Source organism: Balaenoptera acutorostrata, chromosome 10, assembly GCF_949987535.1.
Source record: "Balaenoptera acutorostrata chromosome 10, mBalAcu1.1, whole genome shotgun sequence".
Lineage (NCBI taxonomy): Eukaryota > Metazoa > Chordata > Mammalia > Artiodactyla > Balaenopteridae > Balaenoptera > Balaenoptera acutorostrata.
This window is the reverse complement of record NC_080073.1, coordinates 68,977,336-69,049,190: the sequence shown is the minus strand read 5'-3', so window position 1 is coordinate 69,049,190 and position 71,855 is coordinate 68,977,336. Positions and strand designations below refer to the sequence as shown.

Sequence of the window (71,855 nt, the reverse complement as noted above, 5' to 3'; positions counted from 1 at the left end):
AAATGTCAGGCAGCCTAAGGCACTAAAAATGCCCAGGCACACACTACCCTTCATCCCACAACTCCCTCTCCCCTAATCTGGCCCAAATTACAATAATCAAAATTTGTAATAGCATTCTACACTGGAAAATGTGGTACATTTGAAAAATGATGAATCAGAATTTTACTTGATGATTTCCCCTACCTTGGTTTTTCTAGCTGAGATAGCTGCTTATTGTCTTTCTCTAAAAGCCATTTCTTTTCAATTCTTGCTTCTTCCTCTAAAGCTGCAATACCACTTTATTGCATTTACTGTCCAATACAATAGCCACTGGCCAAATGTAGCTACTGAGCACCGGAAATGTGGCTAGTCTGAATCGAGATGTGCTGCAAGTGTAAAATACATATCAGATTTTGAAGACTTACATTAATGAGGATATAAAATATTTCATTAATAATTATATTGACTACCTGTTGAAATGATAACATTGGGATTTATTTAGGGATACATTTGGTTAAATAAAATATATTATTAAAATTAATTTTACCTGTTCCTTTTCACTTTTTTAACGTAGCCACTAGAAAACTTAACGTTACATATGTGGTTCACAAAGTTTTATTGGATAGTACTGATCTGAGGCTCCTGAAGACCTCCCCTGCTACCTCTTTAGTTGTTTTTTATGGTCTGACCTCTCATCCATTCCTTCACTTTCTGGTAACTGCTTAGATTTACAAGGTAAAATTGCAAGTGAAACTCTGTGGCCAACCTTTAGAATAAGATAATCAAGTGCACTAATAGACAATGAAAATTTTCAATTCTTCAAATTATTGGATTGGTGCTACAATATTAGAAAAAAAAGGGGGGAGGAGTGAGCACAGGAGAATAGCCTTCATTAGTGTCTGTAGAGATGGACTGTGTGTTTATGGAGGATTAAATAGGGAATACAAGAATCATTCTGGGGAGGAAACTCACGCACGCACAGACACACCAAAATAGGACGAAGAATGTATTCCATCTCCAACCTTCCCCACCTGTCTAGGTTTTTTTTTTTTTAAATAAATTTATTTATTTATTGGCTGCATTGGGTCTTCATTGCTGCACCCAGGCTTTTCTCTAGTTGCGGTGAGCAGGGGCTGCTCTTCGTTGTGGTGCGCGGGCTTCTTATTGCGGTGGCTTCTCTTGTTGCAAAGCATAGGCTCTAGGCGCGCAGGCTTCAGTAGTTGTGGCATGCGGGCTCAGTAGTTGTGGCTCGCAGGCCCTAGGGGACACAAGCTTCAGTAGTTGTGGAGCATAGGCTAAGTAGTTGTGGCTTGCGGGCTGTAGAGAGCAGGCTCAGTAGCTGTGGTGCACGGGCCCAGTTGCTCCGCAGCATGTGGGATCTTTCTGGACCAGGGCTTGAACCCGTGTCCCCTGCATTGGCAGGCAGATTCTTAACCACTGCGCCACCAGGGAATTCCCTAGGTGTGTTTTTTTTTTTTTTTTTATCTATTTTTCTTTTGGCTTCTAATTTGTCTCTTTTCTTCTATGTGTACTAATTTAGACTGTTCCCTTGATGGAATGTAGCTATTAAAAAGATGATGAAAACTGCTGGGAGATGAGGATGCAGGGTGGTGTAGCAGATCTAAAGACCAAACAACATGGAAAGATGTTTACTTAAGTTGAAAAAGAACTTAGAGATCACCCTGTTCCATTTTCCACCCAAATCCAAAACCTTTTTATATACGGAACAAAGGCTGCCTGTGTTACAACATCAGTATTCATCTAACATACCAAATATATACTGAGAAATGGGGGAAATCCTCTGAAAATATATTTTTTCAACAGGGAAAAAACATGAAGAAGAAAAAACATGCCAGTGTTTGTGAACCTAAACAACTTCTGAATCTCTCTCCCAAAGTAACAAATTGTTGCAAATCACTGTGGTTGAAATACAGTTTTCAGAAGGCTTACATGACCCGACTTGTCAGCTCCCAGCCAGTTTCAGCCATGTCAAGGAACCCAGGTAAGATATTATTTGTATTAAACTAAGTTAAATATTCTACTTAGCTTGTATTTTTCTTGATATTGAGGATATAAAATTAAACATTAACTATAAGTAGTGAGTCATAAATCTATTCATCAAAGTTCTTACATAGAAAAATCTAAAACTGACTTTGCTTCATGGTATAAATCTCTTAGTTTCTATTAGCCCTGAATCACTGGTGTGACAACTAATTAAGATGATCCCAAATTGACTGAAATAGATCAAATTTATCTTTTAATAAAAATTTATGTTTAAACTTGACCTGAAAATGTCTGCATTGTTAAGGTAGGGAATATTCAGTTTAGGTTCCTTCTTGATTTTGTCAATATAGGAAGGAACATGAGGGAAAGATAAATGTGAAATTTTGTTTTTCAAAAAAGTGTGATTCCTAAATGTCCCAAAATGTCGGAAAATTAAAGTGTCATGTTTTGAAAAGCATTAAAGAGTGTTAGGGTTATATGTATGAGGTTTTAGACTTTTAAAAAAGACTTTAGATTAAAAATATGCTAGACACCTGAAAGGAATTACTAAAATTAATCTCAAACTATTCTCCGATTTAAAAGAATTACATGCCACTGAGAAAGTGGAAATTTCAAGCATCCTGATAGACGCTTGCCACCATATCAAATATGGTATCCATTTTCTAGAAAGAACTCAATCGACTAAAATTTCGAATTTTCATCTGGGCAGGTGTCAACAATGATTTATCAAAGCCTGAGCCTGTATCATCTATGAATACCCTCTAGAACGTATATTTTGCTTTTTAAAATTGAGATGTAATTCATACACCATAAAGTTCAAACTTTTAAAGCACACAATTCAGTGGGTTTTAGTATATTCATAAAGTTGTGCAGTATTCTAGAGCTTGTATTTTATTGTAAACCTTTTCCAATGTTTTCACACCCACTATACCACTTAAGCCTCACAGAACCCTCATGAAACTGAGGCGCACTGTGCGCGGTTGCCACATTTACCCCAAAAGCTTTCCTAATTACAGTTTCACCTCAAAAGCAGAAGCAGGGTGAAGAATTAATAATGCTACTACCTTCGAGTTAGGGAGTAACAGCCAACAACCTGATCTGTTCGTTTTCTCGCCTAGAGCTCTCGTTTTACTATGTATGTAAAATCTTAATTGCGCCTGGCATTTTCGACTGGTGCATCACCAGTGTGCATTCAACGACCGCCAGACAGGAACAAGGGAAGCCCCGATTAGAGGTGGTAGCAGACACAATCCACCTCCCCCCCGCCCAATTTCCTTCCCTGACAGACTCAGGAAGAAGCAGTGCTTTTCTCCCCTTATATTTTACGGTATCACTAAAGGAATGGGGGATGTGCAGACTGAGAGGTGCGGTGTGAGGGGGGACATAGAACTGTTATTCCGGCGTCGAGAACGCTAACGCTAAAGGGTCATCGGAGGTGCCAGGCGGTATATTCCCGGTGCCCCGCCTCCCTCCCTCTCACTCCACTCTGAGGCAGGGAACCAGCAATACGCACCATTTCCGGCACGGGAGACCACCTCCGCCGCGAGAGACCGCCTCCGGCCAACGCGCGCCGTCTGCGCTTCCCATTGGTCACAGCCGCCCACGTGACTTCTACCGCCAGCCCCGCCCCAAGCGCTTTTCCAGCAGGAGAGCTGGTCTGAGCAGCTCAGTGGGCGCGGAGCCCGCCCAGGTGTGAGAGGTCGCGCAGACGACCCTGCGAAGCTCTCCTGCTGGGAACCTGATTGGATGGATGGATGGATGGATGATGGATGAGACAGATGATAGAGACAGATTAGATAGATAGGATATTTAAGATAGATACTGCAAATACTGCCCAAAGTAAAACTCTTAATGAAGAAGCTGATCGAGAAGGTCCCTTTCTCCCCTTAGTGGCTTTTGTCCTTACTGAAGCCCAAATTTATCTCTGTTACTTTGGGGACATCTACACTACACGCATGAACATAACTCTTTGGAAAAAAAAACAACCCATAGTATTTGTATGGGGAATTAAAGACACTTCTTAGAAAAGTCGAGGTGGTGGGTAGGATTTTGGGAAGTCCAGAGCAACCATCCTGATACGCCATTTAAGATAAATTAGACATTCTTGGGAAAACAAAAATGATTAAAAGTGGAAAGAGGCCCTGCCCACCTATAAAAATGTAATAAGTATTGATAGGAAAGGGCAGAATTAAAAATATATACACACATAGGGGAATTCCCTGGTGGTCCAGTGGTTAGTGCTCTGTGCTGCCACTGCAAGGGGCCCGGGTTCAATCCCTGGTCGGAGAACTAAGATCCCACAAGCCGCATGGCATGGCCAAAAAATTAAAATAAAATAAAATAAATATATATAAACACACATATATGTATACATACACATATGTATAGCTAGTGTAAATGGGATATATTAACTGTAGAAGTCAGTAGAGGGTCCAGTTATTCAGCTTCTTTCTCCCTTTGAGAGTGCCTGGATGCTCATTTTGCCTTTTTTTTTTTTTTTTGGTGCTTCTAAGGCTCACCACCTCTCCCTTTCCTCCTCTAGATGGACACATTTACTTTTTTTATTCATCAAAAAAAAAAAAAAATACTAGGGCTTACTATATTCTAGGCACTGTGCTAGGTTCTGGGGTGACAATGGTGAACAAAAACAGTAACAGCCCTTTCCTTCCTGGAGCAGACAGTCTGGCAAAGGAGGCAGATAGCAGTCAATTACACACACCAACGTTAAATATAATGTGATAGGTGCTAAGAAGAGGGCCAGATGCTGTAATGGGGCTTTGACCTACTAGGGAGGTTAGAGAAGGCTTCCCTTGAGATGTAACCCAAGACTGAGACCTGAGGGGGTTAAGGAGGGTGCAAGTTGCAGGCAGAGGGAAGGGCTTGTTCGAGGGAAAGCTAGTAGCCTCTCCCCTTCCAATGACTGCCCATCTCACCTATTTCCACTAAACACACATTGATCTTGCCTTTTAGTTGTCAGAAGACATTTTTTTTCTTTCAATTCCAAGTTCTTAGGGAGTAATGGTAACCCATAATTATTGCTATAGACAATGTGTATCCAATAGGTAAGTATGCTAATATACACATCTAATATGCATAATCATCTCTGTCATTTTACGTAATGAAAACATGCAATGATCGTAACAAAACCTAGACTACGATGTATCTCAATAGAACTGAAAGTGCTATAGATATTCGAAGTGGTGAGAGATGACATTATTTTGGAAGACTCAAAAAAGGTAACTTAGAGAAAATAATTTTTGAGATATGCTTCACAGGTAAGATTTGGTCGAATGGAGATACAGTTTAGTTAGAGCATAAGGTTCAAGAAGAAGAGTGAGGAGGACAGACAGATAAGTTGAGATTATTCTAAGGGCATTGAAAACCAGTCCAAGGACTCTGTAGAAACTAAATGGAAATGTTTTAAGTTTTAAGGACTTTTCTAAGATACTTTTCCCCTCCAATGTTGACCTTGGAAAATTTAAAATCTACAAAAAAGTTGCACAGATAAGTCTACGGTTTACGCATATACTCTTCACATGGATTTACCATTTCTTTGGCCACATTTGCTTTCTGTCTCTCTCTCTCTCCACACACATACACACACAGAGGCACATACTCATGAATGCATACACAGATGTTTTTCTTTGCTAAACCATTTGAGATAAAGTTGCAGACATAACTAACTTGATCTCCAAGTAATTCTGCATACTGTCTCCTAAGAACAAAGATATTTTTCGGCATAATCTCAGTACAATGATGACAATTCTGGGATAGTTTTAAAATTAAAATGTGAATAAGTATTTATGTTAATAATAATAGTAATGCATTACTTATTTTAAATGGCTTGCAACAGTGGCTGACACATTGTAAGTGCTATGTAAGTGTTTTCTTAAAAAAAAAATACACTTTCAAGGTTGGGAAACTAAAGAATAAGAAAAGGCATATAGTGAAAAGTCTCTCCTGCATTCTTGTCCCCCATCTGCTCAATTCCTATCATAGGTAGCCACTGTTCTTAGATTCTTGGGTATCCTTCCAGAGGTTATTTTTGCGAATATGAACAATTGTGAATATAAATTTATATACCCCTCCCTTTTTAGACAAAGGTAGCACATTAAACACATTGTTTTTACTTGTTTTCTCACTTAACATTATGATCTGGAGATCTCTCTGCATTAATACTTACAGAGCTTCCTAATTCTTATTTATAGTGGCATAATATTCCATAGTGTGGATGCACCATCATTTATTTAAGTAGTTTCCTATTGATGTACATTTGGGTTGTTTCCAAACACTTAATATTGAAACCAGTGCTACAATAGATAACCTCAAGCACATTTGCATTTGTAAAATTTGATAAATAGATACATTGCCCCCCACAGAGGTTGTACCAATTTACACTTCCACCACCAACTGTGAGAGGGTCTCCAGGATTTTGATAAGGTTCTATACCAAGAGTTTAAAATATGTGAATGTGCATTATTATTGCTATTTTGCAACTTTAAATGAAAGGAGAGCTGTCTTCACGACAAAGGAAAAGGTAGGGCTGTCCTTAGATCAACTTACAGAGTAGCCAACATTTTCCCTCCAACCCTTTTCTGTCCCATTCTCTCCACCCCCTTATGCAACTTTATAATCATAATCAACAATATCTGTGTAGGGCACTGAGTTAGGTTCCAGTTATGAAATAGATACATGTGCTCAAGGGTTTTGCCACTTAGTTGGTCAGACATACACAAAATATGTTATTATGTTGAGTTCCAGAATGCAAAACACACCTCTTGCTTTGGGCACAATCTTTTGTTGCATCCTATCTCTAGGTCCTTCCTTCTCTGCCCCTTTGCCTACCCAATTGGGATACCCAAGGCTTGTTGGCATCCTTACGGCTCCTTCATTTCTCCCAACGTCCATTACTGAAACTTATCCAACTTGTATTCCATCTTTCTACTGCAGATACTAGATTTTGTATTCCCCAGGTGACAATTAATCAGGTAAAATAATAGTTGCAAATCATTATGCTTTTGATTGGCACAGGTAGGGCTGGCCCTAAACCCATTTTGAAGTAGATGATATTCATTTGGAGGGTGTCCCCACTCGGTTGCCCTTTCTTCTCTCTGGGCACCTTCCCTCTTGCGTGAACTCTCAGCCCTCACTGGTGCCCTCACCTTTTCTCAGTAATTGTCAAATTATCCTTGCTGGGGTGTCAGTTAATTGTTAGGGTGTCATTTCAAAATGGCTTGAGGTGAGATACTCTTGAAACAACAGTAGAAACTGAAATGACAGGAAATATGGTTGCAATTTTGATCAAAGGGCCATATATTTCACCTACTATTTAAGCCACCTACTTAGGAGCTTACCCTTGGCTGAAGTGAATTAATGCACTGAGACCCTGGCTCTCCCTGCCCCCATCTCATCCTTCCCACTCTATTCTGTGTACTGTCCTGGAGCTCTGGGGACCCTTGCCCTCAGAGCTCTTTACTTTTGAACCCAGCCAGGTTCATCACTTCATATAAAGGACTTGAGCATCCTCGGATTTTGGTATCTGCCAGGGTAGGGGAGAGTGTTCTGGAAACAATGCCCCTCGATACCAAGGCACAACTGTATTTTTAATTTTTATTAGCTGGAGTTTTAACATATACATTCTGTCTTCCAGCCAAAACCAACTCTTCCATGCTTTTTCCATCAGTTGATTCTAATATTTAAAAACCAACAATCTTGGTTTATGTTATTGTATCTATGTAAATATAGTCTAACACCAAGTCCAGTGGTAGTAGCTAAGACATATGACATAGGACTTATTGTATACCAGGCACTTCATGAACATTATTGTTTAATATTCAGAATAATCTTAAAGTCCCTTTTGACAAATGAGGAAACTGAGGCACAGAGAATCTAAGAACAGGAAATTAGAAAGTAACTGAGTCAAGACTTTCTCCTATGTGAGGATAGGATAAAATTTTCTTTTCTTTAGATCCAAGTTTAGGACTCTTGCCAGCTGGAAAGAGAATGCACATCAAGGTCATATATACATATTTTTTCTTTCTCTTTTTTTGGGGGGTGATGGTGGTCTTTAGCTCTGGTCAGTTTTCTTTTTATCCATTTCTGTTGGTGACTAATTTCAGCCACTTCAGGATTCCTCTCTTTCTCAGCAGATGGTTGAGTTCTCTGCTTCATGGACAAAACTGATGTCACTGGGGGTAAACACCTTAATCTCCTTAGCCCTTACTGCAGTCTTCCTTACATGAGCATCACATCTTCTCTCTTTCTATCCTATCTCAAAGGAAGGGAAGACCCCCCCCCCATTCAAAATTTATCCTTCCTCACGTTTTCATTCTCATTTCTCCTAAACCTCTGGGACTTCGCCACAACAATTTGCCCTACTCTACCTTCCATTTTCCATCACTCCTGCGCTAATTCCTCTCCTCAACCTACAAACCTGCTCAAGACTCCCAACTTAGAGAATTCCTTCAACACACCTCTTCCTCTTGCTACTGTCCATTCTCTCTCATTCCTTCATCAGGGCACCTCTTGGAAGAGTAGTCTACACTTACTGATGCCAAGTCTAGTCTGGTAGCTCGAATTCACGCTTCAGTTGTGCAAACTTCCTTTCATTCTCATTGCGTGACTAATTCCCTTTTGCTGTACTTCAATCCTGGGTGATACTGGTAATCCTTTTTTAAAGGAGCAGCGTGTCCTTGGTAAGAGACTTTGAGCCTTTCTGAGATTGACTAGTAGTCCTGCTAAATGTAAGCACATTTTTTGGAAATTATTTTTCAGATTAGGTACTGTTAACAATCGGACATTCAACTATAGTATGTTTAATTGATTCTGAGAGGGTGTGTCCTTTGAGATGGGGCAATTACTGTTGATTTTATACTTGAAAGATTAAAATGTTCAAAATGATTGACTCTTAAGCACTAGTTAATGGCTTAATGCTCTCCTAAAAGAAGCCACTTTCCTTTACTTGAAGAAGAGGTCACACTGAGTTTGAGACAAAGCCTTGAGTTCCATTGAGGTGGTATGTTTCTGAAAAAGGGAGGCATGTCTTTTCCAATCTGGAAGCAGATGGTCCAGCATGTGGAGAGGCCACGACTTCCAATACCCTCTTGTCCACTTGTTATTTTACAAAGGTAAAAGGTTGTGCAAAGAAGAACTACAATCCTGCAGCCTGTGGAACAAAAACCACATTCACAGAAAGATAAACAAGATGAAAAGGCAGAGGGCTATGTACCAGATGAAGCAACAAGATAAAACCCCAGAAAAACAACTAAATGAAGTGGAGATAGGCAACCTTCCAGAAGAAGAATTCAGAATAATGATACTGAAGATGATCCAGGACCTCGGAAAAAGGATGGAGGCAAAGATCGAAAAGATGCAAGAAATGTTTAACAAAGACCTAGAAGAATTAAAGAACAAACAGAGATGAACAATACAATAACTGAAATGAAAAATACACTGGAAGGAATCAATAGCAGAATAACTGAGGCAGAAGAACGGATAAGTGACCTGGAAGACAGAATGGTGGAATTAACTGCTGCAGAACAGAATAAAGAAAAAAGAGTGAAAAGAAATGAACACAGCCTAAGAGACCTCTGGAACAACATAAAACGCAAAAACATTCGCATTATAGGGGTCCCAGAAGGAGAAGAGAGAGAGAAAGTTCCTGAGAAAATATTTGAAGAGATTATAGTCAAAAACTTCCCTAACATGGGGAAGGAAATAGCCACCCAAGTCCAGGAAGCGCAGAGAGTTCCAGGCAGGATAAACCCAAGGAGAAACACGCCGAGACACATAGTAATCAAATTGGCAAAAATTAAAGACAAAGAAAAATTATTGAAAGCAACAAGGGAAAAATGACAAATAACATACAAGGGAACTTCCATAATGTTAACAGCTGATTTCTCAGCAGAAACTCTACAAGCCAGAAGGGAGTGGCATGACATATTTAAAGTGATGAAAGGGAAGAACCTACAACCAAGATTACTCTACCTGGCGAGGATCTCATTCAGAATCGATGGCTTTACAGACAAGCAAAAGCTAAGAGAATTCACCACCAAACCAGCTCTACAACAAATGCTAAAGGAACTTCTGTAAGTGGGAAACACAAGAGAAGAAAAGGGCCTACAAAAACAAACCCATAACAATTAAGAAAATGGTAATAGGAACATACATATCAATAATTACCTTAAACGTGAATGGATTAAATGCTCCAACCAAAAGACACAGGCTCGCTGAATGGATACAAAAACAAGACCCATATATGTGCTGTCTACAAGAGACCCACTTCAGACCTAGGGACACATACAGACTGAAAGTGAGGGGATGGAAAAAGATATTCCATGCAAATGGAAATCAAAAGAAAGCTGGAGTAGCAATACTCATATCAGATAAAATAGACTTTAAAATAAAGAATGTTACAAGAGACAAGGAAGGACACTACATAATGATCAAGGGGTCAATCCAAGAAGAAGATATAACAATTACAACTATATATGCACCCAACATAGGAGCACCTCAGTACATAAGGCAACTGCTAACAGCTATAAAAGAGGAAATCGACAGTAACACAATAATAGTGGGGGACTTTAACACCTCACTTACACCAATGGACAGATCATCCAGACAGAAAATTAATAAGGAAACACAAGCTTTAAATGACACAACAGACCAGATAGATTTAATTGATATTTATAGGACATTCCATCCAAAAACAGCTGATTACACTTTCTTCTCAAATGCACACGGAACATTCTCCAGGATAGATCACATCTTGGGTCACAAATCAAGCCTCAGTAAATTTAAGAAAATTGCAATCATATCAAGCATCTTTTCTGACCACAACGCTATGAGATTAGAAATCAATTACAGGGAAAAAAATGTTAAAAACACAAACACATGGAGGCTAAACAATATGTTACTAAATAACCAAGAGATCACTGAAGAAATCAAAGAGGAAATCAAAAAATACCTAGAGACAAATGACAATGAAAACACGACGATCCAAAACGTATGGGATGCAGCAAAAGCAGTTCCAAGAGGGAAGTTTACAGCAATACAAGCCTACCTCAAGAAACAAGAAAAAAAAAAAAAAAGGTTGTGCAAATACTCTTCATACTCTCTTAAGGCTCTGGGATTCAGGAGTGGTCACTACCAGCAATAAAGTCCATATGTACTGAAATGACTTTCCCTGAGAATAATCACCTCCCAGTAATGAAATAGGGGATTAAAGCTGTGATTGCTTAAAATTATGCCTAGTGACGACAAAAAAATTAATTGGTCGATCTAAGAAAGAAATGGAAAATTTTATTCAAGCCAAATTGAGGATTATAACCTGGGAACAGCCTCTCAGAAAGCTCTGAGAACTGTTCTGCCTGTTAAAGGTCAAAGCACAGTTATATAAGTTTTTGAGACAGGAGGCTGTACATTAAATGACATATTGTTGACAATTTACATAATCCAGATCTACAAGTAGTGGGTCATGGGTTATGGTGGCCCCTTATAAAAGTAACAAGGAAGGTTATCTCCTAGGGAGGTCTGGTTACCACAGATTTACAATACACACTAAAGGGGAAGGAGGAGGCTGAAACAGGCAAAGAAAAGTTTTATGTTTAAATTTTTCTTGTTTGACATAAAATATGAATTTTATTTCATCACTAGTGATGCAGGTAAAGTACTGTAAAGTTTAACACAGAGGAATACCCTTTTGGAAGAAACTATAAAACAATTCCTTCAGTTTAAACTAAGCCACATTTTAATTGGCTTCACTTTGGACCATAAACTTCCTGTATGACCTTTTATTGTTTTCTGGACTTTCTCATTGCCTCTCCGCCCCTCCTCACATGATTTGTAGTTATGATATCTTCAAGTTTCCCCAAATTTTCAACCATGCTATCTCTTCTACCAAATCTCCCTTTCCTCAGGGACTTCCCTTTTAGAGCCGTTCTCTTGCTCTAATCTCATCACTCTCTAAGTCTGGTACACTGTTGGATCCACCTTTTGCTAAATCTTCTTTTTCTTGGTTTAGTCATACTCTGTTTTACTGGAAAACTTTCTCAAGAGGCTTCCTAAGAAATTGTGCATGGGAGAACAACTTCTTGAGTCCTTGCATGTCTGCAAATGTCTTTCTTCACCTCTCACAAATTATTGAGAATTAGATAGTCAGAGACTTCTAGGTTGAAAGTAATTTTTTATAAAATCCTTGAGGGCATTAATTGTTCTACTATAGTCTAGTACCCATTATTGATGGGAAATCAGTCATCAAACTAATCCATGTTTCTCTTTGGAGAATTTTAGCATCTCCTTATGCTTGGTATTTTGAAATATCGATATGCTCCCAAGGTGAGGATTTTATTTCCTCGTTTGTTGTCCTGAGAACTTGGTGGGGTTTTCTTTTTTTTGGTGGGACTTTCTAATCTGAAGTTTGGTGTCCTTTAGCTCTGGGAAGTTGTCTTATGACAATTTCCCCCCTCTATTTCTCTCTTTCTGTGACTCTCATTTTTTTTTTTTAGACTTTTTTTTTTAAAGGAATTCCTTTATTTTTATTATTTATTTATTTATTTATTTTTGGCTGTGTTGGGTCTTCGTTTCTGTGCAAGGGCTTTCTCTAGTTGCGGCAAGCGGGGGCCACTCTTCATTGCAGTGCACAGGCCTCTCACTATCGCGGCCTCTCTTGTTGCGGAGCACAAGCTCCAGATGCGCAGGCTCAGTAGTTGTGGCTCACGGGCCCAGTTGCTCCTTGGCATGTGGGATCTTCCCAGACCAGGGCTCGAACCCGTGTCCCCTGCATTAGCAGGCAGATTCTCAACCACTGCGCCACCAGGGAAGCCCTCATTTTTTTTTTTAATATTTAGTTATTTGGCTGCGTCGGGTCTTAGTTGCGGCACACAGGATCTTCATTGCGGCATACGGGATCTTTAGTTGTGGCGTGCGGGCTCTTTTGTGGCATACGGGCTTCTCTCTAGTTGTGGTGCGCAGGCTCCAGAGCGCACGGGCTCAGTAGTTGTGGCGTGTGGGCTCTAGAGTGCACGGGCTCAGTAGTTGTGGCGCGTGGGCTTAGTTGCCCCGTGGCATGTGGGATCTTAGTTCACCGACCAGGGATCGAACCCGTGTCCCCTGCATTGGAAGGCGGATTCTTAACCACTGGACCACCAGGGAAGTCCCTCTGTGACTGATTAATCAGACACTGGTCTTTCCATATTGGTTCTCTATATCACCTATCTTTTCTCTCATATTTTAAAATTTCTGATTTTTTTCTGAGTGATGTCCTTGATTTTATTTTTTCAGACCATCAATTGTATTTTTAATTTTAGCAATCATATTATTAAATCTGAAAGATTTTGTTGTAGGTTTATTCTTTTTTCATAGCATTCTCTTTTGTTTCCTAAATGTAATGTTTTCTTAACTCTCTCTAAACATATACATTAGAATTTGCAAACATTCCCTTCTGTTCCTTGAATTATATCTGTTTTCTTCAGTTTTACTGTTTTGGTTGCTTATCTGGCATTTCTCTTTCATTCTGTGGTTCTTCTCAGTTGCCTGGTCATCTTTTGTTATTTTAAAGAAATACTGACTGGTTAGCTGGTGTGGGTTTTTTCTGCTGTTATGTGAGTGGGACTGTTTCTCCAGGTGGTAGCAGTAGCCACCATGTTCCAGGTGCTGTCCTGCACAGGTTAAATATATTAATTCATTTAATCATCTCAATAACACCTCTACAGGTAGTTACTGTGGTATCTCATTAAGTTTAATATTCCATCAATTGTAAAATGTACTATAATTTTGTTTCCTGCTAAGAAGGTAAACAATGCTGTTGGACTATGACATGCCATAGACTATAAAACACATTCTGTTTTGGAGGCATTATAAAATCTTAGAATTGATAAAATAATACATTATCATTCCCATTTTACAGTTGAAGAAACTGAGGCATAGAGAGATTAAATAACTTTCCTAGGTTACATAGTTTTATCTGTAGTGGATTTACATTTGAACCCAAATGATCTGGCTTCAGAATCTTACCACTGTGCCTAACTGCTTCTCCAGGGCTCCTCACTGAGTGGGGACTCAAATGGGGGCTCTGAGTTGGGGGAGCTTTAGGGTAATGAGTTAGGGAAGCTTTCTGGCCCCAGGTCCCTCAAATGCCAGAACAAGGAGACCTTTAACCCAAGGCACCAACATTCATAAAGAAGTTTTAGCTTTCTCCACAAGATTTGTTCTCCTCTTTAGAGAAGAGTGATCTGGATTTTTTACCAGAAATCTGATGGGTCTAGTGGGCTGGGGCTGTCAAGGGTACCAAGTGGTACAGTTGATCCTCATCAGAATTATAGTCAATGGCATGTCTCCCTTTCCCAGCTTCAGGGTCTTGGTGGAGTAAATGGGTTTCCTGTCGTGGGTTCTTGGCACTTTCTTTGTCTGGCTCACTTGTCCATATCTTGTCTTCTCTGCTTTCTGCCTTCTAGAAACATATACAGATCTCTCATCTGCTCTTGACCCTGCTTCCCATTCTCTTCACTGTTGTGGTTTTACTCTTTTTTATACTTTCATTTTGGTGGGGTCTTGGGAGAAGACTAGGACTAGGAGAAATGGAGAGGTCAGTGCTTGTGCTCAGTCTTGAACCAGAAGGCCCCAGACCTCTAGTTTTAGTGAACAAAATCAAGATTATAAAAGGATGACCATCATTTGAGAAAATAAAATATTCACATTATAGCTGGCAGTGGAAAAGCACTTATAAAACCTTAGAAGCACATTTGCTTAAAAGTTTTCCTAAATGCAACTGAAGGATTCTCAACATACAACAATATTTTTAAGAGTTCCAATACATTGAGGCTTATTATTTGCTTTATGAAGGAATTATTCTTTCAAAAAGATTAACCATGAGATTTTTCCAAATTCCCCACTAGGTCATTTAGACTACAATTTTATTTTCAGAACTTTTCAGCATAAAGTAAGATACTTTTTCCTTCTGGATATTAAAAATTCAATACTTGGAAAATAATAGAGCACTTGAAATGTGGCCAGTGCAATTGAGGAACTGAATTTTAAGTTTTATTTAATTTTAATTAATTTAAGTTTAAAAAACTGATACTTAATTGTTGGAGAAGTTTTAGGTATGTTTGGAACAACTTGAATATACAAATTTACTTTTTAACTGTAAACTTCATGAAATAAAAATACAAGGTTTTCCAATGAAATTAGTTGATATCTGGATTGAGATGTGCTCTAAGTATAAAATAAACACTGGATTTTGAAAACTTAAATATAATAAAAAGAGTGTAAAACATATCGTTAAAAATTTTATATTGATTTTGCGTTATAGTGATAATACTTTGGATATATTGTCCTAAGTAAAATATATTACTAAAATTATTTTTACCTGATTTTACCAGTAGAACATTTAAAATTCATATGTAGCTTGAATTATATTTCTACTGGACAGAGTTGATCTATTCCAGGGCAAGGCTTTCCTTTTCAATAGTCATTATGATGCTGGGATTTCATCCCTCTCCTTGTCTAAGACAGTTTTACGTGACTAGTGGTGAGTGATTTACAGAGTTAATGGAGTTTTCTCTTTGAATTCTTATGCAGATCACAACCCACCTTCTCAGCCCAAGGAGAATAGCATTGGCCAGAACCATCACCAGGAGGAAACAATCCACAAGTTGGCCAGGCAGCTGAGAAACATCGGGGACAGCATCGATCATAGAATGGTTCAAGAGGTGAGAATTCAGTTTCCCCAGTAAGGGCCTGTCAGGGAGGAAGAAAGAACAAACAGAACAATGGCTGTCAAGTGGCTGGGATGCCCAGGAATTAGCAGAACACATAGATTAATGATGACTGGATTGCCAAGCATTAGATCTGAAAACTGTGAACCTGGGTCAAAGCCAGTATTAGATCTCACACTTGCTACTCTGACTGTATGGTCCATGCACCAGCAGCGTCAGCATCATTTGGCAGCTGGTCAGCTGTGCAAAATCTCGGGCCCCAGCCCACAACTCTGGAATCAGAATTTACCGTTTTACACACACCCTAGGGGATTTGAGTGCACATTAAAGTGTGAGAAACTTTGCTCCATACCCTCAAACTAGGATGCATGTTAGATTCACCTGTGAAGTTTTAAGAATTACAGATGCTGGGCCCCACCTTGAGAGATTAGTCCAGGTGAATCTAACACTCCGTCAGGGAGGAGAACCTTTGCCTTAGATGGTGGTTATCCTCCTTGAACCAAACCAGGTTATGATCTAAGCCCAACTCCCCCTGATTTCTTTGTTTCTCCTGATTATTGTATGAGATATAAGGGAAACAGGAAAGAATAATGATTACTGTTTCAAATCTTAGGGGTGATGAAATCCACAGCCCACTTAGTTTTCCTCCAGAACAACCTGTAGTTGGCAGCAGCTAGAGAATGATCACGTGGGGCTCTGTGGTAGGGGGCTGGCTGCCCCTCAGAGCCCAACTTCCTCCCCTTAAACGCATCACAGGACAGGTGCCTGTGGTGATTTCTTGTTTATCACTGCTGCTGCCATCATGCTGACTTCAGGGAGTGTCAGGCCCTCTTCTATGCTCTGGTCCAAATGTGGCAGCACTCAGCCATGCCCTCAAATAAAACATTCCCTGAGACAAAACAAGAATGGAAGGTCCCAACAATAACGTTACTGAAAGTAAGAAGGAAACAAACACAAATAAAATACTGATAGATCAATTTCACTCAAACAAATATTTATTGAGTGCCTATTATGTGCCAGACTCAGTTCCAGGCACTGATAGACCAATTTCACTCAACAAACATTTATTGAGTTCCTACTATGTGCCAGACTCAGTTCCAGGCAGAGAGCAGGAATGGAAGATGAGCCTGCTGTCATAGGACTCATAATGTAGGAGAGACAAACAGTAAAGCAGATGACTAGACTCTAGGGGATACTGAGTGATGGAGAGTGACTTTGGATGGGTCATCAGGGAAGGCCTCTCTGGGGAGGCGATATTTGAGCAGAGACTGGAAGTGAGGGAGTGAGCCATGGGAATACCTGGGGGGAAAGTGTTCCAGACAGAGGAAACTGGGAGGGCAAAGCCCTTGGGATAGGAACAACAAGGAGGCCAGATTGGCTGGAGTTGGGGGTGCTGAAGTCCAGGAGTTGGCCTCCGTCCTAAAGGCGGGGGTAAGGTGTTTGGGTTTTGCGCCAAGTATAAAGGAAGCTTCTGGGGAGGGAGAGCAGGAGAGTGCCATGTGCTGATTTACGTTTAGAATGAAGCCTGGCTGCATGGTGCAGAGAGTAGGCTGTTGTGAACATTAAGAGAGATAATCTATGTAAATCACTTGGAATAGAGACTGACCCACAGAAAATGATCAATAGATGTTACTGAAGCCAAAAAATTAATTTGTTTTTGGCCTTTGCCCTTTCACTATTTGGAGTTGAACACTTCTTTGCTGTGTATCATTTATTACAGGGCACTCATGATACTCTCCACCTCCCTTCCATGCTCCAGCTTCCTCTATAGTTTTCACTGATGACTGTGCTTTATGAATTCTGGGCAAGTCCTTAGTTCAACTTTTCTGCTTCTTTATTAGCTAACACTCTGAATACTCCTGGTTCCTTCTAATTTTTTCTCTGAAGAGGAGAACAGAGTAGGACAAATCACAACCACCTATTTTCTAAGTTTACCTCAACCCAATCAGGAAGTCACTTCTCCATGTAACCACCTCTTCCATTCTTCCATTTTTCTTTTCTTTCTCTCCCTTACCTTTTTTTTTTTTTTTTTTTGGTAATGATTTTTTCCCCTTACCTTTTAAGTTGTAATTTACTTATGTTTTAAATTTACCTCTGCAGCTTAATAAATTGACACTTTTCTTTTTTAAAAAAATAATAACTTTATTGAGAAATAAAATTCACATAACATACAATTCACCCATTTCAACAATATAATAAATGGTTTGTAGTATATTCATAGAGTTGTACAGCCAGTCATCACAATCAATTTTAGAACATTTTCATCACTCCAGAAATACACCTCAAATCCAATAGTAGTCCCTTCTCATTTCCTCCCATTTTCCCCCCTAGCCCCACCAATCTATGTTCTGTCTCTCTGGATTTGCCTATTCTGGAATTTCACATAAGAGGACTAATATAATATGTTGTCTTTACGTTTGGCTTCTTTCACTTAACACAATATTTTTTTCAAGGTTCATCCATGTTGTAGCATGAATCAGTACTTCATCTCTTTTTATTGCTGAATAATATTCTTTTGTATGTATATATCACATTTTGTTTATCCATTCATCACTTGATGAACGTTTGGGTTGTTTCCACTTTTTGACTATTATAAATAATGATGCTATGAACATTTGTGTAGAAGTTTTTGTGGAGGCATGTGTTTTCAATTCTTTTGAGTACCTAGGAGAGGAATTGCTGAGTCATATGACAATTTTATATTTAACTTTTTGAGGAACTTCCAGACCATTTTCCAAAGCGGCTGTACTATTTACATTGTGGCCCACCAGCAGGGTACAAGGGTTCCTGTTTCTCCACATTCTTGTCAAAATGTATTGTTAACTGTCTTTTTGATTATAGTCAGCCTAGTGGGTGTGAAGTAGAATCTCATTGTGGGTTTGATTTGCACTTCCCTGATGGTTAATGTTGTGCATCTTTTCATGTGCTTATTGGTCATCTGTGTAACTCTTTGGAGAAATGTCTATTCAGATCCTTGGCCCATTTTTAAATTGGGTTGTCGGAGTTCTTTATATATTCTAGATGTACGTTCCTTATCAGATATATTATTTGCAAATATTTTCTCCCATTCTGAAGTTCGTCTTTCACCTCCTTTTATGTCTTTCACCTTCTTGATGTTCATGGAAGTGCAAAAGTTTTAAACTTTGATGAATTTCAATTTATCTATTTTTCTTTTGTTCCTAGTGCTTTTGGGGTCATATCTAAGAAACCATTGCCTAATCCAAAGTCATGAAGATTTATACCTATGTTTTCTTTCAAGAGATTGACTTTTAGCTCTTAAATTTAGGTCTTTGACCCATTTAGAGTTAATTTTTTGTATATGGTATGAATTAAAAGTTCACCTTCATTCTTTTGCATATGGGTATTCAGTTGTCACAGCACCATCTGTTGAAAAGACTACTTTTTTCCTACTGAATTGCCTTGGCACCCTTGTTGAAAATCAACTAACTGTAAATTTTGGGGTTTATTTCTGGACTCTCAATTCTATTCCATTGATCTATATGTCTATCTGTATGCCTGCCCTAGCTTTTCTTGCAACATTTTACAAAGCTAGCTTTGACCTAGACTTTTAAAGTAATCTTGTCTTGTACTGCAAAATTGCATTTTAGAACACTTTAAATAGACCACAGAATATTTTAAAAATAATTCTAAAAATTCCTCCTAAGTTTGCCTCTAAAATGCTAAAGAGTAAAATGCATGGTTTACTCTGCTACTTTAAGGCTTACCTCAAGCAACTATAACAGAATTTCAAATCTAGCATGGTATATTTCTTTCATATAGTCATTTATTCACCTTTTGTACTTTGTTTAATCGAGTGGTCACATTGATTCTCCAGATGTCTTCCTGCTTTTGATGTATTTAAAGAAACTTTTATTCTTGTTCTTGGAACTCCCCAGCAAGGAGCTCACCAAGGTGTATTTTTGTCTACCAAATCGATTGTCCTTGAGCTATCACATAGCTTGACTTCTTATTCTTTTCACTTAAGCAAGTGTTCTGTGTTTTCAAATAGGCCTTGATTCTCAAAATAACTTCTTCTATTTTGCCATCTAGTTTTGAGGGGTTCTGGTTCAAGGACCTGGTCTTTTTTTTTTTTTTTTTAATATGCAGCATGTAAATTTCCTAAAGTGTGTTTAAAAATAGTGTTGGGACTTCCCTGGTGGTGCAGTGGTTAAGACTCCGTGCTCCCAATGCAGGGGGCCCGGGTTCGATCCCTGGTCAGGGAACTAGATCCCACACGCATGCTGCAACTAAGAGTTCGCATGCCACAACTAAGGAGCCTGCGTGCCGCAACTAAGGACCCCACGAGCCACAACTAAGGAGCCCATGTGCCGCAACTAAAGAGCCCGCGAGCCGCAACTAAGACCTGGTGCAGGGCTTCCCTGGTGGCACAGTGGTTGAGAATCTGCCTGCCAATGCAGGGGACACAGGTTCGAGCCCTGGTCTGGGAAGATCCCACATGCCACGGAGCAACTGGGCCCGTGAGCCACAACTACTGAGCCTGCGCGTCTGGAGCCCGTGCTCCGCAACAAGAGAGGCTGCGATAGTGAGAGGCCTGCGCACCGCGATGAAGAGTGGCCCCCGCTCACCGCAACTAGGGAAAGCCCTCGCACAGAAACGAAGACCCAACACAGCCAAAAATAAATAAATAAATAATAAATTTATTAAAAAAAAAAAAGACCTGGTGCAACCAAATAAATAATATAAAAAAAGTCTTCCTGTTGCTTTTACGATCTTAAATGTGTCTTTGAAATTTTTCTCCACAGGACTCGCTCCTGGGTTCTAGAAACTTCCCCCTCCCTGTCCCTACAGGCCTAGGAGTGGCAACAACTCTGCTGTTGCCAGACTACCCTTATGCCTCCTCCCCCCACTTTTGTAGAGAGTGTCTTTATCTGACCTTCCCTGAATTATTCCTAATTTGAGTATGCCATCTGTTTTCTCTGGGACCCTGACAGTAATGTATAAGGAATTTCTTAGTTTGTTAGAAAGACAAGAGGGAAACGAACATTTATTAAACATTTTCTTCCACGTACTCTGAGATACTCTTATGTGTTTTATTTAATTTTCCAAATAACTCTATGAATTAATGGAATAGGTATTTCAGGAGAGGCATCTGAGGTTCAGAGAGATTAGATATCCTATCCAAGGTTACTCAGCAACTAAGTGGCAAAACTGGAATTTAAATATACGAGCATCTGACTCAGTGCTCTATACATTTTCTTGTCTGCCTTGCTGGAAGGAAATTCATTCAATTCTTGTAACTGATATCAACTATAAAAGGGAGAAAAAAAGTTCTTTCATGATTTCCAGTTACTGATAGGACAAAGTCTAAATTCCTTAGCCTGCTGCTAATGGTTTATCATGCATTCATTCATTCAGTCAACTAATATTTATTGAGCACCTACTATGTGTCAGGCTCCATTTAAGTGCTGGAGATATGGCAGTGATCAAGAGAAAACTTCCCTGATCTCGTGGAGACAAACAATAAACAAACAAAGAATATAGTTTATCAGATAGTCATGAGGAGTGTTGGGGGATTTGCAATTTTAAGGGAAGGCCTCACTGAAGGTGCCTTCTGAGCAAAACCTTGACAGAGGTAGGGGAGGATCCGTGGACCTGGGGGGAGAGCAGTGGAGGCAGGTGAATAGCAAAGACTGAGGCAGGGGCATGTCTGGCAAATTTGAAGAATAGCAAGGAGGCCAGGGTGGCTGAAGCTGAGTAATGCAGAAAGCCGTAAAGATACGGTCAGAGAGGTGGGTGGCAGGGCCTTGAGGTCACTGTAAGGGCTCTTTTGAGTGCAGCCAAACCACTGGAGAGCACTGAGCAGAGGGGCCGCATCTCAACAGTCCCCGAGGCTGCTGGGTTGAGAACAGACTGCAGGAGGAGGGCAGGGCCAGGGAGAGCCCTTTCTGTCTGGCCCCCAGCCTTCTTCTCCTGATACTCCCATAAAAACAGTGGCATTTACTTACAGCTCCAGAAACCTGCTGTGGTCTTCGTCACTTCCAACTGTGCTCATATTCACCCCTCTTCACCATCTAAGTCTGTTCTTCCAACCCCAAAGCAGACTCCCTTACTTCTTTGAAAGGACTAAGAAAGTGCTCTGGGAAGCCAGAGAAAGAGGTTAATCAACCCTGAAAAGAGTGCCCCAATTTGCTGATGGTGAAGATGGGAAAACATCCAGAGGAAAACTTCCCAAGGTGTTGTGGAGGGTATGGACATTATGGAACAGACTAAGATATTCTTCCACTCATACACTTCATGAAGCAGCCCGAGAAGCTTGTCTGTGGCATTGATTGAATTAATATCAATACCGAATTTCTAACTTTGGATTATTTTATCACTTTAAAAAAAATTTTAACCTCTTTCTTGCTCTCTCTCTTTTTAAACAGGATTTTCAACAAGAAGGCAGAGCTATCCTGGCTCATTTTGCCTTAGTTTTCTTTGGAGGAGTTCACATGTTGTTGCGCTTTCTCTGGAATAACCATGTGTGATGTAAAAGGAACATAAATGTCAGGTTCTGCTTTCCTGCTACCCTCTGAGAAAATATGCATCCCACCGGGGCAGATGGGAAGAAGACCCGTCTCTACCTCCTCTGTTTTCACCCATCGTTGCTTTGTGCCTGGTTGTTGGAGAACTGCGGACTCACTGGCCATTTGTCTGTTCACTGGTCAACCAGCAATGAGATGTCTATGACTGCCTCATGGTAGAGCCCAAGGAACTTAGGAACCCAGGAGGCCTTGCTGCTTAGGAAACACCAGTGCTGTGGATAGTCCCAGTGCTCCTTGTAAGGAAACCTCGAACATTTCCTCTTATGAGGGAAATTGAACCTCATCCCCAAACCAGAGGTCACAGGAATGGGTGCTTTCTCCTGGGCCCCCCTCCCTGGGTACCAGGTCCTCCAGCAGCCTGTTGACCCCACTCTCGTTGCCCACGTCCAGACCTGCAGTGCCCCGTCCTCTTTTTACCTTTCTGTCTACCTCATATTCCTCCCTCCACCCTTTGAGAAGTATGGCAAGTGTTAAGAAAATTTGTTGTTATAAATTTTAAGTTCTGTATATGCATTTTGAGTTCTTTGTAGGAAAAGTGTTGTTTAAAAACTTAATAATTTAAAACATGAAATAAATATGGTTGTTTTATTGAGCATGAAACACCTGTGCATATTTCTTTTGTGAAGGAGGGATTCCACTTGTTCCTGCTCATAGGGGTTCATAATTTTGTAGTTTGATCATATATAGCATCGCCTTCATCCTTCCAAAGGGAAACACCCTCATTTTTTAGGTCTGTCTCAGGCAATGCCTATCATCACCTAGGTTTTGGCTTCCTGGCAGGGAACAGATCCTAAAACGTCTTTCTTATTTATTTTTTTTAAGTCTTTTGAGTAGGTATTTATTTATTCATATGGTTAAAAAAATCAAAACCGTATAAAAAGGTTTACAATGAAAACCCTTGCTCTTATTTTCTATACTGAATCCCAATTATGTTTATAAATTTGTTACATATCCTTCCAGAGTTTCTTTGTACAAATACCAGTAAATATATATATACACACAAAAGGTAGCATGTAATATACCCTGTTCTGTACCTTGAGTATTTTGCTTAGCATGGTGGTCAGGCACTATTCTACTTGTCTTACAAATGTTAACTCATTTACTCTTCATAAGAACATTATGAGACAGGTATTATCAATATTATTAGCTCTATTTTACTGTTAAGGAAACTGAGGCAGAAGTTAGTAGAGAGAGGCAGTACAGAAGGTAACTAAGTTGCTCAAGGGCACACAGCCAGTAAGCGACATAGCTGGGTTACCAAGCCAGGCAGGCTGTTCTCAGAGCCTGGGTTCTTAACCACGTGCTGTACTACCTCTTGGAGAGCTTGCCACGGTCCATAGAGAGCTCTGTCAGACAGGATGCACAGAATTCTGTTAAGTGGATGTAGCATCATTTATTTCATCAGCCCCTTCTTAACGGATGCCTGGGTTGTTTCTAATCATTCAGTATTATAAGCAATGCTGAAATAAATAACTATGTACCTTTTGGATATGTACAAATACATATTTCTATTGCTCATTTTTCTAGTGGGTTTCTGGTCTTGTTCTTACCGGTTTCTAGGAGCTCATGATTTATCAATGCTAAGCCAACAGCATCTACACCTTCAGATTTTTGGCAGGTTATTAAGGCTTCTTACCTCCTTTTCTTCCACGTGTATGGGTTTGCTTTAGTGCTTACAACCTTTCTGGGCTTCCCCTCAAGGCAGAGGGAGCTAAGGCAGGTACACACGGGTGATGGGCGGGTGGGTATTACACTTGGAGCAGCCAGAGGCCTGGGAAAAGGTGGCAGCTGGGATCCACTGAGTACTTGGGTCTAGGTCAGAAGAGCATTATAGCCTCACTGATGCTGGCATTCGGGCGTGGGGTGGTGGGGCCTCCACCTGGACAAAGGGCAGGCCGTGGCCAGGTCGGAGCTGGGAATGTCACTCACCCGTAAGGGGAGAGGCACCTGGTCCAGGCGGACAGCAAGAGAGGCCCCCTCCTATCCATCTGCGGAGATGAAAAGGAAGTTGGTGCCATGAAGTTGGTCTGTCGCTGTCACGAGCCCAGGACCAGGGGTTCCCTCAGCTCTCTAGATCCCCCAGGATCCCACCTCTGTCCCCCTGGGAGCCAGTGCCAGGATGCCCGAGGGGCTGTCCGTCTGCAAAAGGATGCGAGCAGGACCGATGCCTTCCAGTGGGCGAGCCCACGGCGCCCTGGTCTCCGGTCCCGCAGGGGCCAGCCCCTGTGCTCCCCCGAGCCGGCCAGTATGGGAGTGGAAGCTGGATCCCGCTCTTTCGTTTTCATTTCCTGGAAGGACAGCAACTACCACAGCACCCTGCACACCTGCTCGCCCGGGGAACCTGAGCGCACAGCACCCGGCGCTATTTGAGATTCCATCCCATGAGACCTTCCAGTTTTGGGGGCCAAGTTAAGGGTTTGGGGAAGGAGGGCCTGAGAGCGCTGGCCTAGGGTCCAGCAGCTGCGGCCACCGGTGCACTCACGATGGACAGCCGGGTGGCTCCCTCACCCCCACCTGTAATGCAGGTAAGAGCCTGGCAGCTGAACCACGCAGTGTGCACACAGAGCCACCTGCCCTCTGCCTCTTCTCCACCACCTCATTTTCCATACCCATTTTATCAGACCTTCTGCCTGGCTGGAATCTCACTTTCCAGCACGCTCCCAAACCTCACCCATCCCTCACCGCCTCTCACTCTCCTCCACCTCACTCACCTCCAGCCTCTCACTCTCTCCCTTCGAAACCCCTGTGTCATATACTGCTCCTCCTCCCTCCTTCTCACCTCTACACCAATCAGATGTAGTTCCTGCACAAGCCAGACCCTCACAGCTGGCAGATGCAACTACGCAGGGGCTCCTCTCCTTAGCAGTCCCTCTCCATTTGACGTATTTCCCTAGGAGCCTCAGAAGCCCCCAGGGCTGGGCCCCCTTCCCACCTCCAAGGCCCTTCTCCACTTCTCTCTCTCCAAGATCCATATCCACATCCTTTTTTTTTTTTTTTTTTTTAAATCAGACGTTTTCCTTGCCTTCGTGCGGAACCTTGAGCTCTATCTCTCTGCAGCTCCCTGGCTGGCATTTCCCAGGCAGTCACAGCCTGGAATTCCCCATTCCTCACACTTGGAAGAGGGCAGAGGAGCAGACAAGGAGCTCCCTGCAAGTCCCAGGTGAGTCTAGGCCTTGAACCCCTTCTCTAGCTTGGCAAGCCCCCTCTGCCAGGTGGCAACCTCTGAGGCAGGGTTACCTGGGTACAGCATGAAGTGGGGCGGGGCGGGGGAGCAGACAAGAAATGCAGTGAGAAGTATCCCCAAAGGTGTCGAATCCTCTTCTGCGGTGGCCACGGCTTCTTGAGTTTACTCTGCTGGCTCCAGATTACAGTCTTTCACTGCACATTTTCCTCCTCAGACACCAAGAGATGAACATAATGCTCTTGGAGATCCCAGAGTGAGAAAATGACTCTTGCTGGGATTGTTTTTTGTTTTTTTTTTTAAATTAATTAATTAATTTTTGGAGGCATTGGATCTTCATTGCTGCACGCCGGCTTTCTTTAGTTGCGGTGAACGGGGGCTACTCTTTGTTGTGGTGCATGGGCTTCTCACTGCAGTGGCTTCTCTTGTTGCGGAGCACGGGCTCTAGGTGCGTGGGCTTCAATAGTTGTGGCTCGCAGGCTCTAGAGCACTGGCTCAGTAGTTGTGGTGCATGGGCTTAGTTGCTCCACGGCATGTGGGATCTTCCCGGGCCAGGGCTCGAACCCGTATCCCCTGCATTGGCAGGAGGCTTCTTAACCACTGCGCCACCAGGGAAGTCCCTGGTTTCACTCTTACTTTTCATGATGTGGCAGCCTGTGGTGGGGCATGAGCCCCAAGGAGCCCCCTGTTTCTACAAAATTCTGTCACTTTTTCATCCCCTCATTCTGATGGCTGAGCCAAATCACCTCTAGGGGCCAAGATGACTGTAACACTGTAAAGATAAAGACTTCTCTTGGTGGGACCTTGGGATTCAGAAGTTCATCCTTTCTTTCTCTCTTTTGAAAATAGCATTTGCTTTTTTATATGTTTCTGGTTGAAGGTCTTTTTATCCTGGTCTCTCAGGTTCCCTGTGTCTTCACCAAGGTTCCTGGGCTCTCAGATTTCCAGCTTACAAGTCAAGTATTGTCAGGGGAGCCTTCTGGTAGGATTAGGCAGAGGCATGAAAAGCTTGAATTGGAAAGATGAAATTTACTGAGTGTCCACTGGGTACAACAGGGGTCCCCAACCCCCGGGCCATGGACCAGTAGCGGTCCATGGACCATTAGGAACCAGGCTGCACAGCAGGAGGTGATCAGCGGTCGAGTGAGGGAAGCTTCATCTGTATTTACAGCCACTCCCCATCGCTCACATTACCGCCTGAGCTCCTCCTCCTGTCAGATCAGCGGCGGCATTAGATTCTCAGAGGACCGTGAACCCTACTGTGAACTGTGCATGCAAGGGATCTAGGTTGCATGCTCCTTATGAGAATCTAATGCCTGATGATCTGAGGTGGAGCTGAGGCAGTGATGCTAGCGCTGGGGATTGGCTGCAAATACAGATTATCATTAGCAGAGAGGTTTGAATGCACAGAGACCATAATAAATCAATTGCTTGCAGACTCATATCAAAACCCTATCAGTGAGTGGCAAGTGAAAACAAGCTCAGGGCTCCCACTGATTCTACATTATGGTGAGTTGTATAACTATTTCATTATATATTACAATGTATTAATAATAGAAATAAAGTGCACAATAAATGTAATGTGCTTGAATCATCCCAAAACCATCCTCCCCCGCCCCCGCTGGTCCGTGGAAAAATTGTCTTCCATGAAACGTGTCCCTGGTGCCAAGAAGATTGGGGACCGCTGGTGTACAAGATGTTGATGACACCAAGCTGAAGACATATGTGGTTCCTACCTGTAAGGTAGACACAGAGATGGACACTCCTCCCCTTTGAAAAAAATTCTTAATATATTTAAGGATGACTGAGCCTTCACCAAGATGCTTGTCTTTGACTGCCCTGGTTTTCCCTCTCTCTAGGGGGGAGTTGATTCTCCTGTGAATCCCGAGGCAGCCACACCACCCCCAGACACCTAGGCCCAAGCCAGATGGGAAGCTCGAGTGAATCTGCTGGGTGAGGGGGGAAATCTACAAGCTGCTGGGAAGACTGCGTGAGAGAGGGGAGGAGAAAGGCTGATGTTTTTACAGAATGTAAATGTGATGCATAAACTTCTTATCCAAGGACTTGCCTTCCCCCATTTGCTATTTCTTTCTTTTTTTAAAAAATCTTTATTTATTTGGTTGTGCCGGGTCTTAGTTGTGGCAGGTGGGCTCCTCAGTTGCAGCTTGCCAGCTCCTTAGTTGCGGCACGTGGGCTCCTTAGTTGTGGCACGTGGGCTCCTTAGTTGTGGCATGCGAACTCTTAGTTGCGGCATGCATGTGGGATCTAGTTCCCTGACCAGGGATCGAACCCCGGGCCCCCTGCATTGGGAGCTCGGAGTCTTAACCACCGCGCCACCAGGGAAGTCCCCATTTGCTATTTCTTTGCGGTTTCTTTTTGGCTGCGCCAGGCAGCTTGTGGGATCTTAGTTCGACCAGGGATTGAACCCGGGGCCATGGCAGTGAAAGTGCAGAATCCTAAACACTGGACCGCCAGGGAAGTCTCTTTGCTGGGTTTTCTTCAACCTTTCCTTGGTGAGGAAGTCAGAGGAGGTCAATGTGAATTCTCCTGCGGGGAATACAGCTGACATGGCCAAGCTTGAGGACAGGCAGTCTCCTGGTTGGTAAGATGAGGATTGGAACTGGATGAGCTATTAGGCTGGATGTCCAGCCTAAGGACAAAGAGTTGAGGACGTTGCCAGTGAGGAAGTCAGATGGGGCTAACCAGTGAACAGTTGTATGTACGTAGAACCCTCTTTCAAATAATTTTATTTATTTATTTTTAAATAAATTTATTCTTTTTTTAAAAAATGTATTTATTTATTTTTGGCTGAGTTGGGTCTTTGTTGCTGCGTGCGGACTTTCCCTAGTTGCGGTGAGCGGGGCCTACTCTTCCTTGCAGTGCGTGGGCTTCTCATTGCGGTGGCTTCTCTTGTTGCGGAGCACGGGCTCTAGGAGCATGGACTTCAGTAGTTGTGGCTTGCGGGCTCTAGAGCGCAGGCTCAATAGTTGTGGTGCACGGGCTTAGTTGCTCTGTGGCATGTGGCATCTTCCCGGGCCAGGGCACGAACTCGTGTCCCCTGCATTGGCAGGCGGATTCCTAACCACTGCGCCACCAGGGAAGCCCCCAAATAATTATATTTAATTTTTGTTGTTACAAAAGTAGCACATGCTTATTGTCAAAAATAGGGAAATGACAGAGAAGCATAAGAATACATAGAACAATCAAATACACTCAAAGATAACCACAGGAAACATACTGGCTATATCCTTTCATTTCATTTTCCTAAGTAATGCTCTTGCCCAAGGAAACTCATAACTATGGAGCAGGCTGTAGATTAATGTATTTATGTGGTAGAGCTGAGAGGTGGAAAAGCTAAATGACAAGCTCAAGATCACACAGGTTTCCATGCTAAGGTCAAACCTTGGTTCTGCAGATAATCTTCTAAGAGATTTTCACATGCACTTGCTAAGCTGTGGAAATCATAGGACAGGCAGCTAGCTGACCACCAGTGGGGTCTTTAATCTGGGTGGGGGTCTAGGGGCAGGCACGTCTGACCTGGGTTGTGAAGCATCCAATTCACTTTCTGCTTGGTTGCCCCAGGGGCTGGAACACTGCTTTATATTTTCACACCCTTCAGATTTCCTGGACACAACCTGCTTTTTGAGCCGCTGACAGGACTGAGCAGAATGTGGTGTATGACTTCACAGGCCTTGGGATGACACTGTTGCCCCCAAATGACCGGCATTCTTTTAATGGGGAACAGAGCCAATCTTTTCAGGGTTAGAGGGAAGTGGGGACTCACAGACATGAGAGAACCAAGGATGGAACTGGATGAGCTATTGCGACATCTTTGTGTCTTGAAATTGGCTTTTGAAGCTCCTAGTTGTGACTAAACCACAGGAAAATACATACAGAGCCACCTCTGACTTTCAGATGTCACAGGCAGGGGAAAGGCACCTCTCGGCAACTCCCTGGTGGTGTACAAAAGGGGAAAGGGCCCTTGGGGAGCTCCAGCAGATTTTTTTGTGTCCCTGCTCAAGTTCACATCCTTCACAGATAACAGAGTCCCCAGGTACTTATCTTAATAGATACCATTCTGGCAGGCGTGGCTTCCCTGTATCTTAGAACAGGGCATCTCAAATTTTCACGTGCACATGAATGCCCTGGGAGCTCTGTGGAAATGCAGATTCTGATTCAGTAGGTCTGGGTGGGGCCTGAGATTCTGCATCTCTAATAAACTCCTGGGTGATGCTGTGGCTGCTGGAAATACATCTAAGGATCTCACCTTAGGCAGCTGTCCCAACGGCGATTTTCAGTCTCTCTGTGGAGGTGAAATCAATTTGGTGGGTCAAGATATGTATTTTTTTAAAATGAGGGGGGGGGCTTCCCTGGTGGCGCAGTGGTTGAGAGTCTGCCTGCCAATGCAGGGGACGCGGGTTCGAGTCCTGGTCTGGGAAGATCCCACATGCCGCGGAGCAACTGGGCCCGTGAGCCACAATTAGTGAGCCTGTACGTCTGGAGCCTGTGCTCCGCAACAAGAGAGGCCGCGATAGTGAGAGGCCCGCGCACCGCGATGAAGAGTGGCCCCCGCTTGCCACAACTAGAGAAAGCCCTTGTACAGAAATGAAGACCCAACACAGCTTAAAATAAATAAATAAATAAATAATAAAAATAAAGGAATTCCTTAATAAATAAATAAATAAATAAATAAATAAATAAAAAATAAGGGAGGGACATCCCTGGTGGTCCAGTGGTTAAGAATCCACCTCCCAATGCAGGGGACGTGGGTTCGATCCCTGGTCAGGGAAGTAAGATCCCACATGCTGCAGGGCAACTAAGCCTGCGCACTCTAGAGCCTGAGCTCCACAACTAGAGAGCCCCGCGCACCGCAACTCCTGAGCCCACATGCTCTGGAGCCCGTGCACCACAACTAGAGAGCCTGCATGCCGTAACTACTGAGCCCGTGGGCCCTCTAGAGCCCACACACGCCAGAACTAGAGAGAAGCCTGCGCGCCGCAATGAAGAGCCTGTGCGCCGCAACGAAAAATCCTTCATGCTGCAATGAAGATCCCGCATGCCATAGCTAAGACCTGATGTAGCCAAATAAATAAATATTTTTAAAAATACCATTAAAAAATAATAATAAAAAATGAGGGTTCAGTGATTAGGAATCCATACTCTCACTGCCGAGGGCCTGGTTTCAATCCCTGGTGGGTGAACTAAGATCCCGCAAGCTGTGTGGCACAGCCAAAAAAAAAAAAGAAAGAAAAGAAAAGAAATAGAATATATCAGAGTACATCATAAAGAGTAAAGGTAGCAGTGATTTCATGAATACTTTGTTTTGGCTCTTTATGTATACATGGCTGTGTGGGTCATGACATAAAATGTCATTTTTACTGCGGGTTGAAGTCAGAATGGTTTGAAAATCACTGTCCTACATCATGGCATGTTAGAAACAGTAAGTTAGATGGATGCAGGCGAGGTGAGAGAGGCGGGGTGGAGTGGGGAGGAATGGGGACTAGAAGTGAATGTTCTGGATGCTGTGAGTATTGACAGTGATGTCATCACCTGAAAATGAAAGGAACGTATCAAGCAACAAACAGAAGGAAGATTCCCCAAACTAACCATTTGAGGACAAAGAGCTTCCTCTTCCCTAAACTCAGGGGCTGGGCTAGACCGTGTGCATTTTTGTGCAAATGGAAATGACCTCTCCTTTGGGAAGAAGCCAAGCCAAGCCTCCCCACTGTCCCCGGCCTCCCCACAGATGGTGCTGTGTGTGCTGGCCCTGCTGGTGACGACCATAAAACTGAGTGTGAAGACCAAGAAAAGCAGTATTAGCCAAGACAACCAGGGTAAGCAATGAGGTGACAGATTGGAGGGGACTCTGAATAGACAGTGACATGCAAGAAACTGAGGACAATGGTAGTGTTAAAACAGTCATCATGGCAGAGAAACAAGCTAGTCCCTGTTTCCAGGTAGGCTCCCCAAAGAGGATGCTGATAATCATAACAAAGGCCGTTTGTTGAGTTTTTACCCTTGACCAGGTATCGTGCTGGGCATATTGTATATGCTGTCTAATTAAATTCCTCCATAGGTCTGGGATGTAGGCTCTTTTATTATCCCCACCTTACAGATGTGAAAACTGGCCTGTGAGGTGAATTATCTTGTCCATAGTCACCCACCAGTAAAACGGTGGAGCTGGGATTTGAACCTATGTCCCGCAGACCCTACAGCTGTCACTCAATCAGAGCAAGAGCCTCCAGCATCAGATGATGACAGCTCCCATTTTTAGGGGGCCAGCCGAGCACTTTACATTGTTATCTGCATTCCTCCTGGGGACCCTGATAGGTAGGTACAAGCCAGCTGTTAGTTCTGATTTGGTTGCTAAAGATTAGTCCAGCATTTTTTGCTCCTGGAGGTCACTCGACCTAGTAAACTGCAGAGATGTGGTGAAGAGTAGTGAGAAGTAGTTTTGATTGGGTGAGGGGCAGCTTGAGGGAGTCTTGAAACCAAGACAGAGGGGTTGTGACTTGATGGAGTTGATAGTTAGAAGTTATGTTAGTTTCTTGAGCAAGAGAGTAAAGGGATGCTGTGGGAAGAGAGACCTGGTCAGGGCCATCTGGGGTCCACAGAGGGGGTTGGTCAGAATGCCTAGAGGCCTTTACAGCCCCACACTGATTTGGTCATCTCACTCATTTGGACAATTTATATTTACTGAGCATCTATTACACTATGTGGCAGGCATTGCTCTAGGTGCTGGAGAAACAGCAGTGACCGAGACTGGCAAAGTGTGTGCCTTGTGGAGCTAGCTGCCCTCCTAGTGGTGGATGCAGTGAGTACAGAAGGAAGCGCGAAGCCCAGCAATGAGCCATTTGGGGGGAGGGGAGGAAGCGGGAGCCCCCAGAGCCAGCCCTGCTTTGGAAGCCAGGGGGACGGAGTGCTGACTCTTCAGGGAGACACTCGAGCCCCCGCACTGGGTCCTGGGCAAGCAGCCGGGACCTCTGTTTATATCTGTCCAGAAGCTGGGAGCCAGACAAGCTGAAAATCCCCAGTGAGCAGGCCTCCAGGGCAGGGAGAGTAAGATGATATCTGCCTGGAGTCTTGAGAGACAAAGATGGTTGATGTGAAGGAACTGAAAATACAGTGGATTGTTGCCAAGAGAAGAAGCCATGGGCTGTTCTGCTGGTCCCAGAGGTTTGGTTAGATTGGTAAGGGGAGACCTGGTTAGGCTCATCCGTCACTAGGTCAGGGAGACTTCTTGGGGGAGTCTTAGATAACACTTGCCAGCATTGGTTGAGCTCCTTGGTGTGCTGAACAGTGCCAAGCATTTTACATGCATTCCCCTCAACCAACAACAAGAGCTCCATCTGTCTCAGAAAGCACACACCGCATGCCAGACGCAGGTCTTTAAACTGACTAACTCGTAGGCTCCTCATGATGGTCCTGTGTGGCTGGTACTATTTTTGTCATTGTCCTCCTTTTGGAGATGAGGAAATTGAGACACACTCATTTAGGTCTCAGTGTTTACAGCTGGCCTGGCACCATCACTGGTAGTTTTTGTTGTTGTTGTTTTTACTTTTACTTTTTTTTTTTTGACGTGTAATTTACATACAGTCAAGTAGGCAGATTTTAAGTGTACAGCTCCACTGATTTTTATGTATGTATACACCCATGTAGCCATGACGTAGGTCAAGATTTAGACCATTTCCAACACCCCAGAAAGTTCCCTTGTGCTTCTTTCCAGTCAATTCTGCTTGCAAGGGCCACCACTATTCTGATTTTTTTTTTCCTTTGGCCACACCATGTGGCTTAATGGGATCTTAGTTCCCTGACCAGGGATTGAACTCGTGCCCCCACTGCAGTGGAAGCACAGAGTCGTAACCACTGGACCGCCAGGGAAGTACCAGCACTGTCTATTCTTGATGGTATTTCTATATCTGCCTTCTTTCTCCAATGCAGCATCTTTGAGCTTCATTCATGTGTCATGAGTCGAAGTCATTTGTACATTCTGGTTCATTGCCAGGCAGCATTCCATTGCATGAAAATATCACGATTTGACTGTCCATTCTCTGGCTGACGGATAGTTGGGATGTTTCCAGTTCTTTTCTATTGTGAACAGAGTCACTGTGGACATTCACATGTATGTCTTTCAGTGGACGCACTCACCACATCTCTTAGGTCTTTACTTGGGGGTGGAAATGCTGGGTTGTACAGTATGTGGCCTGGGTGCCTAACCTCTGCAGCACACTGCGCCCCAAACAGCCCAGCGGGGGAGAGTTATTATCCCATTTCCCAGAGTGGGAAATTGAGGCTGAGAGAGAATGAGTGGCTAAAATGAGGTGACTTGGCTGGTAAGGGGCTGAGCTGGAACCCAGACCCCCAGCTTGGGGATTTGTCCCTGAGCTAGGTGGCTGATCCAGTGAACAGCAATTTGGTGTGAGGGGCTTCGACCCACTGCTGGGTTTGATGGAGACTTTGGTGGCTGACCCGGTGCTTGGAACCTGGCCCATCCTGGGGTTCAAGTCCTATGGGAAAAGGCTTTTCACCTTAATATTCTTTGAAGATGCAAGGAACAAAAAAAGTCTCTCTTTTTAAAAAAAATTTTATTGAAGTATAGTTGATTTACAATGTTGTGTTTAATTTCTGCTGTACAGCAAAGTGACTCAGTTGTACATGTATATATTCTTTTTCATATTTTTTTAAACTTTTAATTTTATATTGAAGTATAGTTGATTACCAATGTTGTATTAGTTTCAGGTGTACAGCAAAGTGATTCAGTTATACATATACATGTATCTATTCTTTTTCATATTCTTTTCCATTATGGTTTATCACAGGATATTGAATGTAGTTCTCTGTACTCTACAGTAGGACAGTGTTGTTTATCCATCCTATATATACTAGTTTATATCCGCTAATCCCAAACTCCCACTCCATCCCTCCCCCACCTCCCACCCTTGCAAACACAAATCTGTTCTCTATGTCTGTGACTCTGTTTCGTAGATATGTTCATTTGTGTCATATTTTAGACTCCACATATAAGTGATGTCATATGGTATTCGTCTTTCTCTTTCTGACTTACTTCTTCACTTAGTATGATAATCTCTAGGCAAATTTCATTCTTTTTAATGGCTGGGTAATATTCCATTGTGTGTGGTATGTGTGTGTGTGTGTGTGGTGTGTGTGTGTGCGTGTATCACATCTTCTTTATGCACTCATCTGTCAATGGACATTTAGATTGCTTCCAGGGCTTCCCTGGTGGCGTAGTGGTTGAGAATCTGCATGCCAATGCAGGGGACATGGGTTCGAGCCCTGGTCTGGGAAGATCCCACATGCCGCGGAGCAACTAGGCCCGTGAGCCACAACTACTGAGCCTGCGCGTCTGGAGCCTGTGCTCTGCAACAAGAGAGGCCGCAACAGTGAAAGGCCCGCGCACCGCGATGAGGAGTGGCCCCCGCTCGCCACAACTAGAGGAAGCCCATGCACAGAAACAAAGACCCAACACAGCCAAAAATAAATAAATAAATTAATTAATTAATTTTTAAAAAATCAAAATAGACTGCTTCCATATCTTGGCTATTGTAAATAATGCTTACTTCACTTAGTATGATAATCTCTGGGTCCACCCATGTTGCTGCAAATGGTATTATTTCATTCTTTTTTATGGCTGAGTAATATTCCTTAGTAGATATGTACCACATCTTCTTTATCCATTCATCTGTCAATGGACATTTAGGTTGCTTCCATGTCTTTGCTATTGTAACTAGTGCTGCTATGAACATTGGGGTGCGTATATCTTTTCGAATTATAGTTTTGTCTGGGTATATGCCCAGGAGTGGGATTGCTGAATCATATGGCAACTCTATTTTTAGTTTTTTGAGGAATCTCTATACTGTTTTCCATAGTGGCTGCACCAATTTACATTCCCACCAACAGTGTACGAGGGTTTCCTTTTCTCCACATGCTCTCCAGCATTTATTATTTGCAGACTAAAAAAGTCCCTTTTATTTATCATTGGACTGGAGGAGCTGACTGCAAGGGGATGAAAGGTGAGGGTGGGAGTGAGCACGAAGAAATGAAAGGAAAACCAAATTACACTCCGGAAAGATGACAGGCTTCAAAGTTTCAGGTGCTACTGTGGGCTGTGTGTGACCTCAGGGTCCTTCAGAGACAGCTTGGGAAGTCCCCTGCCCATCTCTCTGGACCTGGGAGCAGGACCTCATCTGTGTTTGATCATGTCTTCAAAATTCAAGGTTTTTCCCTCTCAGTGTAGTTTTTGTGTTTTCATGGAGGCAGAACAGCCAGAGGGGTGTGGAATCCATCGTCATCCTCTGGCCAAACACAGGAAAACAGACCCCTCTGACTCAGGAATCGTAGTTTTGAATTTTCAGGCTGATAGTCTCAAATACCATGGATTAGGGAACCATGTACAAAATGCAATTGGCAGTTGGTCCCCAGAGTCCCTGGAAGTCCTGGCTGGCTGTGCAGGCCTGCCTCTGACACCTGCATGACACCATCAAGCACTCTCCGAGTTTTACACCATACAGCTTTGTGTATCACCAGACTGATCTCCCTTGGAGGCTCTAAATTCCTATTTCCATCCTCTGTGCATCCTTTTCCTTGCATTAGTGCCAGGTGTAGGTATTATCATTAAAATTACATCTCATTCTTCTCTGTGCCTGTCCCTGACTATTGAGGCATCCTGCCACATGTTTATTAGTGGATTTGCTCTACTGCAGAGCTTCTCAACTGAGCGGTTTTTCTCTCCTTCCCCAGGGACATGTGGCAATGTCTGCAGACATTTTTGGTCGTCACAACTCGTGAGTGCGGGAGGGGTGCTGCTGGCGTCTAGTGGGTAGACGCCAGGGACGCTGCTAAACATCTTACAAAGCGCCCACAGCAAGGGACTGTCAGATCCAAAGTGTCTATAGTGCTGAGGCTGAGAAATTCTGCTGCACTGTGAATTGCTGGTAAGGTTTTTCTGTCTTAAAAAAAATCAATTTAGAGATGCTCTTGACCTATCACAGGCATTTTATCTATCATCTGCATCACAAGTGCCTCCCCGAAATCCATCCTTTTTTAGTTTTCTTTATGGTATCTTTTGACACATATGCAAAAATTAATGTAGTCAAATGTGTGCTTCACTTTTATTACAGTCTCTGCATTTCCTGTCATGGTTGAGTCTCTGCTACCCTTGTTCAGTGCATACGGTTTCTTACTTCCACTTCTATTAGGGTTTCTATTGTTCAATTCATTAGGTCTTAATCCATCTGGAATTGATTTCTGTGACTGGTGGGAGGTGAGGGCCCAAATACAGATTTTTCCAGATACAGAGCCAGTTGTGGTTTTATCATATCTTAAATTAGCTATCCTTTCCCACTGAAATAATGTCACATACACACACATGGGGTCCCTTCTCTTTTCCAGCGATACTTGTCAATCTTCGGTTAATATCGTCAGATCTTGATTATGCAGCTTTGTAGTATCACAAAGGCCAATTGTCACTTCTATTCCTTTTTTTCCCCTTTAATAATTTTTGGGTCAATTCAGACATTTTTTTTATTATTCTTTCCTAGGTCCCCAAGTAAATAATGGAAGCCTCTCCTTCCTCCCACGCTGGGTTACGTTGCTCTGCTTTCTGTGTTTGTAACACAGTGCACTTTCCCTCTGTGTCGCTGATCAGGATGGTCATTAGATAGTCATTGGTTACTGGGGTCCCTCCCTCCTGCCAGCTTCACTCTGTGCCGTGTCCCCAGCAGTGGCACGGTGCCTGGCACATGGCTGGTGCTCAATAGACAGTGGTGGAATGAATGAGGGAGTGATAATGCATGTCTTTTTTTTTTTTAACATGAAAACTAGTTTTCTCTCTTGTGTTGTTTTGGGACCTGGCAGTCAGAGGTTGGCTTAGTCCTTGTCACTGTCAAGGTGTGGCCTCGGACAGTTGCTTCGCTCCTCTGCTTCAGTTTTCTTACCTGTCAGGCTGGACCTGATGAGCCCTGAGCTCCTTCCACTCTTACACAGCTGGGGGCCTGTGAGGGATAAAGAGCTCTGGGGAGGAGAAGCACCACACAAACTAAAATGCCAGGTTGACTCATCACAGCAGGCACAGTGCCAGGGCCCCTGATACTTTTAGGGGCCCATGAAAATGGTCCAGTTTCTTTTTTTTTTTTTTTTTTTTTTTAAGGATTTTCTTATTTATTTATTTATTTATTTATTTATTTATTTATTTTTGGCTGTGTTGGGTCTTCGGTTCGTGCGAGGGCTTTCTCCAGTTGCGGCAAGCGGGGGCCACTCTTCATCGCGGTGCGGGGACCGCTCTTCATCGCGGTGCGCGGGCCCCTCTCTATCGCGGCCCCTCCCGTCGCGGGGCACAGGCTCCAGACGCGCAGGCTCAGCAATTGTGGCTCACGGGCCCAGCCGCTCCGCGGCATGTGGGATCTTCCCAGACCAGGGCTCGAACCCGTGTCCCCTGCATTAGCAGGCAGATTCTCAACCACTGCGCCACCAGGGAAGCCCGTCCAGTTTCTTTTAAAATCAGAAGAAAACAAAGTCACACCCTTTAAGTCACATGATTTGGCTTTAAATCAATCAGACACCTTTAAGTCACGTGACCCAGCTTTAGGTCAGGTCCCCCCAGCAGGGGTGTGGGGACAGGAGGAAGAGGCTCAGATGGAAAGGGAAGAAGGAAGTTTGGGGAGAACTCTTTTTTTTTTTTTTAATTTTATTTATTTATTTATTTATTTATGGCTGTGTTGGATCTTTGTTTCTGTGCGAGGGCTTTCTCTAGTTGCGGCAAGTGGGGGCCACTCTTCATCTCGGTGCGCGGGCCTCTCACTATCGCGGCCTCTCTCGTTGCGGAGCACAGGCTCCAGACGCGCAGGCTCAGCAATTGTGGCTCACGGGCCCAGTCGCTCCGCGGCATGTGGGATCTTCCCAGACCAGGGCTCGAACCCGCGTCCCCTGCATTGGCAGGCGGATTCTCAACCACTGCGCCACCAGGGAAGCCCCAGGGGGGAGAACTCTTGAGAGAAAGGGCACAGGGATGAGCACAGCCCACCCACCCAAATGCCGCTTTTACATGCTCCATGTTCACAACCACCAGCCCCGTTTTCCAGATGCCAACATCCACACAGGCCTGCAGCTTGAAAACTGCAAGCCTAAGAGTCAAGCCAGGTATTTCTGGGTCCAGAGTTCTGCCTCTGGAGAAACAAAGGGCAGTCAGACTGCAGACAGCGTTTCAGGCTGTCCAACCACTGGCCGACCCGACCAGGCTGGAAGTGCCCCCATCGGATGCTGAAGGCAGACCTCTCTTCCCTCTGTGAGGTGAGGCAATTTGGGCCGGAGAGTCAGAAGCTCCCGGTAACCAACCCCTCCTCTCTGGGCACGTCCTTGGGGTTCCGCCAACCCCATCTCCAACCCTATTGCCCAGCCTGGAGGTCCAGTCGGGGAGCTGCGGGTGGCTCTGCCGGTGCTCTGGCGCCCTCTTGTGGCCATCCTCTCTAATGCCAACTCTCAGCCCTTTCTCCTACCTCCCTCCCCAGCCCTGGGGGCTGCACTCGCCTTGGGCACCTGCAGCCTGATTTCATAACTCCTCTCCCTCTAAGTGCAATGAAGTGCCCTACAGAGGGGGTATTTTTCTCTCAAAGTCTCCCAGGGCAATCACCCCTCCCTAGACTACCCCACTACTTTAAATCAGTCAGCCCTGCCCTTTAAGTCAGGTGAGCTGGCTTTAAATCAATCAGTGACTATGGAGAACAATATGGAGGTTCCTCAAAAAACTAAAAATAGAGTTGCCATACGATCCAGCAATCCCACTCCTGGGCATATATCCAGAGAAAACTCTAATTCGAAAAGACACATGTACTCCAATGTTCACAGCAGCACTAGTAACAATAGCCAAGACATGGAAGCAACCTAAATGTCCATCGACAGATGAGTGGATAAAGAAGATGTGGTACATATCTACTAAGGAATATTACTCAGCCATAAAAAAAGAATGAAATAATGCCATTTGCAGCAACATGGGTGGACCTAGAGATTATCATACTAAGAGAAGTCAGAAAGAGAAAGACAAATACCATATGATTTCACTTATATGTGGAATCTAAAATATGACAAAATGAACTTATCTACATAAAAAGAAACGGACTCAGAGACATAGAGAACAAACTTACGGTTACCAAAGGGGAAAGGTGGGGAGGGATAAATTAGGAGTTTGGAATTAGCAGGTACAAACTACTATATATAAAATAGATAAACACACAAGGTCCTACAGTAGAAATAAAATAAGGAGAAAGCCCCCCCCCCACCAGCATGCGTGTGCACACACTCATACTCACACACACACTCACATTAACACCAGCCCAGGGAGACAGCCCAGGCACTGACTCTGAGGTCACAATGAACAGGATCCAAAAAGCAATTACACTACACAGGCATTGTGCTAATACAATTATTGAAATTGCTAGTTGAAAACAGTTAATGGAATAATTAAGACAGACTGACCTAAAAGCTGATTTAAAATTAACCTGGCACGTGAATACTGTCTAAATAATTACTCTCTCCTATGATCTAGTCTCTCATTAAAGTTAAATTTCTTTGGGAGAAATTCTACATTTTGCACCATAGTTGGAAAGAAGAAGCCACACTCACTCACCTGCTGATGAAAGTGGAGGGTTATCAGCGGAGCTAAAGGGGAAATGAGCGTCCCGGCTTCCCAGGTGCTGAGAGATCCGTCTCTGCAACAAACCACCCTCCTTCCCACTTTTCCCTCAAGAAATGATGAAAAGCTATTAAAATTGCATCAGCTGAGGACCCCAAATCACTAGGTGCCTGAGTGGGAGGGAGGTGCCTGTGGGGCTGGGGTCTCGCAGAGGCATCACAAACTCAGAGGAAACTCAGTAAGCTGTCATCCAACTAATTTCTCCACAGGTGAGAAAAACTAGGTCAAGGAGGGAAGAGGCTTGTTAAAGGCCAAACACCAAGCCAGTGGCAGGGGTGGGAACAGAAACGATTTTCAGCTGAAAGCTCCCCCCACCCCCGCAAACACCTCTCTTTTCTTTATTTATTTACTTTTGAATTTTTGAATTTTATTTATTTTTTTATACAGCAGGTTCTTACTAGTTATCTATTTTATGCATATTAGTGTCTATATGTCAATCCCAATCTCCAAATTAATCCCACCATCACCCCCCCACCCCCCGCCGCTTTCCCCCCTTGGTGTCCACACGTTCATTCTCTACATCTGTCTCTATTTCTGCCCTGCAAACAGGTTCATCTGTACCATTTTTCTAGATTCCACATATATGCGTTAATATAAGATATTTTTCTCTTTCTGACTTACTTCACTGTGTATGACAGTCTCTAGATCCATCCACATCTCTACAAATGACCCAATTTCATTCCTTTTTATGGCTGAGTAATATTCCATTGTATATATGTACCACATCTTCTTTATCCATTTGTCTCTCAATGGGCATTTAGGTCGCTTCCATGACCTGGCTATTGTAAATAGTGCTGCAATGAACACTGGGGTGCATATGTCTTTTTTTTTTTTTTAATTTTTATTCATTATTTATTTATTATGTTTATTTTTGGCTGTGTTGGGTCTTCGTTTCTGTGTGAGGGCTTTCTCCAGTTGCGGCGAGTGGGGGCCACTCTTCATCGCGGTGCGTGGGCCTCTCACTATCGCGGCCTCTCTTGTTGCGGAGCAGAGGCTCCAGACGCTCACGCTCAGTAGTTGTGGCTCACGGGCCCAGTTGCTCCGCGGCACGTGGGATCTTCCCAGACCAGGGCTCGAACCCGTGTCCCCTGCATTGGCAGGCAGATTCTCAACCACTGCGCCACCAGGGAAGCCCCCATGTGTCTTTTTGAATTATGGTTTTCTCTGGGTATATGCCCAGTAGTGGGATTGCTGGGTCATATGGTAATTCTATTTTCAGTTTTTTAAGGACCCTCCATACTGTTCTCCATAGTGGCTGTATCAATTTACATTCCCACCAACAGTGCAAGAGGGTTCCCTTTTCTCCACTCCCTCTCCAGCATTTGCTGTTTGTAGATTTTCTGATGATGCCCATTCTAACTGGTGTGAGGTGACACCTCATTGTAGTTTTGATTTGCATTTCTCTAATAATTAGTGATGTTGAGCAGCTTTTCATGTGCTTCTTGGCCATCTGTATGTCTTCTTTGGAGAAATGTCTATTTAGGTCTTCTGCCCATTTTTTGATTGGGTTGTTTGTTTTTTTAATATTGAGCTGTATGAGCTGTTTATATATTTTGGAGATTAATCCTTTGTCCATTGATTCGTTTGCAAATATTTCCTCCCATTCTGAGGGTCGTCTTTTCTTCTTGCTTGTAGTTTCCTTTGCTTTGCAAAAGCTTTTAAGTTTCATTAGGTCCCATGTGTTTATTTTTGGTTTTATTTCCATTACTCTAGGAGGTGGATCAAAAAAGATCTTGCTGTGATTTATGTCAGAGTTCTTCCTATGTTTTCCTCTAAGAGTTTTATAGTGTCTGGTCTTACATTTAGGTCTCTAATCTATTTTGAGTTTATTTTTGTGTATGGTGTTAGGGAGTGTTCTAATTTCATTCTTTTACATGTAGCTGTCCAGTTTTCCCAGCAACTTATTGAAGAGACTGTCTTTTCTCCACTGTATATCCTTGCCTCCTTTGTCATAGATTAGTTGACCATAGGTGCGTGGGTTTATCTCTGGACTTTCTATCTTGTTCCATTGATCTATATTTCTGTTTTTGTGCCAGTACCATATTGTCTTGATTACTGTAGTTTTATAGTATAGCCTGAAGTCAGGGAGTCTGATTCCTCCAGCTCTGTTTTTTTCCCTCAAGACTGCTTTGGCTATTCGGGGTCTTTTGTGTCTCCATACAAATTTTAAGATTTTTTGTTCTAGTTCTGTAAAAAATGCCACTGGTGGGCTTTCCTGGTGGCGCAGTGGTTAAGAATCTGCTGGCCAATGCAGGGGACATGGGTTTGAGCCCTGCTCTGGGAAGATCCCACATGGTGCGGAGCAACTAAGCCTGTGCACCACAACTACTGAGCCTGTGCTCTAGAGCCCACGAGCCACAACTACTGAGCCCATGCGCCACATCTACTGAAGCCCATGTGCTCTAGAGCCTGTGCTCAGCAACAAGAGAAGCCCACACACTGCAATGAAGAGTAGCCCCTGCTCACTGCAACTAGAGAAAGCCTGCGTGCAGCAACGAAGACCCAACACAGCCAAAAATAATAAAAATAAATTTATAAAAAAATACTATACTAATATCAATAAAAATAATGTTAAAAAAATGCCACTGGTAATTTGATAGGGATTGCATTGAATCTGTAGATTGCTTTGGGTAGTATAGTCATTTTCACAATATTGATTCTTCCAATCCAAGAACATGTTATATCTCTCCATCTGTTTTTGTCATCTTTGATTTCTTTCATCAGTGTCTTATAGTTTTCTGAGTACAGGTCTTGTACCTCCCTAGGTAGGTTTATTTCTAGGTATTTTATTCTTTTTGCTGCAATGGTGAATGGGATTGTTTCCTTAATTTCTCTTTCTGATCTTTCATTGTTAGTACATGGGAATGCAAGAGATTTCTGTGCATTAATTTTGTATCCTGCAACTTTACCAAATTCATTGATTAGCTCTAGAAGTTTTCTGTTGGCATCTTTAGGATTCTCTATGTATAGTATCATGTCATCCGCAAACAGTGACAGTTTTACTTCTTCTTTTCCAATTTGTATTCCTTTTATTTCTTTTTCTTCTCTGATTGCCATGGCTAGGACTTCCAAAACCATGTTGAATAACAGTGGCGAAAGTGGACATCCTTGTCTTGTTCCTGATCTTAGAGGAAATGCTTTCAGTTTTTCACCATTGAGAATGATATTTGCTGTGGGTTTGTCACATATGGTCTTTATTATGTTGAGGTAGGTTCCCTCTATGCCCACTTTCTGGTGAGTTTTTATCATAAATGGGTGTTGAATTTTGTCAGAAGATTTTTCTGCATCTACTGAGATGATCATATGGTTTTTCTTCTTCAATTTGTTGATATGGAGTATCACATTGATTGATTTGCATATATTGAAGAATCCTTGCACCCCTGGGATAAATCCCACTTGATCATGGTGTATGATCCTTTTAATGTGTTGCTGGATTCTATTTGCTAGTATTTTGTTGAGTATTTTTGCATCTATATTCATCAGTGATATTGGTCTGTAATTTTCTTTTTTTGTAGTATCTTTGTCTGGTTTTGGTATCAGGGTGATGGTGGCCTCATAGAATGAGTTTGGGAGTGTTCCTTCCTCTGCAGTTTTTTGGAAGAGTTTGAGAAGGATGGGTGTTAGCTCTTCTCTAAATGTTTGATAGAATTCACCTGTGAAGCCATCTGGTCCTGGACTTTTGTTTGTTGGAAGATTGTTAATCACAGTTTCAATTTCATTACTTGTGATTGGTCTGTTCATATTTTCTATTTCTTCCTGGTTCAGTCTTGGAAGGTTATACCTTTCTTAGAATTTGTCCATTTCTACCAGGTTGTCCATTTTATTGTCATAGAGTTGCTTCTAGTAGTCTCTTATGATGCTTTGTATTTCTGCGGTGACTGTTGTAACCTCTCCTTTTTCATTTCTAATTTTATTGATTTGAGTCCTCTCCCTCTTTTTCTTGATGAGTCTGGCTAAAGGTTTATCAATTTTGTTTATCTTCTCAAAGAACCAGCTTTCAGTTTCATTGATCTTTGCTATTGTTTTCTTTGTTTCTATTTCATTTATTTCTGCTCTGATCTTTATGATGTCTTTCCTTCTGCTAACTTTGGGTTTTGTTTGTTCTTCTTTCTCTAGTTCCTTTAGGTGTAAGGTTAGATTGTTTATTTGAGATTTTTCTTGTTTCTTGAGGTAGGCTTGTATTGCTATAAATTTCCCTCTTAGAACTGCTTTTGCTGCATCCCACAGGTTTTGGATCGTTGTGTTTTCATTGTCATTTGTCTCTAGGTATTTATTGATTTCCTCTTTGATTTCTTCAGTGATCTCTTGGTTATTTAGTAACATATAGTTTAGCCTCCATGTGTTTGTGTTTTTAACATTTTTTTCCCTGTAATTGATTTCTAATCTCATAGCGTTGTGGTCAGAAAAGATGCTTGATATGATTTCAATCTTCTTAAATTTACTGAGGCTTGATTTGTAACCCAAGATGTGATCTATCCTGGAGAATGTTCCGTGCGCACTTGAGAAGAAAGTGTAATCTGCTATTTTTGGATGGAATGTCCTATAAATCAATTAAATCAATTAAATGTATCTCGTCTATTGTGTCATTTAAAGCTTGTGTTTCCTTATTAATTTTCTGTCTGGATGATCTGTCCATTGGTGTAAGTGAGGTGTTAAAGTCCCCCACTATTATTGTGTTACTGTTGATTTCCTCTTTTATAGCTGTTAGCAGTTGCCTTATGTACTGAGGTGCTCCTATGTTGGGTGCATATATAGTTATAATTGTTATATCTTCTTCTTGGATTGATCCCTTGATCATTATGTAGTGTCCTTCCTTGTCTCTTGTAACATTCTTTATTTTAAAGTCTATTTTATCTGATATGAGTATTGCTACTCCAGCTTTCTTCTGATTTCCATTTGCATGGAATATCTTTTTCCATCCCCTCACTTTCAGTCTGTATGTGTCCCTAGGTCTGAAGTGGGTCTCTTGTAGACAGCATATACATGGGTCTTGTTTTTGTATCCATTCAGCAAGCCTGTGTCTTTTGGTTGGAGCATTTAATCCATTCACATTTAAGGTAATTATTGATATGTGTGTTCCTATTACCATTTTCTTAATTGTTATGGGTTTGTTTTTGTAGGTCCTTTTCTTCTCTTGTGTTTCCCACTTACAGAAGTTCCTTTAGCATTTGTTGTAGAGCTGGTTTGGCGGTGCTGAATTCTCTTAGCTTTTGCTTGTCTGTAAAGCTTTTGATTTCTCTGTCGAATCTGAATGAGATCCTTGCTGGGTAGAGTAATCTTGGTTGTAGGTTTTTCCCTTTCATCACTTTAAATATATCATGCCACTCCCTTCTGGCTTGCAGAGTTTCTGCTGAGAAATCAGCTATTAACGTTATGGGAGTTCCCTTGTATGTTATTTGTCGATTTTCCCTTGTTGCTTTCAATAATTTTTCTTTGTTTTTAATTTTTGTCAATTTGATTACTATGTGTCTCGGCATGTTTCTCCTTGGGTTTATCCTGCCTGGGACTCTCTGCGCTTCCTGGACTTGGGTGGCTATATCCTTTCCCATGTTAGGGAATTTTTCGACTATAATCTCTTCAAATATTTTCTTGGGTTCTTTCTCTCTCTCTTCTCCTTCTGGGACTCCTATAATGTGAATGTTGGTGCGTTTAATGTTGTCCCAGAGGTCTCTTAGGCTGTCTTTCATTTCTTTTCATTCGTTTTTCTTTCTGTTCTGTGGCAGTGAATTCCACCATTCTGTCTTCCAGGTCACTTATCCGTTCTTCTGCCTCAGTTATTCTGCTATTGATTCCTTCTAGTGTATTCTTCATTTCAGTTATTGTATTGTTCATCTCTGTTTGTTTGTTCTTTAATTCTTCTAGGTGTTTGTTCTTTAATTCTTCTAGAACTTTGTTAAACATTTCTTGCATCTTCTCGATCTTTGCCTCCATTCTTTTTCCAAGGTCCTGGATCATCTTCACTATTGTTATTCTGAATTCTTTTTCTGTAAGGTTGCCTAGCTCCACTTCATTTAGTTATTTTTCTGGGGTTTTATCTTGTTCCTTCATCTGGTACAAAGTCCTCTGCCTTTTCATTTTGTCTATCTTTCTGTGAATGTGGTTTTCCTTCCCCAGGCTGCAGAACTGTAGTTCTTCTTGTTTCTGCTGTCTGCCCTCTGGTGGATGAGGCGATCTCCTTCTCCTTTCAACTCACGGTTTCCTGCCTTATCCCAGACCAGAAGAGCTCTTGGCCTGGTGTGTGGCTCCACAGAGGTGCTGTTGGGCTGGACCAGGGTCCTGAGGCCATGCCACAGGGTGGTCCCAGGCTGTTGGGCAGTTTTCTCTTGTCCGCATCTCTAGCCAGCTGCCTGCCATTGGCCAATCCAGGATTCTGTGATGGCACTGGGCCCGTGTGCAGGATGCACTTGAGGAGGCCCACCTGTGGGAGGAGGGTCGTGGCCACCCCGCCCTCTGAGGGGCCGAGGCCCCTGGCAGGAAGCTCTCAGCCAGTGTCTGAACAAAGGACGTTGTGTCCTCATTCTTTGCAAACCCTCAGAGTTACCTCAATAACATTTTTTTAAATGGACTTCCCACTTGGCATATTTATGTGATAAAGAATTTCCCCCATTAAAATTCAGGAACAACATGTTATTAGAAAGCAAATGATCTATTAGTTGGAGGACTTTAAAATTCTAACCAGAAAACACTTACTCTTCACCCTCTTGGTCATCTTTATTTATCCCTCTGATTTCTCCAGAACCTTTCCTTCAAGGAGAAATCTCTGGGCTCTGCAGGGACTGTGAGTGGTGACAGTCAGGTAATTCTGAGACTGAAAAGCTCGAGGAAAAGAGACGAGGTCTGTAAACATCTGGATAGTTGGGGTAAAGGAGGTTTCTCCATGGAGAGGTGTAAACACAAGTATAAAGGCCTGGGTGTGGGGCTGGCATGAAAAGTGGTCTGACGGCATGTGGATCAGAGGCCCTGACTAGGGAGATGCCCTGAGTGGGGCTTCTGCCCAAGGTGGAGGGCAGTGGCTACGGTCTGGGCTGGGGAGGAGGGGAATGTGTGGGTCACCAGCTGTTGTTCTGACTGATCCTGGGAAGGAGCGTGTCATTTCCTGGCTGATGAGCCGGGGGAGGGATTGGGTCTGTGTGGCTTGGTCAGGAAAGGGGGGATCCTTAGTCTCAGCAGAGCCTTTGCGGAGAAGGGTGTTTGAGGGAAGCAGTTTCCCAGACACAGAGGGTAAGGGGATTATTTCTGGACCTTCAGGTCACCTTCAACATTGTCGAAAGGCAATGGGAGGGAGGGGACACTCAGACCCTGGGCTGTGACAGGAGGGAGGGAATACGTATGCACCTCAAGGGTCAGAGAGGCAGGCTTGGCGCCCCCTGCTGGCCAGCTGGGAAGTGCAGGCCGCAACCTCTCAGTTCCGTGAAGCCCATGCTCCCAGCTGGCAAGCCTGCAGAAACCACTAAATTTGGAAATTCAAACTGAAATGGAGCCACATATCCCATGACTTCTCCAAAAACAGTTATAGAATAGTTAAATGGAAACCATATGCAATCAAAAGACTGTAGACACAAACTTTACAACTTACACCAACATTCACTCAAAATTGTCCATAGACAAATTTAAAATGCAAAACTATAAAAATTGTAGATGAAAGCATAGAAGGACATCTACATCACCTTGGGCTTGGCGAATTTTAACATAAAACCTCAAAAGCCTACCCACAAAAGAAAATTTTGAACATGGACTTTAAAAATTTAAAATTTTAGGGCTTCCCTGGTGGCGCAGTGGTTGAGAATCTGCCTGCTAATGCAGGGGACACGGGTTCGAGCCCTGGTCTGGGAAGATCCCACATGCCACGGAGCAGCTGGGCCCGTGAGCCACAATTGCTGAGCCTGCGCGTCTGGAGCCTGTGCCCCGCAACGGGAGGGGCCGCGATGGAGAAAGGCCCGCGCACCGCGATGAAGAGCGGTCCCCGCACCGCGATGAAGAGTGGCCCCCGCTTGCCGCAACTGGAGAAAGCCCTCGCACGAACCGAAGACCCAATACAGACAAAAATAAATAAATTAATTAATTAAAAAGAAAATCCTTAAAAAAAAAAAAAAAAGAAGCTGATGTTTAAAAAAAAAAAAAAAAAAAAAAAAAAAAAATTTAAAATTTTAAACTCTCAGAAAACCAAAAGACAAGCCACAAATTGGGAAAAAAAATATTTGCAAAACGCATATCTGATAAAGAATTTGTACAACTATAAAGCAAACACCTTCATTACAGATGGGTAAAGATCTGAAACCTGACCAAAGAAGATATACAGATAATAAATAAGTGGACAAAAATATGATCAATGTCATATATCATTAGGGAATTACAAATTAAAACAACAAGACAGGGACTTCCCTGGTGGCGCAGTGGTTAAGAACCCACCTGCCAATGCAGGGGACATGGGTTTGAGCCCTGGTCCGGGAAGATCCCACACGCTGCGGAGCAACTAAGCCGGTGAGCCACAACTACTGAGCCTGCGCTCTAGAGCCCGCGAGCCACAACTACTGAGCCCGCGTGCCACAACTACTGAAGCCCATGTGCCTAGAGCCCGTGCTCTTCAACAAGAGAAGCTACTGCAATGAGAAGCCCACGCACCGCAACGAAGAGTAGTCCCTGCTCGCCGCAACTAGAGAGAAAGCCCGCGCAGCAACAAAGACCCAACACAGCCAAAAATAAAAAAATAAATAAATTAAAAATAAATAAATAAATAAATAAATAAAACAAGACAGCACCACACACCTATTAGAGCTGCTAACCTCCTCCCAAAATGACAATACCGATTACTGGAGGATGGGGAACAACAGCAACTCTTCCTCATTGCTGATGGAACACATAGTCGGCCTCTTGAGATACAGGCTGGCAGTATTTTCCAAAGCCAAACAGGTCTCACACCTTGAGATCCATCAATCATGCCTCCAGTATTCACACAACTGCTTTGGAAAACTGTATCCAAACAAAAACAAGGATGCTATTATGCACAGAACCTCTACTCATAATGTCTAAACCTTACAGGAATTAGGATGTCTTCAGTAGATGATGCATAAGCAAACTGGGGTACATCCATGTGAAAGGGAGCAGAATATGACACCCTGAAATGTGGAATTTCAAGAGAACCTAAAGAGCTAAAACAATTTTTAGAAAGAAAATCAACACAGCACACAGCAACATTAAATAAAACACTGTGATACTGGCATGAAGATATACATACAGATGAATGCAACTGAATGGAGATCCTAGAAATAAACCCATTCATCTACGATGAACGGATTTCAGACTACAGTCAACAGCATTAAAATGGGGGGAAATGGTGTCTTCAACAAATGGTGCTAGGTGACTGGCTAACCACATGCAGAGGAATGAAATTGGACCCTTACCTCATACCACATACACAAAGCATCTCAAAATACATAAAAGGCTTAAATGTAAAAAGTAAAATTTTACTCAGCCCCTTGAATCCACGGGTTCCACATCAATGGATTCAACCAATGCCAGATCAAAAACTATTAGAAAAAAATGCCAAAAATTTCAAAAGGAAAAACTCGAATTTACCACATTCCAGCAACTATTTACATAACATTCACATTGTTTTTACAACATTTATATAGCATTTATATTGCATTAGTTCTTATACACAATCTAGGAATGATTTGAAGTATACAGGAAGATGTACCTAGGTTATTTGCAAATACTATATCATTTTATATAAGAGATTTGAGCGTCCATGGATTTTGGTATCTGTGGGGTGTCCTGGAACCAATCCCTCATGGATACTGAGGGACGACTGTGTAAAATCTCTAATAAAACATAGGGATAAACCTTCACAACCAGCCACCAAAAGAAAAAAATTAGATTTCCTTAAATTAAAAACCTTTGTGCATCAAAAAAATGCAATTTAGAAAGTGAAATGACAGCCCACAGAATGGAAGAAAATAATTTCACGTTATATTTATATCTGATGAGTCTTTATCCAGTGTGTATCAAGAACTTTTACAACTCATCAACAAAGACAAATAACCCAATTTTAAATGTGGACAAAGGACTTAAATAGACCCTTCCCCAAACAAGACATGCAGATGGTCAACAAGCAGCTGAAAAGATATGATGGAAATGCAACTTAAAACCACAATGCAATAATAATGCCTTCACACATGCTAAAATGGGTATAATCAAGAAAATTAAAAATAACAAATGTTGGCAACAATGCAGAGACACTGGAACTTTTAAACCTTATTGTGGAAATGGAAAATGGTGCAACCTCTGTTTACTCTATGAATATACAATTATCTATGGTTCAACAACTCCACCCCTAGATATAGAACCCAAAGAATTGAAAACAGGTGTACACATCTATTGACAGCAGTACTGTTCACGATAGCCAAAAGGTAGAAACAATGCTAATGTCCACCAATGGGTAAATGGATAAGTAACATGGAGGTTGATCCATATTATTCTGCCTTAAAAGGAATCAAGTGAAATGATGTAGCCTCTGTTGAAAACAGTATGGCAGTTCCTCAAAAACTTCAACATAGGCTTAACATATGATCCATCAATTCCACATCAGGGTATACCCAAAAGATTGAAAGCAGGGACTGGAACAGATACGGGTACACTCATCTTCATAGCAATATTAATCACAATAGCAAAAGGTGGAAGCGACCCAAGTGTCAATGGATGAATGGATAAACTAAATGTGGTATACACAAAAAGCATTGAAAATTCAGCCTTAAAAACTAAGGAAATTCTGACACGTGCTACAACATATATTAACCTTGATCCATTATGATAAGTGAAATAGCCCTGTCACAAAAGAACAAAAATGATATGATTCCACTTATATTAGGTATCCAGAGAAGTCAAATTCAAAGGCAGAAAGTAGAATGCAGTTGCTGAGGGGAATTAGTGTTTAATGGCTACAGAGTTTCACTGGTGAAAATGGAAAAGATCTGAACATGGATGGTGAGGATATTTGTACAACAATATGAGTGTGGTTAGTGCCACAGAACTGTGTACTTAAAATGGTTTAAATGGTAAATGTTATGTACATTTAATCACAATAAAAAATGAATGAAGTACTGATACATATTACAATACAGAAAAGGTCACCCAGATCTTACTCATTCTGTGCACTTTCAATCCATCAAGGTTGTGATAATGAGGGAAAGTACCACTCATGGTTTTAGAAGAACAAAACAGGATCAGAATGAAAAGAGACATTTCCCTAGAGTTGGGGCAGCTGGTGAAAGTTGAAGTGGGCCTGTGGATTGGATCATAATGTGGAAACCATAATATTTTCCTCACGTGGAGGTTTCATGCTGGTTCCCTGGAAGAGTGTCCCTATTTTGGGACATTGAAGTGTTTTGTGTACAGTGGCAAATGTGAGTACTTTGTACTGCTATTTTAAATTTTCTATACGTTTGAAATTACTGGTAAATAAATTACTTTTCAAAACAATCATGTCAATAAAAGGACAGAAATGTAGAGAAGACAACAACCTTTGCTGTAGAGGCCAAGCCCTACCCAGATCCTGCTCACCCAAAATGATGATGCAATTCACCCATGTAGGACTTCACATGTTTTTAAGGGACACTGTGGGAAGATTATATTAGTAGCCACTATGTCTTGGGTGTTGTGGATGACCTGGATGTGGTAGAAACAGTGGGATTTCTAATTCCAGTTTTCTGTATTAAATCACCAACAAACTGTTAGAACCAATAAATGAATTCAGTAAAGCTGCAGGATACAAAATCAATACACAAAAATCAGTTGTGTTTTTCTACACTAATAATGAACCATCAGAGAGAGAAATCAGGAAAACAATCCCATTTACAATAACATCAAAAGAATCAACTACCTAGGAATAAATTTAACCCAAGACATGAAAGAGCTGCAGAATGAAAACCTTAAGACATTCAATGAAGAAACTGAAGGCGCAAATAAATGGAAAGATATCCTGTGCTCATGAATGGAAAGAATTAGTAGTGCTAAAATGTCCATTCTACCCAAAACAGTGTGCACATTCAATGCAATTCCTATCAAAATTCCAATGGGATTTTTCACAGAGGCTGAACAAACAATCCTGACATTTGTGTGGAACCACAAAGGACCCCGAACAGCCAAGGGGATCCTGAGAAAGGAGAACAGCAGCTGGAGGAAACTCACTCACTGACTTGAAACCATATTACAAAGCTACAGTAACCAAACAGTGTAGAAATGGCACAAAAAGAAGCACATGGGCCAGAGGAATACAACAGAGAGCCCAGGAAAAAACCACACATATGAGGTCAGTTAATTTATGACAAAGCTGCCAGGGATATACATCAGGGAAAGGACTGTCCCCTCAATAAATTGTGTGCATTATAGACAGAAGGAGAGAATTACTGTGTTGGTGTCTTGGGGACATTTGGAGGGGTTTCTGACAGTGGGGATGCAATCTGTCCATCTTTTCCCTCCTTGGCAGAAATCTCCATGACATGAGCCTCTCTAAGAATCCTCCCTGAATTGGGGCCTGAAGAAATCAGAGCTGAGATTCCAATTGTCTTCACAGACAATATCGCAAGTATAAGTACTACTTCAACAAGATAATTTAAAATGCTATTATTGGGAATTCCCTGGCGGTCCAGTAGTTAGGACTCCACGCTTTCACTGCTGAGGGCACGGGTTCAATCCCTGGTCGGAGAACTAAGATCCCACAAGCTGCGTGGCATGGCCACACACACACACACACACACACAAAATGTTATTATTGTCCTTTATTCCAAATGTGTAAGAGGGGAAGTGTCAGCAGGAGCCTAGTGTTTAGAGCTGTCTGATTTGATTGGACCTGTTCATTCATCCCCAACTGGCTTCAAACCCATTTGAGTTACTGGCGATGACCAAGCTGAATCCAGAGACTCGCCAGCAGGAAGGACACTGATGGAAACTTTCCTATTACCTGTCCTGTTGGCTTCTTTGCACCTTCTGGTCACTAGGTTGTGTCACTCCGTATGGTGCTGGGGTATCAAGTTTTTAATATGATTATCACCAATTATGAGACTAGAAAGAACAGAAATCAGGCTATCCCATGAAATCTCTCTGAAACTGGAGGACAGAGTCACTTTCTTTACTTTCCTGGTTTAACAGGTCAGTTAGTTGCTGCTCATTACTAACTAGCCCTCTTTTACCATCATGCCAGGCAGTCAACTGAGATTTACTCATATTTATATTTACGCTAGTTCTCCCTCAAAGAGCCTTCTGGATGAAACGTGTGCACAACATCACGTCAGTCTGGAAATACTGGAAAGGCAGAATAAATCCAGTTTGATTTGACTTATGTAAATCATTTCTTACAGGGAATTCTCTTGGTGGGAAAGGTCAATGTTTTCCACCAAGTAAAAATAAATATAATACTGATCTGATCTCATCTGATCTCAAAATCGTGTTTTCTATATGCACACATACAAACACACACACACATGCACATGGGCAGACACACACCCTCTGCTAAAGTTACCAATAGCTTTTAAGGTCAGTGAAATCCATGATTACGAGCTTACGCTGTGGAATGAGCTGGATCTGGGTTTAAATCCTGCTTCTGGCTGTGCGACAGGGCACTTTACCTCCCTGCATGGTTTTCCTCTGCTGGTAAACAACACCCATGACAGAAGGGTTAATGTGAGGATCAGACAGAACAGTGCCCACTAAACTGGTGCTTCTCCAATTCCAAAGTGCACACGAATCATCTGGGAATCATGTTACATTGGAGATGCTGATTCCGATTCTCAAGTGGGGCTTGATGTTCTAAGTTCCTAGGTGACCTTACACTGCTGGTCCATGCACCAAACTTTGCATAGCAAAGCACATACTGAAACCTTACAAAAGGGAAACCAAAATCACTATCCAGTGGTCCTGCCAGCCAAGTAAGAGAAGAAAGCTAAGAAAGGATTTTTTTGGTGCCCAGTGTAAGCTTGGTATAAACTCAGTTTCTCTAGGTGTGGAGACGATGACACGTTTGGGGCCAGGCTTTATTCTGTCCCCTCATGAGCCTCAGCAATGACTTAATTTCCATTCTTCTGCCCAGGGTCAGTCAGGGGCCATGGGAACCCACAGAGATGGGGAGTCTCATACCTGTCATTGTCCTGGCAAATCTCCCCCACGGCCAGCAAGGCCTTCAGGTACTCGCTGGGCTGCTAGGGGTAGATGCAGTGCAGGGAACAGCTGTTCCTGGGGTCCCCATTTCAGGCAGTGGACTCTATAGCTACCTGGAAGAAAAGACAGGCGAATGGGTGGATTTAAAGTGAACGCATCTGTACAAAACAAAGGAAGCAAGACTATACAATGGTGGAAAGACAGCCTTTTCAACAAACGGTGCTGGGGAAACTGGTCAGCTACACGTAAAAAAATGAAATTAGATCACTCTTTAACACCATACACAAAAATACGCTCAAAATGGATTAAAGACCTAAATGTGAGACTGGACACTATAAAAGTCCTAGAGAAAAACATAGACAGAACACTCTCTGACATAAATCACAGGAATATCTTTTTCGGTCCATCTCCGAGAATAATGGAAATAAAAACAAAAATAAACAAATGGGACCTAATTAAACTCAAAAGCTTTTGCACAGCAAAGGAAACCATAAACAAAATGAAAAAACACACAGATTGGGAGAAAATATTTGTAAATGATGTGACCAATAAGGGATTAGTCTCCAAAATTTACAAACAGCCCATGAGGCTTAATAACATCAAAACAAACAACCCAATCAAAAAATGGGCAGAAAACCTAAATAGACATTTCTCCAAAGAAGATATATAGATGGCCAAGAGGCACATGAAAAGATGTTCAATATCGCTAGTTATTAGAGAAATGCAAATCAAAACTACAATGAGATATCACCTCACACCAGTCAAAATGGCTATCATCAAAAATTCCACAAACAATAAATGCTGGAGAGGGTGTGGAGAAAAGGGAACCCTCTTGCACTGTTGGTGGGAATGTAAATTGACATAGCCACTGTGGAGAACAGTATGGAGGTTCCTTAAAAAACTAAAAATAGAATTACCATCTGACCCTGCAATCCCTCTCCTGGGCATATATCCAGAGAAAAACATGGTCCAAAAGGATACATACACCCCAATGTTCACTGCAGCACTGTTTACAATAGCCAAGACATGGAAGCAAATGTCCATGCAACAGAGGAATGGTTAAAGGAAGATGTAGTACATGCATATAATGGAATATTACTCAGCCATTAAAAAGAATGAAATAATGCCATTTGCAGCAACATGGACGGACCTAGAGATTGCCATATTGAGTGAAGTAAGTCAGACAGAGAAAGAGAACTATCACATGATATCCCTTATATGCGGAATCTAAAAAGAAATGATACAAAGGAACTCATTTACAAAACAAAAACAGACTCAGACTTAGAGAATGAATTTATGGTTACCGGGGGGAAGGGTGGGGGGAAGGGATAGTCAGGGAGTTTGGGATCGACATGTTCACACTGCTATATTTAAGATGGATAACCAACAAGGACCTAACATATAGCACACGGAACTCTGCTCAATGTTATGTGGCAACCTGGATGGGAGGGGAGTTTGGGGGAGAATGGACACATGTATATGTATGGCTGAGTCGCTTTGCTGTGCATCTGAAATTATCACAACAGTGTTAATTGGCTATACCCCAATATAAAATAAAAAGTTAAAAAAATAAAACAAAATAAAGTGAACGCATCTTGTAGGAATTGCAATCAGCCCTGAGAGAGACACGGCCTGAGGGGGTTGGGGGAAAGCAGCACGTTATACACACTGCTGATAAGTGATAAGTAGGGTTAAAGAAGAAATTCATTAGCTTTAAAAACTAGTTACTAGGGAATTCCCTGGTGGCCCAGTGGTTAGGACTAGGTACTTTCACCGCCGAGGGCCTCGGTTCAATCCCTCGTCGGAGAACTAAGATCCTGCAAGCCACAGGATCTTCTTTTTTTTTTTAAATTAATTAGTTAATTAATTAAATTTATTTTTGGCTGCATTGGGTCTTCATTCCTGCGCGCAGGCTTTCTCTAGTTTCGGTGAGCAGGGGCTACTCTTCGTTGCAGTGCATGGGCTTCTCATTGCTGTGGCTTCTCTTGTTGTGGAGCACGGGCTCTAGGTGCATGGGCTTCAGTAGTTGTGGCACACGGGCTCAGGAGCTGTGGCTCGCGGGCTCTAGAGAGCAGGCTCAGTAGTTGTGGTGCACAGGCTTAGTTGCTCCGCGGCATGTGGGATCTTCCCAGGCCAGGGCTCGAACCCGTGTCCCCTGCCTTGGCAGGTGGATTCTTAACCACTGTGCCAGCAGGGAAGACCGGAAGGTCAGTTCTAATGCACTATAGGATGGTCTTTAAAAATGTGACATTTTATTGGAAGTGCATTTTATGTTTTTGTTTTTTGGCCGAGCCATGCAGCATGTGGGATCTTAGTTTCCCAACTAGGGATGGAACCCGTGCCCCCTGTAGTGGAAGCACAGAGTCTTAATCACTGGACTGCCAGGGAAGTCCCTGGAAGTGCATTTAAAATTTTCTGTCTTGATATTTGGAGACTCCAGTGGACTAGCTACTGTTGCCAAGGCAGTATGACTTTGGGCTATTGCAGGGATCCAAAGGGGTTTTTGTTGGTTTTTTAAAAAAATATTAACATGAGAAACATGGAAAAAGTAAATATAGAAGCCAAATTCAGCCTCTTTTCTCTTCAAAATGCATAAAATACAGATCCTCTGGTTATACCTCTGATTAAAAAATACAAAGACTCATGGAGTGACTTCCCCAACTGGCAGAGAGACTTTCTCCCAGTCGGTGGAGCTGGTACCATCAGAGTCCTCTTCTCTTTCTTTGTTCTGGATTGAGGCCCCTTTGAAAATGCGGGACATTGATTCTACACAATATTAACTCCTCACCTCCCAACATGTTTACCTCCAAATGGAAAAATCCTTTATGTGAATAAAGGTGGCCTTCGAGGTCCAGAGTGTTCTCTTTGAGGGAACTCGTGAAGAGAAGACAGAGAAACGCATGGTGCAAACCACACAAATACATTCAGTTGGGTTCCAAAAGATTCAAATGCAGATGAGAATAAAGATCCCACCACCAACCCATTTTTTTTCCTCTGTGATTATTCCTTCTAGTCAGTATAATGTGAAAGTGTTTGGTCACAAAGGTGGACTCAAATCATCTGATGATGGGAAGAATCAAAGTCTCTATTTCCTAGAATACTACATAAAACTTCTGTAGAAACAGATAACATCTTTGCTTCCTACTAACTGGAATGTGGTATTTTAAAATCAGAAGTCCAACTGCAGATCAAGAAACCCTGTAGTACAAGGCACTTTTTAATCAAAACCTCCAAAACCAGGGTCTCCTTAAGACAAACCAAGGGTTCAAACAAAATGCTACGCTGCTACCAGAGACCTGGAGATAAACAGGAAGTCTTTGAAGTACAATGAAAATACAACTCACAAACCTCAGAGTAACGAATTTTAAAGAACTATTTGGAAGCTCTAGGAAAGTGCTTGTCTCATGCTGGGAAGCTCGCTGGACCCCATCGGCTCCTGCTCCCAATAAATGATGCTGGGAGTGTGTCTGGAAGAATAAACATGAGACTGAGCATTCATAGGAACGGTATAGGTTTGATGTCCATGTGCATCTTCACACGGGAACACGTGAGCAGATCTTTGGTTCTATTCTAGGCAAGCTCCTCTCATCCGACCATTCAGAACTGCCCAGCCACTCCTACCATGGACAGATACTTCCTTTCACTCAATGCTCAGGGTAAATCACCTGGTTTGGATGCGGTTTGAGTTTGATCCTGTGACACCATCAGAATTTCCCACCAGAGATAAATGAGGAGATTCTGGCCTTTATTAGTGTGCTATGAACACAGGTGTCCTGGTTGTACTTGCCAACCCTCCTATTTTTATTCACCTCCCTACCTGTGAGTGCCTTTGACCTACTCTGAGCTCAGACCCCTGATCTATTAGAGTAACTCTGTCAGTCTTTCTTTAAAAATGAACAGCTGGGGCTTCCGGGGTGGCGCAGTGGTTAAGTATCCGTCTGCCAATGCAGGGGACACGAGTTTGAGCCCTGGTCCCGGAAGATCCCACATGCCGCGGAGCAACTAAGCCCGTGTGCCACAACTACTGAGCCTGCGCTCTAGAGCTCGCGAGCCACAACTACTGAAGCCCGTGCACCTAGAGCCCGTGCTCTGCAACGAAAGGCCACTGCAATGAGAGGCCCGTGCACCGCAACGAAGAGTAGCCCCCGCTCCCCGCAACTAGAGAAAACCCGTGCACAGCAACGAAGATCCAATGCAGCCAAAAATAAAAATAAAATAAAATAAATAAAGTTAAAAAAAAAAAAGAACAGGCAATAAAGTGAATTTAACCCAGAAGCAGCAGCTCAGCAAGGGAAATGAAAACATCAGAAGCCGACCTTTTCGGCCGAGGCCAGAGCTTCAGGGGTCCCTCCAGTCCCCTCCCCCGCCCCCTCCTCCCTGGTACTTTATCTAATAGAGGAAGGAGCACGGAGGGACTTGGCTGAATCAAGGGACCTGCGAGACTATGGATGAGTTTTAAGCCCGAGACGCAATTAAATATTATTGGAACCTACTGTAAGGGGGGCGGGGAGGGGAGGTTAGGAGGCTGAGAGGCTGAGTCCCAACGCAGGGGGTCCAGCCCCGGGACCCAGAACAGACAAACCCCGCCCCCCGCTCGATTCCCAGCAGTCAGGAGGAGGAGCGCTGCGACTCCAGCCCGGACTCTGCGCCTCCCCCTCCCCGAGTCCCCTCAGGACGCGCAAGTCGGCCCCTTGCTCACCCCAGCCGGCCGGAGCAAGCCGGGCGGAGGGCAGGGGCGAGATGAGGGACCGAAGTTCCCCTGGACGAAGATGCTGCGCGCAGCTCTTCCTAAAGAGCAGGGGCGGCGCGAAGCGAACCCCAGTGCCTCAAAAGTTGGTCTCGCCGGGAGGCCCGGGGACGCGGCGCCGGGGCCGGGCCAACTTACCTGGCGCGCGGCCCAGGGGACGGACAGGGCTTAGCCGGCGGGGTCAGTCCCGCCCGCGGCGGCAGTTTGGCCATGGGCGCGGCCGGGCCTCGTGCCGCCCTCCCCTCGGGCTCTGGGCACTCTGCCACGGTGGAGCGAAGAGACGCCGAGCCGGGAGTTCAAGCTCCGCGAGACCCAGGCTCCATTCTGGACGGCAGGGGCGGGGCCGCTTGGCCCTCAGTCACGTGCCCGGCCCTATTTCAGGCGCCCTAGCTTTAGGGCAGGTGCCCAGCCTTCAAATCACGTAAACCGGCTCCTCGTCTCTGAAAGGGCTCCACGTCACTGTTTGCCCCTCCAGCCTGCAACTTCAAAAGTTGTAACTTCCCCGTTGACCCCAGCGCCTAACATAGCTTTTGGCAGAAAGGCTGAGATCAGGGTGGGAGGGAGGGAGATGCAAGAGGGAAGAGAAATGGGAACATATTGTGTGTGTATAGCTGATTCACTTTGTTGTAGAGCAGAGGCTAACACACCATTGTGGGGCAATTGTACTTCAATAAAGATGTTTAAAAAAAAAAAAAAAGGCTGAGATCAGTGATTGTTCAACAGTCGGATAAGTGAGACCCTTCTCTTGGGGGAGGGGTGTGGGGACAGGAGGAAGAGGCTCAGATGGACAGGGAAGAAGGAAGTTGGGGAAGAACTCAAGAGAAAGGGCAGGAATGACCACAGCCCGCCCACCCAAATACTGCCACTTTTACACGCTCCACTGTTCTCGACCACCAGCCCCGTTTTCCAGATGCCAACACCCACGCAGGCCTGTGGCTTGCAAACTGCAAGCCCAAGAGTCAAGCCAGGTAGTTCTGCCTGTGGAGAAACAAAGGGCAGTCAGACTGCAGAGAGCCTGTGAGGCTGTCTGGCCACTGTGGGCCACCCGACCAGGCTGGAAGTGCCTCGTCAGATGCTGAAGGCTGAACTCTGTTTCCTCTGTGAGGTGAGGTGATTTGAGCCAGAGAGTCACAGGCACCCCGTAGCCAAGCCCTCCTCTCTGGGCACCTCCTTGGGGTTCCGTCAACCCCATCCAACCCGTGCTCTCGAGCAAAGAGGACGAGCTGCGCTGGCTGCACTTGGCTGAGCAGGAGTATTCTCTGCAGCACGCCAGGGAGCAGGACTTTGAGATGAACGGCCAAGCCCTTTGCATCCTCACCAAGGACGACTGCCCACTCCGCTCCCTGGGTTCAGGTCAGGGTCACTCACTGGCTTCTCTGATGCAAACCCGGGGGAGCGGGGGTGGGGGAGCTGTCCTGCTCCCTCCCTCTCCCCTCCCCATTTCCATCCTACGGCCTCTGCCTAGCATCTCCATCAGCACGAATCTTGTGACGGGACATGCCAGCTGTCACCTGGTCAGCAGCCTGCCCTCCCGCCCCACCTGCAGCTGACGTTCTGTATGAGTTGCTCCAGTACATCAAGACCCAGCGGCAAGCTGTAGCACGTGGGCCCTTTTTCGGAAGGGCTTTCAGGCAGAGGGTGCCCACTCAGCCCTTCCCCTGCTGCCTGGAAGGTGAGGAGGCTCTGAGACCTCCCCCAGATTGGCCTCATCAGAGAGCAGAGCTTCTTCCAGGCAAAATGATGAAAGAGGCAGCAGTGTGGGCCAAGCTCCCCATCTCCCCCTGCCCTGCCTCCCCAACTCTCACCCCTGCCCTCTGGGACTGTCCTCTAGCCAAGGGGCCTTGCCTCTCATCTCCCCCTTTCTCTGCTCTCCTCTCCAGCAGAGGGTTATGTGGCATCCCTCTCTTCTCCTCCTGATCTCTCCATGGAAATTGCTCTCCTCAGGGTCTCCAGGGACCTGCACACAGGGCTGTTCATGTCACTCCCAGTCCTTACTCACTGCTGCAACCTCCCAATTGCTCGGGCCAAAACGCTGGATGTCATTTTTGATTACTTTCTTTCTCTCTCATCCTCATCCCAGCTGTCAACAACTCCCGCTGGCTCTACCTTCAAGATCTACCCAGAATCCAACCACTTCACACACCTGTAGTGCTGCCCAGGGTCCAGCCCCTGTCTCCTCTGGAGAACCTCCTCACTGGTCTCCTTGCTTCTGCCCTTGATCTCCTATGATCTATTCTCAACAGAGCAGCCAGAGATTCATAAGTCAGGTCACGTCACTTCTCTGCTCAAAATCTTCCAGTGGCTCTCATCTCACTCGTCAAAGCCCCAGTCCATACAACGACCTCCCTGCCCTCAGCTGTCCTCTCCCACTCCTCTCCCTCTTGCTCATGCTTCTCCAGCCACACCAGCCTCCCTGCTCATTGAACAAGCCAGAGACACCCCTGCCTCAGGGCCTTTGCACTTACTGTTCCCTCTGCCTTGCAATCTCTTCTCTACATGCCCACATAGCTCACTCGTCTACCTCCTCAGGTGTCTGTTCAAACGTTATCATGTCTGTGAGGCCTTTCCCAGAATTCCCTATTTGCCTTGTACAGTAGTGCTTTATCCCTTCCCCCCATATTGTATACTACTTCTATGTCCTTTTTTATTTTAATCATCTGTCTTCCTCCCCCTCCCTACCCCACTAGAATGTAAGCTCCATGAGGGCAGAAGCTCTTTTCAGTTTAGTGATGTGTCCCCAACATTCTTAGAACAATGCCTGTCTCATTGAAGGTTCTCCATCAATAGTTATTGGGTGGATGAAGAGGGCACCTGGGTTCTGGACCTGGCTCTGTCACCTCTTGGCATTGTGAACAATTTTACAGATGAGGGAGCAGGTTTGAGAAACTAAGTTACTTGTCTGGGAGCTAGGGTTAGCAACTGGGCTGTCTGGCCCTCACCCACACCCTCCAGTGCTTCCCTGACCTTCTAACCAGGGGCTGGGTGTGGGGAGAGCACTAGGAGTGCAGCCCCACGGGCTCCCGGGCATGTCACTGAGGGGGTCTGGGTGGGAGGAGGCTCTGGGCCCAAAGAATCGATGGTGCTCCTCTGCTTGCAGAGGGGATCGGGGCCTCCTGCAGCAGCCACCAGCCCTGGGGCTTGCTAGCTCCATGTGGATGCCCCTGGCCTGGCCAGCTGGCCCCCCTCAGCAGGCAGGAGTCCCTCAGTTTATCTCACTGTGTGGAGCTCAGCTGCAGGGCTGAGGGAGTCTCCTCCTTCCCCACGATGCCACAGGCCCCCACTGATGGCAGGATCACTGGTGAGTAGGAGGCTGTTCTCCCCTGGCACACAGGAGGGAGGTGTGCTGAGGCTGAGTCCCAGAGAGGGGTGGGTAACAAGGAGGAGGGTTATTTTGATCTGGGGAATAAGAGGGTCTGTGCTGGGCAGTGGTGTGTGGAGTGACTGTCCTGTGTGCTGGTCACAGTCTGGTCACAGCAGGCAGAAAGTGCTGCCCGGGATCGCCAAGCCCACCCTATGTCCAGGCCAGGGACGATTTACCAGTCATAGTTCAGACAGTCAGATTGGCCTAGAGTATGCCCCCTCCCCCTTTAAAACTTTATTTATTTTTATAATTAATTTTAAAAAATTAATTTATTTTTGGCTGCTTTGGGTCTTTGTTGCTGCTTGCAGGCTTTCTCTAGTTGTGGCGAGCGGGAGCTACTCTTTGTTGCGGTGCATGGGCTTCTCATTGCGGTGGCTTCTCTTGTTGTGGAGCACGGGCTCTAGGCATGTGGGCTTCAGTAGTTGTGGCTTGCAGGCTTTAGAGCGTGGGCTCAGTAGTTGTGGCTCACGGGCTTAGTTGCTCTGCGGCATGTGGGATCTTCCCGGACCAGGGATTGAACCCGTGTCCCCTGCATTGGCAGGTGGATTCTTATCCACTGCACCACCAGGGAAGCCCAAAAACTTTATTTATTTTTAAATAGTTGAGTGTTTACTGTGTGCCAGGCATGGTTCTCAGGCTTTTATTTAACCCCACAACAGCCCTCTGAGGTTGGTGTTATTATTAGCCCCATTTTACAGAGAAGGAAAATGAGGCACAGAGAGGTTAAGTGACCTTCCTATGGTCACACAGCAGTAAGTGGCAGAATTGAAGTGTGAATCCAGGCAGTCTGGCTCTAGGGCCTGAGCTCTAATCAGGTGATATACTTCTCCACATTCATTGTTAAAGGACTGACTAACAGACAGGTAAACAGATGGACTGACAGATAAGCTGACTGCCTTCCCAAAGTGTGTTTTCTAGTCATGGTGGGGCCACTACATTTATCCTAAGACACCCCAGAGGGGACAGAAGCTTAGCTCCTGGGTTGAAAGTGACTGGGAGTCACTGAAACACAATTATTTAATTTTAATATAATGCTTAACATTCTTTGAGCACTTACTCTGTACCAGGCACTGTGCTAAGGGTCTTTTGGTCGATTATGTTACTTAATCCTCACATCACCCAACACAAGGAAACTATGGCTCAGAAGAAGTCCGGTAACCTGCCCCCCACGCCTGAGCCAGGTGGCCCAGGTGGGACTTAAGAGCTTGCGCCCAGGCTCCCCCTGCCACTTGCCCTTCATGATAGCACATTCGATTTTCCAGAACCTCCTGCTAGGGTGCTGGCTGGATAGGATGGATGTTACAATCCTGATTTAATAGAGATCCAGGAGGTTGAGTGACTGGGCCAGGGGCAGAGAGGGACCTGGAGACAGGGTTCCAGCCGCCAGCCACTGGCCAGTGCCCCTGCCACCTGCCCCCGGGCGAAGGGCGTTGGCTTTGGTGTCTGAAGAGCTGGGTTAGGCTCCCCATTTTGCCTGCTCCTTAGGAGCCTGGTGACTGGGATATGTCCATACCTCTCTGAGCCCATTTCCTCATCCCTTCCTGGGGGTAAAGGTCTCCACCTGTTAGAGTCAGGATGATTGAATGAGACGAGTAATGAGGCCCACGTGTGGCTGCTTCTGTTAGTACCATCGTCTTCACCATCCCGCTGCACGCCTGGGCCCCAGCTTCGAGAGCCCCAGAGCACCTTTCTCATGCTTGTCCTCACAGCTCCATGAAGGCACCCCGTCTGCACCCTCTGTGCTCAACTGCAGACTGCCAGCTGCTGTGGGATTACAAGTATCAGCTGCTCTCTGACACGAGGTACGAGCCCTACATCAAGTGGGAAGACAATAATGCCAAGATCTTCTGAGTTGTGGATCCAAATGGGCTTGCCAGATTCTGGGGAAACCACAAGGTGAACCTCAGCCAGTGGGCAGGATGGTCTCAACACACATGACAGGGCAGGGGTCACAGTGGACCCCTCAGCACTAGGGGACAGGCCTCAACTGATGGGAGCTTCACCAGCAGCCCCAAAAGTGTTGGGATCATTTTTTTTTTGAATTTTATTTATTTAGTTTTTATACAGCAGGTTCTTATTAGTTATCTATTTTATACATACTAGTGTATATATGTCAGTCCCAATCTCCCAATTCATCCCCCCACTCCCCACCCTCCATTTCCCCCTTGGTGTCCATACGTTTGTTCTCTACATCTATGTCTCAGAAGCCTTGCAAACTGGTTCATCTGTACCATTTTTCTAGGGTCCACATATATGCGTTAATATACGATATTTGTTTTTCCCTTTCTGACTTACTTCACTTTGTATGACAGTCTCTAGGTTCATCCACGTCTCTATAAATGACCCAATTTCGTTCCTTTTTATGGCTGAGTAATATTCCATTGTATATATGTACCACATCTTCTTTATCCATTCGTCTGTCGATGGGCATTTAGGTTGCTTCCATGACCTGGCTATTGTAAATAGTGCTGCAATGAACATTGGGGTGCATGTGTCTTTTTGAATTATGGTTTTCTCTGGGTATATGCCCAGTAGTGGGATTGCTGGGTCATATGGTAATTTTATTTTTAGTTTTTTAAGGAACCTCCATATATTCTCCATAGTGGCTGTTGTTGGGATCATTTTATTTTGGGAGATTCCAAGGGACAGGCAGTTACTTCTTGAGGATGGGGACTATCCCTGGAACTCAGGAATCTTGCCTTCTAATTGCTTAATTCCACCTTTGCTTAGCATTTGAGGCTTTCAAAGCACGCTTACATGAATTGTGCATCATTTGCTGTTAAGCCAGATGAGGAAGCTGGTACCCTGGAGGAAGCTGGGACAGAAACCCAGGTCTCAGGCCCCGCAGGATCATCAGCTGTCAGGGCTGGAAAGGCCTGGGGATGACCGAGGCCAGCATTCCTAACGTGAGGAGTGCCCATACCTAAATGGGTGTCTGCCAGGGGATTTTAGGTGGTTTACTCCAAATTCTAATAATTAAGTATTTATTTTAGTAAGCATTAGGATTACAAAATTTAACTACTTTGTCAATCTCATGATTGACAGTGGTGATATAAAACCAGTGTGCTAGTCTATAAATAAATTCATTTAGGTTAAAAAGAGTCTTTAAAGAAAACTATTAACAATAATGATCAGGCTTCCCTGGTGGCGCCGTGGTTGAGAATCCGCCTGCCAATGCAGGGGACACGGGTTCGAGCCCTGGTCCGGGAAGATCCCACCTGCTGTGGAGCAACTAAGCCCATGTACCACAACTACTGAGCCTGTGCTCTACAGCCCGCAAGCCACAACTACTGAGTCCGCATGCTGCAACTACTGAAGCCCTCGTGCCTAGAGCCCGTGCTCTGCAACAAGAGAAGCCACCACAATGAGAAGCCCCACGCACCACAGCGAAGAGTAGCCCCCGGTCGCCGCCATTAGAGAAAGCCCATGCGCAGCAACAAAGACCCAACACGGTCAAAAATAAATAAATAAGTTAAATAAATTAAAACAAACAAAAAGCCAATAACGATCATCTGTAATATACAGCATCTCCTAAAATGGCAAGCACTGCTCAGAGGGCTTTGCCTGTACTAACTCATTTAATCCTCACAACAACCTCATGGGGTGGATATTATCAGATGGGGAAACTGAGGCACAGAGAGGCGTATCAGCTTGTCACAGTGTTTGCAGCCAGTAGGTGGCAGAGCAGAGACCTGAATCCAGACCATGTAGCTCTGGGCCCCACCCTGTTTTGTGGCCTCTGGGTAGTGCTGGTGGCTGGAAGGATGCAAATGACTAAAGTTTGGGTGTGCTTATCTGGAGGGAGGGAAACTGAGGCCCCAAGAGCAGCAATTCCATTTAGTGAGCACAGACCACATGTTAAGCTAAGTGCTCTCATGGATTAGCTAATTTAATGCTCACAACAAATCTGTGAGATCGATGTTTTTTTTTTTTTAAATTTAATTAATTTATTTATTTATCTATGGTTCATTTATGGCTGTGTTGGGTCTTCGTTTCTGCGTGAGGGCTTTCTCTAGTTGCGGCAGGTGGGGGCCACTCTTCATCGCGGCGTGTGGGCCTCTCACTATCGCGGCCTCTCTTGTTGCGGAGCACAGGCTCCAGACGCACAGGCTCAGTAATTGTGGCTCACGGGCCCAGTTGCTCCGCGGCATGTGGGATCTTCCCAGACCAGGGCTCGAACCCCTGTCCCCTGCATTGGCAGGCAGATTCTCAACCACTGCGCCACCAGGGAAGCCCCCGAGATCGATGTTTTTATCTTCATTTTATAGCTGGGGCAACAGGTACAGAGAGGTAAAGAAACTTATCCAAGGTCACACAGCTGCCAAATGGTGGAGCTGGGGCTTAAATTGACACCAAAGCCCAGCCTCTTTGTCCCTACTCTGCACAGTCCACCCCCCCAGAGAGAGGAAAAACTGACTTGGTCAAAGTCACTCAGCTAGGTGGCAAGGCCCTCATGCTACCCCACCATGCTGTCTCTCCTACTAACTATATATTTATTTGTTACTACTTGTGACATTTGCCATTTAAAAGCAACATGCAATTCACTCCTGCCCCATGGGTCTCAGTCAAGTAGGTGACAGAACCATCCCATTGTTTCTCCCCCTGGCCTTCCCCTGCCTTTCTCCTTCCCAACGCATGAGAACTTTCATATTCCCTAACAGACCCCTGGGCTGAGGGGCTTAAGAAACCGTCCAGTCCAACCTGCTCCCTCCCAGGCCCGGAAAGAGCAGAGTGGGGAGTGGGGGGTGTTGTGGGGCTGCTTTTCCTTCCAGAAGCGGGTGAACGTGACCTATGAGAAGATGTCACATGCCTTGTGCCCCTACCATAATCTGAACATCATTAAGAAGGAACCCGGGCAGAAACTCCTGTTCAGGTGAGTGGCCTAGGGGCCAAGATGCCAGGGGGAGTGGAGCTGGGGTGGGATGGCCTGGAAGCCCTCTGCAGCTGGGGCAGGGGCTGATTTGCAGCTGGGGCCTGAATTCCAGATTTCTGAAGACACCCAGGAAGATCAATCAGGACAAGGGCAGCAGCAGGGAGCTTCTGGAGAGCCAGGAGCAGGACAGGGTGGACTTCAAGGAGGAGATGCTGGAAGTCTCTCTGTGAAGGACATGTGTACTCCAGACACCGGGCACCAACAGGGCAGAGACTGAGTCTCCCACGAAGGCAGCTAGCTGTTCGGGGCCTCCTCCCTCCTCCCAGGGCAGCAGGGAACCCCAGCTGGGTTTTGCACTCTCGGATCAGAGCTGGTGTCTCAGACCTCAAAGCTGCCTGGGGACCTGGAACAGCTGAGCACCGGCAGGCCTCACCTCCAGGACACTGTGGGGCATTCTTTGGGTAGGGCAGCCCTGGTTGCTAAGTGGGAGCACAGGGAGTGAACTTTCTCCCTACCCTGCCCCTTAGTACCTGCCCAGCTCAGGAGAGGAAGCCAGTCGCTGAGAGAACATCCAGCCCAATTCCTTCAATTTATGGAAGAAGGAAGCAGAAGTCCCTCACTGAGCCTCAGTTTTCCTCATCTGCAAAATGGGCATGCTCATGAAAACCACCCTCAGGGGGCTGGTGCATGAAATGGAAAAAAGAATTACTGCTTTGTCGACCTTAGTAATGATAACAAAGATGATGCCTGACAGTTAAGTGCTTACCATGTGCCAGGCCTTGTGCCAAGGGTTCTACCTGTATTTTATCTCATTCAATTCACATACCAACCACCGGAGGTTTAAAGATGGGGAAATGGAGGCAGAGGCTTGCAGAGCTGGGATGCTTCCCTCGAACACAGTGCTGTGACCTGTTTTCTTTTAGTGCCTCTGAATGTAATGGGCACTTCTCAAGCAGAGGCCATAGCCCTACCTCTCTGCCCTCAGCATCTTCATAAACAGTTTATTTCACCTGGCCCAACTCCCTTGTCCTCAGTTTTCAGTCCTTGGTGACTCTGATCATGACCCAGTAAAGATCGCCCACCCCGCCCACATCCTGGCTTCCTATGCTCCTATACCCGTATCTGCCAATGGACCTTGGGCAAGTTATTCTATGTCTTTGGAGCCTCATGTTTCTCATCTGCAAAATGGGGATGCTATTCCTAACCCGACCTCACAGGATCCCCAGAAAACTAGAATAAGACAGTAGTTGTGAAGTACGACGTGACTGCCGTATAAGGAGTTAAGAAAACTCGGCAAACCCAAAGCTGCTCTAAAGCATGAAAATGCCTCTGCTATTGGTTCAGCTTCTCCTCGCTGTTCCCCAGCCCCCCAGGTACCTCCCGATGGGGTCAGAGCCTCTGCCCTTGCAACCCTGGGGAAGCTGGGGGAGAAAGGAAAGGGAGTGTTTTCAGTTCATTGAAAACAGAACTTCCTGGATTCGAATCTTCTTTTCTGGAAGGAGGAAACCACCTCTGCCTCTTGCCTCCAGCAGGTCAGGAAAACACCCCCACCACCCACCCCCATCTGGCTGGGCCTGATCTGGCCTTGGGTCACTGTTGCCAAGAAGCTGATTTGGGACTCAAAGCTGTGACTGCTCATAAGCAGGGAAAATCCTGGCTTAGTCCCATCTTGGGCCCTGGACAATTCCACACTAGAAGGGGCCAGGCAGGGGCCTCGGCCAAAAGGTTTAGCAGGAAAATCCTAGGCCCCTTTAGTCTTCCTGAGACTGTTCCATCTCCTTGACTTTGCTCCAGGATGAACCCATGCCCCATAGCTTTTCTCATCATCCCCGGCCCAGAACTACATAAGGGGACTGGGAGAGACCATCGAAATCAACTCGTCCAGCCTCTCCTCTTACAGACAAGGCAGCTGAGGCCAGAGAGGGGGAGTGACATGCCCAAGGACATACAGCCCAGCTCAGCGTGCTGCCTCCTCACGGTGCCTCATTTCTAACTGTCTCGCATCTCATGGGTCCAAGACGTAGATGTTTAAATGAGAGGATGGAGTCATAAGTCACTTCTTCCAGTTATGATGTTGGCATCTGCCTGCTGTTGTATTAATGGTTGTCAACAGCTACATATCCCAAAGACTATGTCTTCACGCCGGGGTGGTGCAGGGAGTGTTAAATCTCACCCAACGCTGGGACGGTTGGGGCCAGGAGTGAGCAGTGGGCTTGAGCAGAGTCCACCACCCCAGACCCCAGATCCCTGGACTCTCCACTCAGCTCTGGGCTGAGCTGCACCCCGTTTCTCCAGGAACATTAGGCCCTGGTCTGGGATGGATGCCTGGGTGCCAGGAATAAAGGGATTCATTCAGCCCTTCCTTCCATGAACATTAATTGAACACCTCCTGTGTACCTGGCACGAGAGGAAGCTCTGGGTTTATATCCATTTTTTACACAATTAAATTCCTGAAAAGTGGTGGGTCACCGAAAACAACATATATCAAGATGCACTTCCTCACAAATCATCTTAACAAGCAGGAAATAGAGTCCCATGGTTTGAAAAAGTAGCCAGCCACGTCCTTTTTTGCCAGATTACATTAATGTCAATAGTAAATAAAGAGTTTATGAAAAAAAAGTGAGTATATTGAGAAGTTCATGATACAAGTCACTGTCTCCATCCAGTCAAGCCATTTACAGCACTAACCCAGGAGCATGGGCTCCATCATGTCCACCTTCTCCTTATGTGGATTCTTTTTTTTTTTTTTAAGATTTTTTTTGATGTGGACCATTTTTAAAGTCTTTATTGAATTTGTTACAATACTGCTTCTGTTTTATGTTTTGGATTTTAGGCCACGAGGCACGTGGGATCTTAGCTCCCCAACCAGGGATCAAATCCACACCCCCTGCATTGGAAGGCAAAGTCTTAACCAAAGGGACCACCAGGGAGGTCCCTCCTTATGTGGATTCTTGCCAACAAAGTCTTTTTCTCTTGAAAGGAAGCTCCAGATCTAGCACTTCCCCCCAGCTTTACTGAGACATGATTGACGTATAATGTTGTGTGAGTTTAAGGTGTACAACGTCCAGCACTTTCTCCCATCCTAGTGGCCCTGCCATGTCTCAGGCTCTTACTGCAGGAGACCTGGGCTGATGCTAGTGACCCAACATCTTTCTCATGCAGGATCCTAGTTGTGACAGCATTTCTTGGCTTCTTCCTCTGATTCCTCCCTATGGTGTTAATCTACATTTTCTAGTCAAGTGTTCTCTTAGTTTTATAGAGACACACAGAAAACACACACACTTACAGAGCAAGGTCCTGATGTCTCCAAGCCATCCAGGGTCTGGTCGTGAATGTGAAGGTGGTCCAGGCTCAGGAGGAGCCCTGTGCAATGCTGGTGTCAGGTCCCCTCGGTCCCCTCCTCCACACTGGCTTGACCACTCAGTTTGATGACCTCTGAACTAAGCCACTCTTGGGACAGCCCCAAGATTTGGGTGGGGAGTTTTAAAGTGGGTTGTCCTGAAATCAGAATGTGCATGTTTAAAAAATATTTTTATTTTAAAAAATTTTATTTATTTATTTAGGCTGCACCACTCAGCATGCGGGATCTTAGTTCCCTGACCAGGGATCGAACCTCTGCCCTCTGCAGTGGAAGCTTGAAGTCCTAATCACCTGACCGCTGGGGAAGTCCTCAAAATATTTTAATCGTGATCTTAATTTTTTAAATTCCCTAATCCTTGTAAATTAACTGCTCCTGTGGGGAGGGCTGGGGGTGGTATACAAAGGAGAGCTGGGCCCTGCCCTTGGGAAGTTCACACATCAGTGGGGGAAGCAGAAGTAGCTGATGAGCGACTTTGTTGCAGTCCCCAGGGGGAGGTCACTGAGAGGTGAATGTGGAGAACTAGAGGCTCTGGTGAATTCTGCTTGGGGGGTGGGGGCAGGGAGAGTGTCCTAAGGAGATCAGGCAGGCTTCTGCTCTGTTTTTCTCCTTCCCTTTTGGAGGGGTGAAGTCTGGAGGTGCAGTGTCGGGGAGGGCCTTCTGATCATGAGGGGTCAGGGAAAATGCGGGGTGCAGGGCAAATGGGAGCAGGGCAGACTGCAGAGGCCCATCCCTGCCAGAGGGCAGAGGGGGTCCCTGAAGTTCATGCTGGGGTCAGCCTGGCTCACTCAGACAGGGAAGCAGACCAGGATTGGGGCTGAGACCCTGAGAGGGTGAGGAGAGAGCCTTTAGGAAGAGGGAGGGGGCCGTCCTGTGTCTGACCCATGAGGAATGCAGGGGGAAACTCCCAACAGCACCACCTGCGCATAACCTATTTCATGCAGCAGCTGATGCTATGAGGATATAAAACGTTGCTTGAAACCCGTCCACAGGGAGACTTCAATTGTTCACCCAACAGACTGACTGGGAAGCGCGGTCCCAGGCCCTGTGCTGGCCCTGTGCACCACGTCACAGGAGCCCGACTGGCCTCTGACACCCAGATCTAGGCTTGGGATGGACAGTTGATTAAAACTGTGCTCTTTTCTCAGGAATGAAGTGAAACTGGAAGGAGAAATGGTGAGAGGAGCAGCTGGCCCGGGATGGGGGCATGTTCCCCGCAGGGGCAGCTGAGCCCTGT

General features: G+C 44.4%; 2 protein-coding genes and 1 long non-coding RNA gene across 3 annotated transcripts; 2 read left to right on the top strand and 1 right to left on the bottom strand.

The window, feature by feature from the left end:
• The first annotated feature begins 1,812 nt into the window (after window positions 1-1,812).
• PXT1 (peroxisomal testis enriched protein 1) lies at window positions 1,813-22,217 on the top strand. Its single transcript, XM_028162771.2, has 3 exons — window positions 1,813-1,981; window positions 15,562-15,692; window positions 22,085-22,217. Exons 1-3 carry the CDS (start codon window positions 1,813-1,815, stop codon window positions 22,184-22,186), a joined length of 402 nt encoding a protein of 133 aa, XP_028018572.1. The 3' UTR covers window positions 22,187-22,217.
• A 2,509-nt stretch (window positions 22,218-24,726) lies between these two features.
• Window positions 24,727-67,490, top strand: ETV7 (ETS variant transcription factor 7). The gene is given in 10 exon segments (XM_057555766.1): window positions 24,727-24,768; window positions 27,284-27,414; window positions 60,177-60,379; window positions 60,573-60,698; window positions 60,907-61,064; window positions 62,172-62,210; window positions 62,213-62,324; window positions 64,141-64,283; window positions 67,160-67,260; window positions 67,373-67,490. Coding segments are annotated over 10 exon segments (1,173 nt in total).
• On the bottom strand, window positions 49,015-59,331 carry LOC103007470 (uncharacterized). Its single transcript, XR_452523.2, has 3 exons — window positions 59,165-59,331; window positions 54,259-54,392; window positions 49,015-49,098 (listed from the first exon to the last, which is right to left on the bottom strand). It is a non-coding gene; the product is annotated as an uncharacterized LOC103007470 (long non-coding RNA).
• Window positions 67,491-71,855: the final 4,365 nt, after the last annotated feature.

Excerpts from the sequence above, each read along its gene's own strand:
- PXT1 (XM_028162771.2), top strand. The coding sequence starts at position 1,813 with ATGAAGAAGAAAAAACATGCCAGTGTTTGTGAACCTAAACAACTTCTG. Across the intron at positions 1,982-15,561 it reads AGCCATGTCAAGGAACCCAG|ATCACAACCCACCTTCTCAG; the intron begins GTAAGATATTAT and ends ATTCTTATGCAG. Across the intron at positions 15,693-22,084 it reads ATCATAGAATGGTTCAAGAG|GATTTTCAACAAGAAGGCAG; the intron begins GTGAGAATTCAG and ends CTTTTTAAACAG.